The sequence below is a fragment of the Trachemys scripta genome, chromosome 3, assembly GCF_013100865.1.
Source record: "Trachemys scripta elegans isolate TJP31775 chromosome 3, CAS_Tse_1.0, whole genome shotgun sequence".
Lineage (NCBI taxonomy): Eukaryota > Metazoa > Chordata > Testudines > Emydidae > Trachemys > Trachemys scripta.
In genome coordinates, this window is record NC_048300.1 from 110796806 (window position 1) to 110868894 (window position 72089).

Genomic DNA, 72089 nt, shown 5'->3' on the forward strand with positions numbered 1-72089 from the left:
GTCTCTAATTTACATACAGGCTGTATGTTTTATGAGAGTGAAGTAGGCAGCATAGGTGGGCAAAAATCCACCCATTAACCCAGAGCCCGGGCATGGGGCTGCCATGCTGACTCCCCTTCCCAGGACCACTATTCCACTCTGTGGTCATAGCAGCAGCCCTCCTGTGTCACATGCATAGATTACTTTGGGCCAGTGGATCCATGTAATCACAGATCTCATGGCTGGCTAAACACAACAATTGCTTCTTTTTTGCTAGTCTATGTGAGAAAACTTGGAAAAAGTGCCTCCATGATAGAGACAGTAGGGAGAATCCACTGTGCAGCAGACACACCACAGGGCATCGGTGGTGCAGAGGTGGGGGTTTGGGTCTTCCTGGCACCAGGGTGAAATTCACGAAGAGTAAGGTCTGGGCCTGAAGAAAGCATAAATTTGTTCCACACCTCCCTATTTAGTTACACAGTGATAGCTGTCATGCAGCTGTCTGCCTGTCTCAATATGTGCCCTTTCCATTCTGTGTTAGTGACTAGGGAAAGCTATGTGCTCTGAGTTGCACAGTAAAGTAAGGTTTCAGAGTAGCAGCCGTGTTAGTCTGTATTCCACTTTATATGCATCCGAAGAAGTGGCAGTAGCCCACGAAAGCTTATGCTCTAATAAATTTGTTAGTCTCTAAGGTGCCACAAGTACTCCTGTTCTTTTTACAGTAAAGTAAGCATTTATGGGTTTTTTAAAATTTAATTTTTCACCCCAACCCAATAACAGACTTTACTCTGAGGAGAAAAAATGAAAAGGAGGGGGAGAAATATACTTGGCTCTTCAAGGTAAGAACTTTTAAAGAATAAATATAGACAACTATTTGTAATACAGTTCAATGTTTACACCCACCAATTACTGTAACAATAATATTTTGCACTTATAATTAATTCCCATTGCTGCAAATACTTATGAATGAGGTTACTGTTATACATGTAAATAGTGCCAATGGGTTCAGTGGGAGAAATCAGGTGTGTAAAGTTAAACATGTGTGTATGTTTGCAAGAGTGAGGCCAGTCAATATGTAAATTTGAAAGAAAGTTTTAAAAATAAAATTATAAGCTACTTAGATACTGACTTTAATGGGAGTTGAAGATACTCAGCATCTTATCGGGTAAAATTTGAAGTGCCTGATCCCACCCCACTGAAGTAAATGGAAGCTCTCTCATTTAGGATCAAACATTTATTACAAAACCTTAGTGTAAAAAAAAAAAAAAAGTGCCCCTCAATGAGGTTACTTCCTGTGGTATTACAGAGTTTTACAACCTCCTAGTACTATACAGTGAAACTCAGAGCTTGTCGACACCATTGCACGGGGTCGATGTAAGATACGCAACTTCAGCTACGTAAATAGCATAGCTGAAGTCGACTTACGTAGATTTACTTACCGGGGGTGTCTTCACTGCGGTAAGTCGATCACTAACGCTCTCCCGTTGACTCTGCCTGCACTTCTCGTTCTGGTGGAGTACCGGAGTCAACGGAAGAGCGCTCAGTATAGACGCGATAAATCTACCCCCGCTGGATCGATTGCTGCCCGCCGATCCGGCGGGTAGTGTAGACATGCCCTCGGTAGTAATGCAGCTAGATCTTTCATTCTTCCATTGAATACTATCTAGAGCTGGTCAAAGTTTTTTTTCAATATTAAAAATGTTCATGAAAAATTGTTTTTCAAAATGTGTCATGACATTATCAAAAATAATTTATCATTTGCCATTTTCAAAATAAGAAGTTTAATGATTTTTTAAAAATTTAATTTAAAAACCCACCCTGTGACTAAATTGACACATTCTTAAGTATTAAATATTTTAAAAACAATAGAAGATAAATGAAAAATTCCAATTAAAAATGTTTTAAATTCCCTACTATACACCCCATTTTTTCAACCAATCCAAGTGGTATATTTTACAACCTATTGTATTCAATTGTGCAATTCCAAAATTCTCTCGTCTTTTTTTCCTCCTTCTTAAATAAAAGCAAAGGAATCCAATGAAAAAAATCTACAGTAATGTAATACAAATGTTTCATATTTGATCACACAAGTTAGGAGAAGCAAAATTTAAGGTTTCCATAGCAACATTATCTCTGCCACATTGCACACACTGCACATTAAATAACACATTGAACTGTAACTGAAAAGACTATATAAGTATAATGTGGGAGACTTACCATTGCTATGGAAACCTTAATTTTGTATTTCTGAACTTGTTAAAGTTGCATTAGAGTGTTTTTAATACTATATCACATGACCCTTGCTGCTCAACAGATGCTCAGATGCAGCAGTGCTGGATGCATTACCCTCAAATACTAGACAGTGAATCATATCCTTTACACACTGTGCACTCTGACACTTCTCTTAAAAAGAAGGAAGACTTCTAATTATTTCCCTCCTCTTTGCACAATTCCTCTGTGTATTATAGCCAATAATCATATTAAACACATTTAGTTCTCTTGCCTTTCTTCAGGAATCCATTCTCGCTAAAGCCTTTATGAGCCTAGCAGTTTTCCCCTCTATCTTTCCATAGTAGAGGGCTGGAAATTGCTGTAGTATTCTGGGAGTGGACCTGTGCTGTGTATAAAGAAGAAACATCTCTCTAGTTGGAAACTTAATTCACCTAGTTATAGAATATATTGTATGACTACATTTGCTTTAATAACTATAGTGTTACACTGAATACTAATTCCTTTAAGAATTTATATAACCAGGTCTTTTCCACTTTACTACCGTTCAGCCACTTGTACACTGCTGCAAACTGCATTATATTACTCCTGTGAATAAGTGTTTGGAGGACCACAGTTCTGCGATGATATTTCTTTATAGCTGAGGAAGACAACTAGTAATAAATGCCTTTGAAAGCTGCTCTTGTACTAATGCCAGAAAAGGCATGAAGAGGGACTTCAGGCCTACAAAAAAGAGAATGTTTACATCTGAGTCAGTGGGTTATCATACTTTTTCTCCCCTATTGCTTCCCCCTTCGGCATTCCCCCTCATTTTCTGTGAGCTACAGAGTAAAGTTCTTACATTGAGGAGAAATCCAGCAAATCCCTACGTGGTTTATTTTTTAATATCTTGTCTTCAAAAACAGTCCAAATTTTAACTTTTTAAAAAGCATTTGAAGGGTGACTCGAGTCAGCTGATTCAGGTTGCAGGGTTTAGGTTAAGAGGCTGTTTAACTGCAGTGGAGACATTTGGGCTCGGGATGGAGCCCAGGCTCTGGGATCTCAAGAGGGGGGAAGAGTCTCAGAGCTCAGGCTCTAGTCCGAGCCCAAACATCTACACCACAATTAAACAGCCCCTTAACCCGAGCCCTGCATGCCCAAGTCAGTTGAGATGGGCCAGCCCTGGGTTTTTAATTGCAGTGTAGATATACCCATAGGAGCTAAACCCAACTGAGTGGTCTGCCAAAGATATAAGCACCCCGAGGCCAACAAGGAATTCCATTTGCAAGGAAAAGATTAAAGTTGGAAGCAGGCATTTGAGGCCAGTTTATGGGCAATACATATGCAACTCCACAGGAACTAAATAAAGTGCTACTATCAATCACACTGGCAAAAGAATCAATTAGTTTAGGAGTTGAGGGGTCAGTGTAGCCAGTGCAAGCAATATGAAATTGTTCTATCATGAAAGAACAAAAAAAGTGTTAGGTACAATAGAAGTAGGAAGCTTACCAAACAGTCAGTGGGGCCACTGGACGATCGAGGTGCTAAAGGAACACTCAAGGAAAATAAGGCCATTGCAGAGAAGCTAATGAAGATTCCCACACCTGAGTGATTATTTTTAGGTGATAAATCTGAGGAAATGTCCCAGACTGAGGTGTCAATAGATTAAATTTTGGAATAAACTGATGAACTAAACAATAAGAAGTCACCAGGATCAGATGGTATTCACTGAAGAGTTCTGAAGGAACTAAAATATGAGATTGCAGAACTATTAACTTTGGTATGTAAATTATCGCTTAAATCAGCCCCTACACCAGGTCACTGGAGGTTAACTAATAGAATACCTATTTTTTCAAAAGGCTCCAGAGACAATCCTGGCAATTATAGGCCAGTAAGCTTAACTTCAGTACCAGGCAAACAGGTTGAAACTACAGTAAAGAACACAGTTATCAGAGACATAAATAAACATGATATGTTCGGGAAAAGTCAACATGGCTTTTGTAAACAGAAATCATGCCTCACCAATCTTACTAGCATTCTTTGAGTGAGTCAACAAGCATGTGAACAAGGGTGATCCAGTCAATATAGTGCACTTGAACTTTCAGAAAGCCTTTGATCTGTACTGGGACCTGTGCTATTCAACATATTCATAAATGATCTGGGAAAGGGGAAGAACAGTGAGGTGGCAACATTTGCAGACAATATAAAATTACTAAAGATAGGTTCAAAACTGACTGCAAAGTGTTACAAAAGGATCTCACTAAACTGGGTGACAAAATGACAGATGAAATTCAATGCTGGTAAATGCAAAGTAACACATATCGAAAAACATAATCCCAACTATATACAAAATGAAGGGAGCATAAATTAGTTGTTACCATTCAAGAAAGATGTTGGAGACATTGTGGATAGTTCTCTGAAACCATACACTCAATGGGCAATGGCTGGCAGAAAAGCTAACAGAATGTTAGGAACCATTAGGAAAGAGAGAGATAAGAAGACAGAAAGTATCTTAGTACAGCTATATAAATCCATGGTATACCCACACCTTGAACAGTGTGTGCAGTTCTCGTTGCCCCATCTCAAAAAAGATATATAAGTATTGGAAAAGTTGCAGAGGATAACGAAAATGATTAGGAGAAATCAAACAGCTTCCATGTGAGGAGAGATTAAAAAGAATGGGACTGTTCAGCTTAGAAAAGATGACTAAGAGGTGGGGATATGACAGAGATCTATAAAATCATGAATGATATGGAGGAAGTGAATAGGATGGAAACTTACTGTATATACTCGATCATAAGCCGGTATCCAAGATAAATAAGTAAAAATGGAACATTTTTATGACCCGTTCATAAGCCGACCCTATAATTCAGGGATCGGGAAACTTTGGCTCCCGGGCCATCAGGATAAACCGCTGGCGGGCCAAGATGGTTTGTTTACCTCGAGCATCCACAGGCACAGAGGTAAACCTAAGTAAATAAAGTGTCCCAGCGCGCCAGATGCTTACCCTGACAGGCTGGGACAGCAACTGGTGGGGAAATTTTGAGGGGGCAGAAGCTGTGGGTCAGGGGAGTAATCTTTGTGACCACCGCCCATAGGACCCTATCCCTAGCCCAGGACCCCCACACTCTCCCCATCCCATCCCTTCCCACCTTACCTGGAGAGGGGCAGGGGAGGATGTCTCTGGCCTGACTGGAGATGCTCTGGCAGGCTGGGTAGCGCGGCCGCAGCCTGTTCCGCCGGGCCAGACCGGGCGGCGCGGCCACAGCATGTTCAAGCAGGCTGGGACGGGCAGCACGGCCGCAGTGTGTTCCGGCGGGCCGGGCGGCGCAGCCACAGCCTGCTCTGGGGGTGGAACCGAGCAGCACGGCTGCAGCCTGCCAGCCCCGGAGCCGCAGCTGCTTCGGAGGCTGGGGGGAGAGCAGCATGGCCAGAAGTGGAGATGCTCTGCTGGCTGTGCTGCCTCTCCTTGCTCCCTCTGTTGGGGGGAGGGGCTTTGTCCCACCTCTCCCTCTCTATACCCGTTCATAAGCCGACCCCCTTCTCTGGTGCTTCCCTTTTTTACTAAAAGAATTTGGCTTATGAACGGGTATATATGGTAATTTTCAAGCTGTCAGAGTCCCTTTAAACTTCTCCACCAGGCCATTGGTTTATGGGCAATACGCTGAGATTCAAATTGACTTAAATTTTGAGGAAGTTCGAAATCTTCTGCATTAAGTGAAACAAAGTTAGTTCCTTGGTAAGTAAGAACATCAGTGGGTAAGCCAGCAGGACAGGAGAATTGTATTAATTCTTTGGCTTGGCTTGGGCAGTACTTACAAGGGCAGCTAACTACTGCAAGGCTTCATAGCTGTACGGAGGCTACGCAGTTCTGATGTCACCTGTTTTCTGCCTGTGTACCTACATCCCATATAATCACACTGAATAACCAGGCACATGCAACTAATGGACCCCAGTGTTCTATGCTGAAAATAAATTATTGGTGAGCGAAATGGACTTTCCTTGGCCTCATAATATGACTTCCTTAGACACTGTAGCTGATGACTCCTTGTGAGAAGCAGAAGTGAATCCAGGGCTCTCTTTGGTACTCCATTGCTCTTCTCCTACCAACTCTGATGGCTCTTCTGACTACCTGGTATTTAGCTTCACCATTCTCACTATATGGCAAGGAGAATTGCTAATTAATCAGTCATTGTGTAGTTTTCAGTCACCTGGGCCAGGGGTGGCAGAGCCTGCCCAAAAGTGGGGGGGCTAGGGCCCCTCGCCCCTCCTCTTCTGCCTGAGGCCCCGCCCCCAGCCAAGTTGGAAGCCGGAGCAGGCTGAGAGCCATGGACCCAGGGCAGAAGGGTCCGCAGCTCCCCACAGCTGCCCATGTGGCTCTTACCATAGCCAGACTGCGGCCCCCCAGCCGGAGCCAGGTCCGGGTAAGAGCTGCATGTGGCGCGTAGGCAGCTGTGGGGAGCTGCTTCTTGCCCTGGGCGGGGGGGGAAGAGCCCCGCGGGGCAGAGACACAGGCCGGGGGCTGCTCTCTATTCCCCCCACTCCGGGCAGGTCGAGAGGCTGTGGCGCCAAAAAGTGGGAGGGCCATGGCCCCCTTCTGGTGTCCCTGACCCAGGCTGCATCTGCCTGACTGACTGGATTTTACTAGCAAATCCAACTTTACACACGTGACAGATATGAACACAGGCCTAGCTTGAAACTATGTATTTCACTTTATAAATGTTACCTCTCTGAGCCAGGGATTGTATGCTGGCTAGTTGGTGAGGATTACTGAGCTCTGCCCAGGAACTAAAATGGAGAAGTTTAAAGGGACTCTGACAGCTTGAAAATTAAATTTCCATCTGAAAGTTTTGTACACACTCTTATTACTAGTAACACTTAAGATTACGGTTGTCGATTAATTGCAGTTAACTCATGCGATTAACTCAAAAAAATTCAAGCGGAGAGGTGATGGTTCTTGGGGCACTGTAGCGGGCCAGTTACCCTGCTCCTAGGGGAAAAGGTTAAAGGCAACTCAAGTAGGCTGATTGGGGAGGCAGCCATAGCTGGCCCTGATATAAGGGCTAAGAGAGGAACTGGGTCAGTCTCACTCCAGCTGGGAGCGGGAAGGACTTAGCTGCCTGGGAGTACGGGATACCTGGCACAGAGCAATGCTGGGGAAAGGCAAGAGGAGCTGGGGCGCTCCAGCCTAGCAACTCCCCAAGCTGAGGCCTTGGTTAAGGCCTAAGCAGGTACTGGGGCTACAGAGGTGCAGCCTGGGGATAGGCAGAGGCAGCAGCAGCTGGTCCAACCCCCTTGCCAGTGATGAGCGGCCATTACAGACTGCAGTCTGCCCCAGAGAAAGGGGCTAGATGATGACTGGCAGTAGCCACTGAGGCAAGGAGGGCATAGGGATGAGGGGGTTCCCCTAGGAGGGGAGACCCAAAGTGTGGGAGTACTGCTGGGGGGCAGAACCCCAAGGTAAAGGGCACTGGGGTCTGGGACGGACATGGGGGCCTGAGGCAGGTAAGACACCAGCCAGCAGGGGGCGCTCTGAGTGCTGGAATCAAGCTAATTCCTGGATGACCAGCAGGAGGCACTGCACTAGTGAGTCAGCTGTGCTACAGGCACTCAGGACTGAGAGTCACTTTGTTATCCCCTGCCTCTCCCGAGAGGTAACCTTCCCCATGATGGCTGGGTGTTAGGTTCCTAACACCACCAGCCTGTCAGCCACTCAAGTACTTCTCTGGGTAACGCCAGCCCTGTTTCACCTTGCAGGTTAACAATAGGTGCACCTGAGTCTCTTTGAAGTGTTCCCCTGGGATATCCAGCCCCTCACACTGTCTGCTCACAGAAATCCCAGATCTACTATTCCTGTACCCAAGTTTACTCTTACTCCTGTATATCACACAAAACTTGTAATAGAACAAAAGAAGATTTGTTTAAGGAAAAAACAGAGATTCAACTCACAACAAGAGTGATGGAAACAAATGGTTACAATACAAAACAATAAAACGCAAATGTGGGCCTACACTTAATATATCATGTTCTCACACACGAAGTTTGGACTATTGCAGAGCTGTCTGGCTTCACAGGAACCGGGATCTAATTTTTCATGAAAATGCCTCTGTACCTCAAAAGGTCTGCTCAGTGAGTGGATACAGAGTGTCTCTGCCCTCAGTATTATACAGAAACAGTCTTGTTTCTGTATAACAGTCATCATAGGGTGATTTCCTATCTGTTGTAATGTTCCTTTTTCACCTCTAAGTGGTTTTGATTGTTTGCAGCTGATTGGTAAGCTTAAGTAGGTGCTTAGATCTTTTATTGTTTTATTATACATTTTATCTATAATGTTTTAAGACAGAAACATTGTGCTCTGCATATGGCTGTCCGGTCTCTGGTAAACCATTGTCTTTGCTTATGACAGAAATAAAGAGTGAAACTGCAGGTGCAAAGCTAAGTCACACCTAGTGAGATAATCACAGTAAGTTGCAGGTAGGGTGACCAGATCACCCAAGTCAAATATCGGGACGCGGGGGCGTGGCGGGAGGGGGCAGGGCAAAAAACAACAACAAAAAACACCCTTCCTCCACAAGCGCTGTAGGGAGGCCCGGGAGACACAGGGGAAGCGCGGGGCAAGGGTGAGTGAGAGTCTGGCCTGGCCCCGAGCAGGCAGGACTCAGTCGGGCGGTAGGGAGAGTAGGGGGCGGCCCGTGGGGCCAGGCGGCGGCTGTTCTCCCACCCTGGGCAGTGGGACTCGGGAGCAGCCACTGCTGCAGCTCCCACTGCCGCGGGGGGAGGAAGCGGCCGATGGCCAAGCTCGGCGGCTGCGGCTCTGGTGCCTGGGCCCAAACCCCCCGAGCTTGGGCCTGCTGCGGGGACCTAGCAGCGTGCACGCTGCGCCCAGCCCCTGGCCAGTCGCGTCTGGGCTGCTGCCCAGCTGGTGCTATCCTGCGGCAGCCCCGGAGTGGGTGCAGCAGGCCCCAGCACCCCCATCCCGCTCGGGTCCCGCAGGGGAATGAACGGGGCTGGGCTGCCGATGCCTCCGCCCCGGGGCCGCTGCGGGATTGCACCAGCTGGGCAGCAGCCCAGACGTGACTATTCACAGATGTAGCCCTCGGGCCAAAATGTTTGCCCATTCCTGTTTTAATTAACACCTGTTTAACTTACATGACTAATGGTTTGGACAAAGAAAGCCTTTTTTAAGATTCAACACCCTCATCCCTTCTTTTAATGTGTTACAACTCACAGTAAACGTCCCTAAGACTTCCCCAAGCTCCTCCAACAAAACCAGACAAATATTCTTGACATTTATTTCGAAGGTAAAAAGAAAAATGGGGGGGATGGGAAGGGGAAGAGCCATCAGGTATTCTTTATATATCAGAAAGGAGCAAATAAGAGCCCAAATTTATTTTAAATCCTTTATAAGTCACCTTAATGTGTTGAGACCAACTGGGCTCAGCTGAACTTAATTAGCTCCTTGCTGGGCATGCCTACTTGAGGCATAACAGAACCTTTGCTGGGAGACAATCGATAAAACCTAGGCCACTATCTGGCTTGACAGGGCCTCTTCATCGAGGCACTGCCTGGGTGGGGAGTGGCAGGACTATAGGATCCTTGTTAGGGAACACCAAATCACCTGTACACCCTGTCAAACTCTACTTTATTAAGTCCCATGGAATCTGAAATAAGAACAAATGGTTAAAAAAAGCCATTGTTTTCTCTCAATTTACCACCATGTTGGGGCATTCCTTACCCAAGAGTTGATTTCTTACTACATGAAACAAATGCCACTTACTATTTTATTTACCTGATGTTTTTCCATAGTGCCCATCACCACAGTACTCATGTATTGCTGAATCATCAACTCTCCTTAGCCGTTCCTGGTATGTGTCCCGTCCAAGTAATGGCCCAGCCTGACCACATTTAGCTTGAGATCACAGAACCAGCTTGTACGGCAGCAAGCCACACCAGTTCCCCTTGAAACTTAAGTGACAACACTAGTCTCATAAATATTAATGGTTTTAGTCTTTTCCATTATTATGCTGGTTTAAAATATAAGAAAAACAGAAAATGAGACAGATGGTGTGTGGGACAGAAAGTACAGAAGTGAGAGTGACTGCAGAAATGGAAAATGCCATTGCTAGGAAACATTAAATTTAGTTTGAAAATGAGTCAGGTGCTGGTTGACATTTTCTGGAGATAAGCAGATGCCTGTGCAATTAATCCACATCAGGCTGGAATTCCAGTGAGTATTCACTCTTATTATGTATTTTTGTGAGACAGCCTAAACAGTCTCCTCTCTTCTCCATTTAAGCCTTGTCTACACTAGACAATTAAGTTGGTTTATGTTTGGTCAACATACAGCCACTGCAGTAATTACTGCAGTTTTTCATGTCTACACTACCCTCCTTCTGCCAGTGGTGCACGTCCTCTCCAGGAGAGCTTGCTCCAATTTAAGTAGAGCAGTGTGCAGGGCCATCCCTACCCATACACAAAGTACGCAGCTGTGAAGGGCACCAGGAAATTTGGGCATCAGGAAATTTCTGCGTGCTGCTCCAGCTCCTGCCCCGCCACTTCCCCATGGCCCCCACCCCTACTCCGTCCCAGCCCCACCTCTTCCCACCCCTGCTCCGCCCCCACTCCACCCCTTCCCCAAAGCCTCCGCCCCTGCTCCGACACATCCTCGCCCCCACTCTCCTGAGGATGAAGCAGGGCCAGACCTGCACTCACCGGCAGCGGGAAATGCAACAACCTGGCCCCAGCCATACCACTAGAGAGTGCTGAGGGGCGGTTCCCGCTGCGCCCCCCCCCCCCAGCCCCGCCCCGCCCCATCTCGTCAGGGGGCTTCGTAGGGCCCCAGAATAGCTAGGGATGCCCCTGGCAGTGTGAGCACTGCTGTCAGTGCTAGAGCCCCACTGCCGGGCGCTGATAGACCAGACTGTCAGGACCCAGCAGCAGGGCTCACAGCTGTGAGCTCCATGCGGAGCTGATAGGCCATGTAAGTAATGCAGTGTCTACACAGACACTGCATCACCCTAACTACATCGACCTAAGCTCTACACTGCTCACGGAGGTGGAGTTACTTGGTCAGTGTAGTGGGGGACTTACAGCAGGGGGAGCAACGCTGCAGTGTAGACACTTACAGCTGCCTTACGTCGACCTAACTCTGGAGCGTAAATCTGGCCTTAGTCCTCGTCTTCTAAGGTGCAGGAGCTGGTTCTTTGCCTATATCTGAGGAAGGACCATAGCGGATTCCTGGGCAATGGAGATGGTAAAGGGTTCTGAACGAAACTATTTTCCTCTCTTCTCTCCTTCCAGAGAACTGATACTACTCCATCACAATCTATAACTGACTGTGTACAGGGGAAGATCCAGAAACAAGCCATAATTTGGGGAATCTACAGAAAGAGAGATTGCATCCTGGAAATCAATTAATCTGAAAAAAAAAAAAAAAAAAAAGACTTAGGGATCCTGGTAGATAACCAGCTGAATATGTCTTTCCAGTGTGAGGCTGTGGCCAAAAGGGTAATGACAACTAACTGAAGTTTCCAGATCACAGTCCCTGGTTCTAATGTGGAACTTCAATAACCCTGACGTCTGCTAGGAGAGCAATACAGCAATGCACAGACAATCCAGGAAGTTTTTGGAGAGTGTTGGGGACAACTTCCTGGTACAAGTGCTGGAGGAACCGAATAGGGGCCGTGCTCCTCTTGACTTGCTGCTTACAAACAGGGAAGAATTAGTAGGGGAAGTAGAAGTGGGCGGCAACCTAAGCAGCAGTGACCATGAGATGATTGAGTTCAGGTGGTTTGTTCCTGAACCACCTGACAAAAGAAAGAAAAGAGGGTAGCAAAATATGGACCCTGAACTTCAGAAAAAAAGACTTTGACTCCCTTAGGGAACTGATGGGCAGGATCCCCTAGGAAGCTAATATGATGGGGGAAAGGAGTCCAGGGGAGCTGGCTGTATTTTAAAGAAGCCTTATTGAGTGCGCAGGAACAAACCATCCCGAAGTGCAGAAAGAATAGCGAATATGGCAGGCAACCAGCTTGGCTTAACAGTGAAATCTTCGGTGAGCTTAAACTCAAAAAGGAAGCTTACAAGAAGTGGAAATTTGGACAGATGACTAGGGAGGGGTATAAAAATATTGCTCGAGCATGCAAGGGTGTAATCAGGAAGGCCAAGGCCCAATTGGAATGGAAGCTAGCAAGGGATGTTAAGGGTAACAAGCAGGGTTTCTACAGGTATGTTAACAAGAAGGTGGTCAGGAAAAGTGTGGGAACCTTACTGAATGAGAGAGGCAACATAGCGATGGATGATGTGGAAAAAGCTGAAGTACTCAATGCTTTTTTTGCCTTGATCTTCACAGACAAGGTCAGCTCCCAGACTGCTGCATTGGGCAACACATTATGGGGAGGAGGTGAGCAGCCTTCAGTAGTGAAAGAACAGGTTAAGGACTATTTAGAAAAGCTGGACATGCACAAGTCCATAGGTCCAGATGTAATGCATCCAAGGGTGCTGAGGGAGTTGGCTGATGTGATTGCAGAGCCACTGGCCATTATCTTTGAAAATTCATGGCGATCGGGGGAGGTCCCAGACAACCGGAAAAAGGCAAATATAGTGCCCATATTTAAAAAAGGGGAGAAAGAGAACCTGGGGAACTACAGACTGGTCAGCATCACTTCAGTCCCCGGCAAAATCATGGAGCAGGTACTCAAGGAATCCATTTTGAAGCACTTGAAGGAGAGAAAGGTGATCAGGAACAGTCAACATGGATTCACCCAGGGCAAGTCATGCCTGACCAATGTGACTGCCTTCTATGAGATAACTGGCTCTGTGGATATGGGGAAAGCGGTGGATGACTTTAGCAAAGCTTTTGATACAGTTTCCCACAGTATTCCTGCCAGCAAGTTAAAAAAGTATGGATTGGATGAATGGACTATTAGGTGGATAGAAAGTTGGATAGACTGTTAAGCTCAACGGGTAGTGATCAACGGCTCAATTTCTAGTTGGCAGCAGGTATCAAGCGGAGTCCCCCAGGGATCGGTCCTGGGGCCAGTTTTGTTCAACATCTTTATTAATGATCTGGATGATGGGATTAATTGCACCCTCAGCAAGTTCACAGATGACACTAAGCTGGGGGGAGAGGTAGATAAGCTGGAAGGTAGGGACAGGATCCAGAGTGACCTAGACAAATTGGAGGATTGGGCCAAAAGAAATCTGATGAGATTCAACAAGGACAAGTGCAGAGTCCTTCACTTGGGAAGAAAGAATCCCATGCACTGCTACAGGCTGGGAACCAACTGGCTAAGCAGGAGTTCTGCAGAAAATGACCTGGGGATTACAGTGGATGAGAAGCTGGATATGAGTCAGCAGTGTGCCCTCGTTGCCAACAAGGCCAATGGCATATTGGGCTGTATTAGTAGAAGCATCACCAGCAGATAGAGGGAAGTGATTATTCCCCTCTATTCAACACTGGTGAGGCCACACCTGGAGTATTGCATCCAGTTTTGGTCCCCCCACTACAGAAGGGATGTGGACAAATTGGAGAGAGTCCAGCGGAGGACAACAAAAATGATTAGGGGGCTGAGGCACATGACTTACGAGGAGAGGCTGAGGGAACTGGGCTTGTTTAGTCTGCAGAAGAGAAGAGCGAGGGGGGATTTGATAGCAGCCTTCAACTACCTGAAGGGGGGTTCCAAAGAGGATGGAGCTAGACTATTCTCAGTGGTGGCAGATGACAAAACAAGAAGCAATGGTCTCAAGTTGCAGTGGGGAAGATCTGGAATGGGTTACCTAGGGAGGTGGTGGACTCTCCATCCTTAGAAGTTTTTAAGGCCTGGCTTGACAAAGGATGATTTAGTTGGTGTTGATCCTGCTTTGAGCAGGGGATTGGAATAGATGACCTCCTGAGGTCTCTTCCAACCCTAATATTTTATGATTCTATGTGTTCTTTGGATGCATCAGCAAAGAAATATCAAGTAGAAATAGAGTAGGGATTTGATTGTAAACAGCACTAGAAAGACCATTACTGGAATACTTTGTCCTGTCCCAGTGTCCACACTTCTAAAAGGATGTTGAAAAATTGGGAAGGTTTCCAAGAAGAGCAACAACGATTTGAGAATTTGAAAACCTTCCTTACAATAAGAGATTCAAAGAGCTCAATCTATTTAGCTAACTGAAGGGAAGTTAAGAGGTGACTTAAGCATGGTCTGTACATACTTACATGGGGAGAAAACACCTAATGATAGAGAGCTCTTTAATCTAGCAGACAAAGGCATAACAAGATCCAAGAGTGGGGAAGACGAAGCATAAATTCAAACAGGAAATAAGGCACACATTTTTAGTAATAAAGGTAAATAACCATGAGAATAGCTCACCTAGGATGTGATAGATTCTTCATCACTAGACATTTTTAAATCAAGACAAGAAGTCCTTCTAAAAGATATGCTGTAGTTCAACTACAACTTATTAGGCTTGATGCAGGAATTTCTGGGCAAAATGTTATGGCCTGTGCTGTGCAGGAGGTCAGACTAGATGATCACCATGGTCGCTTCTCTTCTTTAAAAAAAAAAAAAAAATCTAGGAAACCTCCAAAGGGGAGCCTCCACGGTGTGAGAATATGCCCTTCTGGTACTTAGACGAACAGAAGTTGCAGACCCCTGATCAGTTTAAGACCCCTGAACAAGTATATGGTGAATTACTACCTTCAAGATGGAGCAAATTCAGTTGTTGGACTGTCCAGTGGCAGCCTGGCTCAGTTTCAGCAGCTTATCCCTGAATGACATTCCGATTAGCAGCCAGCACAGGAACAGGATATTTGGTGTGTTTTCCTCATGGACGCAGAAGCATTTGTGATTAATAGGAAAAATATACATGCTGGAACCCACACTGAGAACAGTTTCCTTCAGATTCAAGGTGGACTTTACCATGGCCCTGATAAATCTCCCCAGGAACAAACTAGGGAAAATAAGGAAGAAGATAAAGAGACTCCTCAGACTTCAAAAAATTCCTCAAAAACTAGGCTCAAGTTCAGGGGTTACTATCTCTACCATTCAGTCAAACCTCCCAAGTCTGGATCCATAACTGGGCCCTCTGAAAACGGAAAGTTAACCTGCCTCACAGTGGTGGTTCATATGACAAAATCTTTAGTGGAAAGTGAATAAGGAAGTCCTATGGTGTCTAAACCACATGAAGATATGGAACAGCAATGTAATCTGTCTGTCTTCCCCAGTGGGACAGTAGAATCAGATGCCAGTCTGTCAGGTTAGAGAGCAAAATGTGAAAAATATAAAAAAGGGGACAATGGTCCCTTAAAGAGTCAAACTGGTACATAAACTCACTGAAGTATAATGACTGGAGTGTTTGCCATCATGATTTTTGCAAACTGAGACAGATTCTGGGTCCTTCTAAAAAAGGGCAATGCAACCAATGTAGGGTATATAAATTGCCTCAGGATGGTCCAAAATCCTAGAAAATGTCCAACATTGCTGGAGGCTTTGGATCTATACTGACTGCTGTGCCAAATCTTGGTTCAGGTCCAGTATATTTCAGAAGTGACTAACCTAATAGCAGACTGTTATTCTTACCCTCAACATGATGCCTGGTGGAAACTCCCCAGTTATTAATACAAGACTTGGGCCCAAGCAGTAGTCGAATTTGCCTCACATCCACTCTACTAATTCAGTGAAACTAGTATAAGTATTCCAGAATTGGAAGAATAAAAACTCTCTTCCCCTTAATAACAAGTAAGCAAACCTTGACTATGCTGCTTTGTCTGGCATAGGATCCTCCTCTCTAAGATAAAGGGAGTGGTAACATTTTCTATTATCAGTTGTGTTCCAACCTCCTTGAATGCCTACTAGAGTAAAAAGGGAAATTGGGCTCTCCTGTCCTCTGGTTAGATCACAATTATCCTTTTGTAAAAACCTCTTCTGCCAGGATCAGCAATTAATTGGATCAGTCAGATCATGTTGCAGGCAATATAGATACTTCCATGTATGAGATACCCTTTGGCCCCACTTTGGTCATCCATCTAAAGGAGATGTCTCAAGTCAGACAATTAGGCCACAGAAGAGGTCCTGCTTTAACAATGTTATCATCTGTTCTATTCTCCAAATGAAAGCAGCTCTATATCAGCACTGAGTATAGAAGCTCAATGCCTTGCCTTAATATTGTGATGTTTGCTGGCAACACACTGTAGGAAAATCAGGACTTAAAGAAAGATATGGAGGTGAAATATTGTATACTGTCACTCCCTAAGTAATTCTGCTTGTATTCTCCAAATCTTAAACACAGAGGATAGCAAACAGAAGCATTCTTATTGATTCACTTCAAGTTCAAGGGATGATTTATCACTTCAACATTAGAGATGACGAATCAGAATCCTGGCGGCCTCAAATGAAGAAGTGCTGCAACTCATAGGAACAGGGACATCACAAGGGAAGAGCCCATTGAGGCGAGAGAGGGACAGTGAGGCATGTATATACACCGTATTTTCTGGAAATGTTCCTTGCCTGATGCTGTGCTACACAACGAAGAAAAGGAAGGCACTGAATATAGAGCCTCCATGTTCTTTAATAAAGAACAGAATTTCCTGCAAGATCCTTTTGCAAAATTCACAATACTGAATCATAAATGAAGTAAATAGACAATCGACTCAATCCTACAAAGTTTTATGCTTGGGAGTAACTTTGCTCATGGGATTGCTCCTGTTGCAGTCAATGGGACTACTCACAAGAGCAAAGTTACTCACAGGTATAAAACTTGCAAGGTTGAGTCCATTGTCTATTTAGCTCATTTATGGAAATCTTCCAGGTACGAGGATTTGAGAGAGAAAGAGGACTGGAAAATGGAAGCATTTTTACTTTGGCTTGCTTTCAATTTTCAAGATCTGCATGGCTGCTTATACGGTTTTTCAGATGCAATATATATTTATATTTATATTTATATTTATTTATTTTCCTGGTGTTTCCTTTTGCAAGCTGCAGTAACTTTTTTTTCTAATGTTATATTTTGTACATATAATCCCAGTATTCATTTTTTAAAATATGTAAATATTTGTGTAAGCAATAGACTGGAAAGACTTCTTCAATATGCATGCAAAATATTATCCAAATACAGGCACTCAAAGTAGTTCATAGCAGCTTTCAACAAATCATAATCAATTAGTGCGTAAACATCACCCATTTAAAAGTCCATAATTATGTATTAATACAAGCATGTACAATGACCTCATGGAACTGCAGTGTTTACAGACCATTAAGTAAATAACACATGATAAAATTACATTACTGAGTATTTACTCTAACAAGACTAATGTCAAGAACAGAACTGTTAAAAATCTATAGCCTTAATACTGCGGGCAGATCGATACAAGTGAATCCCTGTATCCACTCAAAGAATCGTACTAAAATCAGTAAGGATGTGAACAGGTGTAGGGGTCCAGTTGCTCAAATGAAATTGCAAGATCTGGGCCCAACGTATCCACTCTCATACACCCAATATTGCTTATTAGCTATTGTCTTCTCTCTCTGTTTAGAACAGAAAATTAAACCATAAAATATGTTTGATACCATGAGTCGGATTAGCAAACCATCAACAGACAGGAAAATCAGATGTCAGGACTATAAAACCAGGATAACAATCCATCCACACTTAAAACTGTTTAAAAAAAAATATACAGTGGCACAAGTCAGAGTCCAGATTTGTAATGTTAACTCTAAGCAGCCTCTCTTCTCTTGGTCAAATCTTTAATATGTTTGTGACTAATGTCGTTTGATAGTTAAAATACATCTATTTGTTTTAAATAGAACTATCACAACCAACCCCATTTTCCAATAATTCACATGCTGGGAATCTTACAATTGCCCCAAATCCAGACTGACACAAGAAAATGAAAATCAGCATTTGTTCTTTATTTTGAAATTATATTTGAAACCAAGTTCCTAGCCCACCAATTTCCCAATAACAAAGGATATCAGGTATGAAGTTATGTCAAACACACTGGAATATGATCGTTGCCTATTGCTGGATGCTTCTGTGCATCACTGCAGTGAATATCCACCCCACATCACCCAATACCTACGACAGATTACATGCTCTCAAAATATCATTTAAGGCCCTTCCTTCAAATTACCACCATCACCTCCTCTCCCTCCTCCTCGAATGACAAAAAATGAAATCTACTTCCTGGAGGTATATGTAAAAATTCCATAATCCTAACTGGAAATATATTTCAGAACCTGTTAAAGGTGGGAGAGGAAATAATTACACTATTAGCAAAAGGATTTTGATTGCAGAGAAATAAATAAAAGATTGTAAAATCTTTGAAGCAGGACTACAGAGATTGAAAGCAGCTACCTCACTATGGGTGCTACCAAAACATAACCAATCCAGTAAAGAATTCAAGCGAACTGAACCCCCCTTCCCCAAACACAGGCCAGCTGTACATGTACATCACACAATCTGCACCTTTCAGTCCCGCAGCCCCTTCTCTAAGCAGCTTCCTGACGCCCGATGTTCCCCCTCTGGTTTTGCTATCACAGCCAAGCCAAGGGACCCAGCGTTTCTGAAGCCAGCCAAACTAATGCACTTCCCCATCTGCCCGCCTCCTTCTCCTCCCCCCTTGCTGGCTGTGTTGTTGTGTTGTGCCTCTGAAAAGGCAGCTTAATTGTTTGTTATGAGGTCTGCAAAATGTTAGCCCCCGATGGAGCCCCCTTCCCCTCCTCAGGCTGCTGCTGGGTCATCCCTACCCCAGCCTGGGAGGGGCATCTGCCGCCCGCTGATACCCACCCAGCTGCACTGGTTCCTTCAGCCGCGGGCCGGGCACTTGCAGTGGCGGCTGGGTCGGAACCTCTCAGGGATGCTCAGCGGGGCCCCCATGCTCCACGGGCGGCTTCAGGAGGCGGGGTGGGGGTCGCTGCAGAGGCGCGGATGCAGCAGCCCGGCAACATCCACGGCCGCCGAGGAGAGGTCCCCGGAGACACCCGGCCGCTGCAGGCAGCTCAGCCCGCTGCAGAGAGCGCGCAGCTCCCGGCCTCCGCCAGCAGCATGGTCGTCAGGCAGAGCCCGCCCCGCCCTACCTCGCCTGCGCAGCACTCACCCACCCACCCAGCGGCCCTCGCCGCCCGCTCCCCCGGCTCTGCCTCCGCCGCTAGCACGGCCCGCAGCTCCGCCCTGCCGGGCCCCGGGCGCCTCCCCCGTGCTCGGCCCCCTCCTCCAGCCCCGCTCTGTGCGTTGGCTCCCTCTCCCCTGTGGGGAGCGGGGGGGACAGTATTAGCCCCCTCAAATGTCACCTGCAGCTTTCGGACCCACCGCGGGGGCCAAAATTCCCCCCTGATCTTTCTGCTGCCCCGTGGCTCACCCCAGGTTGCTCATTTTCTAGGCAAATTGACTTGTCTGAGTTTTGGGGGGGGCGGGGCGAGGAGGGGAAAGAGAGATACATTTGTCAGTGTCAAGGCCTCCCTCTCACACGTTGCAACATAAAGGGTTGACCCCCCCACACACACCCCTATAGAGTCCCTGGCAGGGTCAGTGCCTTAATCTGAACAAGTTGGTGTTTGCTTAATTCTCTTGGAACCAAAATAAAAAATTACATATACTTTTTTTTACTAGCTCCCCAGTCCTGCAATTTGATCCAAGTAGTTGACCCCTTGCACCCATGAGGAGCCCCATTATAGAATCAGGGCCCAAATTTTAAAATGCATTGAAAATTGATAACAGTAATTTCAGTGGGAAAATGAAAAACCTGAGATAATCATATTCCCTGCCTCCTTACACTCCTGGCCTCCACCTTTCTTCTTCTTAAGACAAAAAAGTATTTTGTTTTAAAATCAGGAAAATAGATATATTTCCCTGCATTATTTGACTTTGGGCAACAGCAGGTCTTGAGCACACAAGATTTGTCATCTTTGCAGCTATTCCTCCTTTAGACAGTGTAATGTTCACCCCTGTCTCTATTCCTCCCTTAGTCTGTTTCACATTCACAGTTAGTCTGCAGAAGAGAAGAATGAGGGGGGATTTGATAGCTGCTTTCAACTACCTGAAGGGGAGTTCCAAAGAGGATGGATCTAGTCTGTTCTCAGTGGTACCAGATGACAGAACAAAGAATAATGGTCTCAAGTTGCAGTGGGGGAGGTTTAGGTTGGATATTATGAAACACTAGGAGGGTGGTGAAGCACTGGAATGGGTTACCTAGGGAGGTGGTGGAATCTCCTTCCTTAGAGGTTTTTAAGGTCAGGCTTGACAAAGCCCTGGCTGGGATGATTTAGTTGGGGATTGGTCCTGCTTTGAGCAGGGGGTTGGACTAAATGACCTTCTGAGATCCCTTCCAACCCTGATATTCTATGATTCTGTGAAAGTCCTGAGACTTCAGAGGCAGGGCTGAAGGCTTTAGCAATCCCACAAAATCATGATCTGCAGACTAAAAGCCTGAGGTTAAGCAGTTATATATATAAACACCATGGGTGTCCGGTATCATAGGCTGTGGGAGGCTGTGCCTCCCCAAACAGCCAGGTGTGGTCCCACACACACTCCACCCCCAGGTCTCCCCTCCAGCTTCTGCTAGGTGCAGCTCCAGTCTCCCTGTGGGGTGGCCCCAGCTCAGGCTGCACAACCCACTCTCTTGGCACTCTGGGCCTAGGGAAGCTGAGGCCGTGCCACCCACCCTCCCGACATCCTGTGGCTCAGGGGCATGGCCCGCCCTCCCACCAGGTGCTCAGGGCGGCTGTGGCTGCACCACCTACCTCCTGGTGCTCTAGGGTCAGGGAGGCTGCAGTTGCGACGCCTGCTCCAGGGCTGTGGGGGAGGCTGGGGGCGCTCCGGGGCTGGGGGCTCTTTCCTGGCGCAGGTGCTTGCAGCTTCAGTGGGGGGAGGGCTCTGGCAGGGGGTGCGGAAGGATTAGAGCCTCAGGAGGAAGGGGCAGGGCTGGGAACTCACCTCCCCCAGCCAGCAGTTCACACGCCACCCATGATAAACATACAAGCGTAGGGAATATTGTAAAATGAAACTCTCATAATGAAATGCCAGATAAAGAATAAAGTGCCATACCAAGGCAGCTCTTTTAAGATAAGAAATATTATCACGACTTCCATATGGGCCTAGCCTATTGAAGCCCCATTCTTCGTTGGTCCCCAGGCACTACCCTAATAAACATAATTCACAATGAAAGGGAAACACTATGAAGAACAAACTGGGACATTCTTTCTTTCCCTCTTCTCTTTGTTTCCATTGAAGATGTACATCTCCCACTCAAAATGGTGCAAAGCCTATTTAATTCATCCCTAAATTTGGCTGACCAGTTAAGTCAGTGACTAGCAATACCTGCTTTCAGCTCCAAGGAAACTCACCCCTTCCTCTTGGCCAAGGTCCTAGCCACCATGATCCATGCATTTGTCACTCTCAGGCTATATCACTGTAATTTACTGTATCTGAAGCTGACTTTAAAGAAAATGCAGAAGCTCACAAATGTAGCTGCCCACCTTTTTGTGGTTTAGGCTGTTGTGAACATATATATCCATGCTCTATTACTAACAGATTTTACATGGAAGGTGCTCAGAAACTACAGTGATGATAGGGAGCTGTATAAAACCTTAGGAGAAGCATCCTGAAGATTATGGTCCCACTCCTGTAGGATGATCCAAGTGGATATACCCTGTACCGCCACAAAACTCCTTGTAAGAACAAGGTCTAAGACTCCACTTAACCATATACTGGGCTTCTACAGTTAGATTTAGTAGCTCACATTAGCAGCTACTCAAATACTGTGGTGATGGGGTTACATAAGAACTTAGATATCAATTTTATTTTTGTCTTTTTTCCCCTACCACATAGGATAGAAGATAAGTCTGAACTCTTCCCTTGTCATGATTGTAGGGACTGTGGCATTCATTTGCACATGACCAGGTCACGGGTGTAACTTTGATCAGCTCATCTTCTGTAGCAAATGGCTATTAACAGTGGACAAGTTTTTACCTGTTAAAATCCCCAATGCCTGTGAATTGCTCCTTTTAGAGTTAGACAATTCAGTTCCACTAGTGATTACACTAGTTTGAAAAAAATATATAACTATTTTTCAACCACTGACAAAATTATTCTGTGGATTGTGGTCTTGCTGGGATATCTGGGGAGATTTGTACCAAGTCGGGACAAAACTTTAAATTACTGCTTTTGATACACTAACATGCAAAATAAACAAACAGCATAACTGGGCTGCTAGAGTCAAATTTTTGAATGGATTTAAATTTCTCTTTAGGCCCTGTTTTGGGGAATATTACTGGAAATGCATACTTTGCACAGCTGGCTCCGGGGACCACCTGAGCAGCAGCCAGTGCAGCTGGCCCCAGGGAGGGCTCGAGCAGTGGTCCTAGGGGCCGCCCAAGAGCCAGCTGCACCAGTCACTGCTGGAGCGGCCCTGTGGTCAGCTGCTTGGGCGGTCCCTGGGGCCATCCGCACAGACCGCTGCTAGAGTGGCCCCGGGACCAGCCACTCAGGCAGTCCCTGGGGCCAGCCACACTGGCTGCTGCAGGAACAGCCCCAGGCAGCTGGCCCTGGGGAGCGCCCAAGCAGCAGACATCTCCGCCTCCAGGGAGAACCCAAGCATGGGTTCCGGGGACCGCACCAGCAGTAGCATCCCTACATGGCCAGAGCAGCGACCCCGGAGGCCATCTGGAAAGTAGTACCCGGAGACCAGTGGCCGCTGGGGGGTGGGGGCAGTCAACTCCCAGCACTGGCGCAGAACCACACCCCAGAAGCAGAGATTTAGTCATGAGTATGTATAGTAAAAGTCATGGATGGGTCTTATTGCCCATGAGCTGTCCATGACTTTTACCAAAAATATCCATGACTAAATCTTAGCCTTATTAATAGTATTATCTGAATTACTATTAGTCATTAAAAGCCTAATCCAATGCCCACTGAAGTCAACAGGACTCTTTCTATTGATTTTAATGGACATAGGATCAAGCATTTAGTAAAACTAGAATCATATACATTTGCACACTAGATAACTTAAAAGGGCAGTCTGGGACTTTGAGGTACAGAAAAGGGCTTCTCACGTCTAACACAGTGAGGGAGAAAGAAAAAATAGGAAAAAACGTTAAAAATTCTTCACAAGAATAATTTAGTTGAGACTTCCTCCCCGCCCCCAATTTTCTTTTGAAAAAAGGCTAACGATTTTCTAATCAGCTGTAAATAGTAGCTATACATTGTACATGAACATGATTTTCAAACTCTCAGATAGCACCCTATAGCTCAGTTGAAGTTTAACGGCATGTAATAAAAATATAAAGGAAATTAAACTACAGGAAGGTATTGTCAGCCAACCCACAGCTCATAAACACAACATTGGGGGCAGAGGGTGGAAGCTTGCTACAAAGCTCTGGACAATGTACACCTCTACCCCGATATAACGCTGTCCTCGGGAGCCAAAAAATCTTACTGCGTTATAGGTGAAACCCCCTTATATCTAACTTGCTTTGATCCTCTGGAGTGTGCCATGCCCCCCCCCCTCCCCCCCCCCCCCCCCCCGGGATTGCTGCTTTACTGCGTTATATCCGAATTCATGTTATATCAGGCTGCGTTATATCGGGGTAGAGGTGTATTTTGATGTTTGTTTGTTTTTAAAATCACCTTTATGATGAAAAAAAGTATAACACACTTCGGCTGTAATGGTAATTTTCAGAGAGTTATAAGGGCCTGACAATGAAGCCTCTTCTCCAGTTATCTGATAAAAGAGGCTTAGAATGAAAGGGCAAATGTAGAGATGTCACTCAGAGCCCTTGTGCAAATCAAGATATGTTAGTATTGAAGTGGGTACTTAAAAAGCACTATATAGAGAGCACCCCAGAAATCTACAGAAAGTCATCTTCTACTAATGTATTTTATCTAAGAACATCAAAATAATTCTTTACTTTGCTTAGGCTTTTTAGGAACCACAATCAAATTAGAGTAATAATTTATATTAACTTATAACGACCACATTAGTCAAATGTGAGTACACAGCCATGTGAAAATAAAGCCACTTATCAGGTGCCCATATGTGAATTTGGGTACCTAACTCTGAACATTTTGGCTACAGTACCTTTGATAAAATGAAAATGCTAGACTTTATTAATTTTGATTGCTCAGGGACATTTCCTTTTTTAAATTAATGGATGGAAGTCTCTTTTTCAGACTTTATTCCTCCCCTTCCCCTCTCCCCCCTCCCCCCCCCCCCCCCCGGCTCAGGAAAATTGTGCATCTTTCTTGGTTGTTCTTGAATGCTAGTTGGAGCTGAAGAGACACCGAGCCCAACTGGCTGCTTCTGTGCCAGTAGGAGCTGAGAGAAACTGAATCACTGACAGAACAACACATAGTGAAGTATCTTAGATATGGAAGGGGGAAGTGAAAGAATAAAGAGGAGTCACATGAGTTAGTCCCAGAAGAAAAGGAAACCTACATATGTAAATGAAAGTTTACATCCAAGTGTGTAATAACATTATAATTTTTCCCTGGTGGTCTAGTAGTTAGGATTCATTGCTTTCACCACCACAGACTGGTTTCCATTCCTAGTCAGGAAAGTACTTTTTCTCCCCTCCCCCGCTAATCTTTTACTACATGTTTAAAAGAATATTTTTCACAACAATTCACATCGCAAAACTAAAATCCTCATTATAATTAAAGTTCTTTCTCTCTCTCTCTCTCTCTATATATATATATATATATTTGGAATATCACTTATTTTGAAAAATACTCTGTTTGATTATTGTGAAACATGCCAGTGAGAGAATCTTACATTTTTATTTTTAAAGTTTCCCTAAACACACACATCAAGATCTTTGTAAACATACAAGCAATCAATTAGAGCAAGTTAACGGTACATCAATTAATCATTCTTGCTCAAGCTTTCCAAATGTGAAAGCTTGATAGCTTTGGGATGAAGCAAGCTATTGATTATTTAAAAAATGGACAAGGTTGGTACTGTGATTCCAAACATTCAATATTGCCAATCATGAGTCAGGCTCTAAAAGCATCACTATATTTCATTTGTAAGTTCCTTGGACCTTTTTATATGCCGTCTTACCCAATTCCCATTTTTAAGTTATCCTCCACAACTATGAGGGCAAGAAACTTAGCTTTCATTTTTTAAAAAGGGAGGGGAGAGGGTAAGATGATCATGTAGTCCCTTAACTTCAGTAGAAAGGCCTCTAAGGCCTAATCTATACTAGAAAAAGTTTGCTGGCATAGCTAGATCAGCAAGCCCTCCTAGGGAAGACACCATTTATACCTGCAAGAGAGTGTTTTTGCCAATATAATTATGCTAGACTACAGCTTTTGCTGGCACAGAAGTGTTGCAAAAATAAATAAATAAAATCATAACTCTACCTGAAAATGCTATGCTGACAAAAGTTTCTAGTGTATTCCTGGCCTAAGAAAGTCACCACATAGTATAAGAATTCACAACACTAAACATGTGCACTAGTTTTCCATTTATTGATGTATAGTTCCCCACTGTTGGCCTGTATGATCTGGTCAGTTTCTACCAAAAGACTGGATATGGAAATATACAGGATTCATTTTCTCTACAGTCCCAGTTCTGCTTCCACTGACATCAGTGGCAAAACTCCACCAATATCACCAGGAACAGGACCGGACTTATATTCCATTTCCATATTCTGTCTACTCACAAGAAAAAAATAATTACCTGCATGCATACTTCGCATGAGTTTGTGTTGTAGGGTCCCTCTGCAATGTACGCATTACTTGGCTACTATGCTTTACTGCATATGAAATATGCATCTTTGAAGTAAAGCTAATTGTATCATCAATGTTTAGGATGAGATCATATGAAAATCTAGGCAGGGCTTCAGGAATTTGCTCTCCTTGTATTATGGAGGCATCAGTAGCAATTCCATAATAAAGGGTGAGCTGACTCTTGCATGTAACAAACAGATTTCATACCTTTTATATATGAAAAAGACAATATATCCTTCCCCAAATTAAAGCACTTACTCTCTGAGCACAGAATAGCTTTTCTGAGAATGTATAAGTACCATTGTTCTTTGCTGTGTTGTTGTATCCATGTTGGTCCCAGGATACTAGAGAGACAAGGTGAGTGAGGTAATGGACAACTTCTTCTGGTGAAAGAGACAAGCTTTCAAGCTACACAGAGTTCTTCGTCAGGTCTGGGAAAGGTCCTCAGTGTCATAGCCAAATAAATGAACTTACAAAGGAAAACGATAAAAGACAAAAACACCATCACTTGTAGGCAAACACTTTTCACAAACAATCACTCCATATCTGACCTCTCAGTCCACATCTTCAAAGGAAACCTGAACAACACTTTCAATAAAATGAACCTGGGAACTTAAATTCATAATTCTGCTAGGCACTAAGAATCGTGGACTTAATAAAGACACTGGATTTACAGTTTATTACAACAATCTGTAACTCACTAATCTCCCTCCCCCATTTTTGTCTTATGACTGCAGAGTTGTTAATGGGGTACTCACTTTGAACGCTTTCTTAGAATATGTAACTACTTATGCTGAACAGTTTGTTCCATTTTGTATTTAGCTGTGACAACTCTGAGTACCTTTCCCAGACCTGAAGGCACTGTGTAATTCAAAAGCTTGTTTCTTTCACCAACAGAAGTTGGTCCAGTAAAAGATATTACCTCACCCACTTTTTCTCTCCAGTGTATAAGTAGTGTATCTGTTAATTTAGGAATTCAAGTTAATTTAAATGGGTTCTTTAAGGAGATTAGCACCTAGCCTTAGGCTCCCCGCCCTCTTAATTTCAGTAAGAGAACATCACAGACTCTTCAAGCTTCCCATATACACCTCTACCCCGCTATAACGCAACTTGATATAACATGAATTTGGATATAATGCAGTAAAGCAGCGCTCCGGGGGGACAGGGCTGCGCACTCCGGCGGATCAAAGCAAGTTCGTTATAATGCAGTTTCACCTATAACATAGTAAGATTTTTTGGCTCTCGAGGACAGCGTTATATCGGGATAGAGGTGTAGTTAAAACTTACTAAAATCTTATGCACAGGCTACACCTGAACTTAAGATCAATGGTCTTTTTTCCTGTTATTCTTCATATAAGTCTCTTGCTCAGCAGAAGCTGTGAAGGACACAATGGTCTACCTCAGAATGCTACAAACTGCCCTCTTTCACCATGGCTGCCATTTCCCATTGAGAACAATGGGACTGAAGCCACAGCTGGTGGCCATTTTGAGAAAGTGTTCTCATTCTCTCACAATGTTCTCAATGGAACTGAATGTCTCCCCCTCTTTACAGTGCAGGGGAACAATCCTGTTCCCCTGCTGGCAGCTGTGGCTTCAGTCCCACTGAGGAAAAAAATGTCAGGTTGTGGCTATTTTGAAAGGGCGCAATTCTTCATAGCAAATTTTCAATTATGAAAAATAATGGCACTGACCATCATCTTAAATATCTTAAAAAAAACAAAAAAAACCCTGCCACACCAAAACTACTCAAGAGGTAGGCACAGGGGGAAAAGAAACATAGGATGAGTAGGCACATGTGGAGATCAACATAAGGTGAGGCAAAATGCAGTGTGAACTCATGCTACTTTATGCTGCTCCCCCAAAACAAAACAGACTCAGTTTAGTTGGTCCATATGCTCGGACTGCTGTACCTCACTTTGGAGCAGCACAATATACCAGTGAACCTGGCCATAAAAGTTTTTTAAAATGATTTAAAGTTGATGCTTCATATCTTCAAATCATTAGAAATATTACATGATAACATTCTTTCAATTTCTTGTTTATTGTTCGTATGACATTAATAAAAATTCCCAGACAAAAATTTTAAAATAGAGTTACAGCTGAGTATCAGAGGGGTAGCCGTGTTAGTCTGAATCTGTAAAAAGCAACAGAGGGTCCTGTGTCACCTTTAAGACTAACAGAAGTATTGGGAGCATAAGGTTTCGTGGGTAAGAACCTCACGTCTTAGTACATAATGTAGCTTAGTTTACCTTAAATTACAGCCAACAGCTGTTGTAATCATCCCCAAACCAAGCATTATAAATCCAGGAAACCAACAGCTAAGGTTAATTTGAAAAGAAATCTAAATATGTTCAGCTATGGAAATGCAGTTAAAGAACAAAAAAATTGCCTCATGACAAATATTTGAAACTTCACACGTAGTTAACTCAGCCTTACTCCAAATTGTGATTGCTGCCTTATGTCACTATAGGACAGAGTTGAGGTTTCTGCTGAAAGTGAATTTTTCGATTATGAAGAATAATGGACGAAAGATTGACCATTAATTATTTTTTCTAATTAGTCTATGCATAATATTTCAGTGAATGTTAACTATATGGGGAGCTTGGCGGAGAATAAACACGAGGGAGGAAAAAAAAAAGGAGGAAAATTTTATTTCCCAACCCCTCAGACCCTTTTCACTTCTAGTGGTCTCAAGCATTGACCCGTGACCACACCAATTAAGCTAATGCCAGGGAGAGCAGGTCTCTCAAATTGGCACGCGCCCTATTTCAGGTCTCATCCCAAACCAAGGGGTCCCCCGGCAGGGCAGCGGAGCGAACTGGGCTGTGCCCCATTCCAGGAGAGGTGCAGGTCACCCACCCACGCGCCTCTCTACTGACCCCGCCACGCGTGCGCGAACACGCGTGTGCTCGGGCAGGGGACACGGAGCTACCAGCCCCCCCCCCCCAGCTCAGCCCTGGACCAGGCGCCTCCTCGCAGCCTGTTTATCCCAGCCCGCCCCCTGCATCCCGCCACTCCCAAGCCGGGCCTCGGCGGATGGGAATGGACTCTTCCTCGCTCAGTGCGTCACACCCCCGTGGTACAGACCGAAAAGGGAAAGCAAAGGGGTAGGACTAGAAAGTGGGCGTGATGCAAGTCACGTATGGGGCGTGGCTACGTGTCGAGACGGGCGGGTTTTACGGGAGTAGGCGGAGTTAGGAATTCGAGCTCTGCACGGCGTAGAGGTGGCAGAGGCGGGGCTGCGTGAGAAGGCGGGTAGAACGCCTTGCGTATAGCGCTTACAATGATGCTCAGAGAACGTATTTATCAGCTCCCTGGTGGTCTAGTGGTTAGGATTCGGCGCTCTCACCGCCGCGGCCCGGGTTCGATTCCCGGTCAGGGAAGCAAGTTTTTTGCCCCCCTCCTCACCCCCGCGGCTGGTTTGGAGCTTGAAGCAGCGAACAGCTGCGTCTTGCCGTCGCCGCCCACCCATGCTATACACGGCACTGGCAAATGCAGGCGTGGTGGGCACCAGGCCTGGAAGGGTGTTTTCACCCCCAAACTACAAACTCTCCAGAGTGCACCAGCATGGCTCGGCCTGTTACACCAGCGTGTGCAATATGGCCCACGACCACTCGCAGGGGCCTGGTACTCTCCTTGCCAGGCCTGGGCCAGCCCGCCGCGCCCCACAGGCGCCATCGCCCTGAGACGTGTCACAGTTCTCCCCGTTTCTGTCATTTCACAGGCTCAGTGCTTGGGGTCGCTTCCTGCGCCCAGCATCCAGCCCTGGCACATGGACTTGGATTGGTGGAGTCCACAGCAGCGGGATGAGGAACAAAAATGTCCTTTCCGCCCCTAGGCTGCTCCTTGATTCCTTCTGCATCCTCCCCTAGCCCCTACACACACACAGGGGAATGTGTCAGTTGGTGGTAGCGTTACTACCTGACCTGTATTTGACCAGCCTGGCCCGATTTTTTTATGATTTGCCAATTGCCAGCAAAATCTACAGTACTGGGTGGTTGTTTTTTTAACATGGTTCTAAAGATTTGCATTTTTATCACAATAGACTGGGATATCTAATGTTAAAAGTTTCTTTGTCCAGCTAAAGATGCTGAGATATTCCCACGTCTGCAGTTTAAGTGATAATAGATCAAAACAGTTGAAAATACGGTAGCTGGCTGCCCACCAACCATAGGCGCCAACTCCATGGGTGCTCCGGGGCTGGTGCTCTGCACCCACCGGCAGCTCCCTGCCCCGCGCCTCCACCCCAGCTCACCTCTGCCTCTTCCCCTGAGTGTGCCGCATGCCCGCTTTTTCCCCCTGGCTCCCAGCGCTTGCGCTGCAAACGCAGCAGCAAGCGCTGGGAGCGAGGGGGGAGGAGGGCGAATGCGGTGCCCTCGGGGGAATAGGTGGAGTGGAGATTTGGGGAGGGGTCCAATGGGGCAGGGAGGGGGTGGGGACTTTGGGGAAGGAGTTGGAATGGGGGCGGGGCAGAGATGGAGTTGGGGCAGGGCCAGAGGCGGGTGGGCGCGATCACCCACCGGCACCAGAAAAAGTTGGTGCCTATGCCACCAACACGGAAGCACAGCGCGCGCGTGTGTGAGAGAGGGTTTGGATCATGCGAGACTGAGGAGACGTGCAAGGCATATTAAATAATGGACGATCATGGGAATGCTGCGAGTGATCCTACTACACCCCCAGGAAAAAAAGTTTACATTAGAAACTGCACATTCAATGACAATTAGCTAAATGAAACACTACAAAGACTGGCTGGCAAAAAAAATGCTGATAAAATAAATGCCTATTTTTGTTATCAATCTTATCTAGATGTATTATCTCTCTATATACTAGAAGTGGTCGTTGAAGTAGGGGTTGCAGAGTTGCCTTATGGTTGGGGTTGTGGCAGGCTTGTCTTGTCGGGTTGGGGGGTGCTGATTTCTTTGCATTTCAAAGGTGGTAACCCCAGTTGGTGGGTTTATACCCTCATGGATTCACTGGCTATGCCCCAACCAAACAGCTAAGGCACATGGCACTCCCCACACCCTGCCCTCCGGATTGCAGTGCTTCTCTACCCATTCTACTGCCTATTGAACAATATGTGCTCATATAACAGGTGGAGGCAGGATTTGTCCCCTAAGGCCCTGTCTTGACTGGCAAGAAGTGTTTGTTTTTCAATTGAGTTAGCTCAGTTGAGTTAGGTTAATAAGATTGAAAAGCCGCTCAACACTTGCTAAAACACAGATTAACACATTTGGAGCTTTGCTAGCTGATAGTGTTTTAGCACAGCTCCTCCCTGCCATTGGCCTCTCACTGAGATAGCTGCGCCAGTGCAACTCTTTAACCTAGACAGGCAAAGCCACTCTTTACCCTGAGGGAGCTTGAAAGCACCACTACAAATAGTGGCTTTGCCTCTCTCCACTACAGTTTGCATTGTTGCAGCTACAACAAGGGTTGGGAACAAATTGATGTAATGGGGACAAATCTCTAATCTAGTTACATTGTGTGTATGTTTAGTTAAATATATTAACCTACTTTTATGACAAGGAATCACCAAACCTGAGCAAACAGAAGGCTGGGATCTCCTTCACTTTTCTACCCCAGAAAACAGGTGCAAGCAACAACAACAACAACAACAACAAAAAGGGCTGGGGGGCTGGTTGCAACAAAAAGAATATGGGCTTTCAGCCATTCCCCCATTTTACCCTTTTTATTTTGGACACTTCCTGCTTCCATATACAGTAATCTACAATTTACTCCTGCTACCTCTATTAGGGTGTCACGTTTGTAACATCAGGGATTGCATATGGCTCCCATATTCCACGCTCTCTCTTGGCTCTCAGTGCAAAATGACTAATGTAATGGTGTAGTGTTACTTCCTGCTTTCCACTTCAGGGAATGATGGTTAGTTTCAGAAGTGGTTGAAGTGATTTCCATCTAATGACAGCTCTCAGCAGAGATGGTGATATATGCTATATATTTTACAGAATAACTAGGGTAGAACTATTTTAAACATTTGAGCATTATTTGTTATTGGTATAACTTTCACATATCCAGTGGTAAAGTCGGAGTCTCTTAGTACCAAGAGTCCAGCTTTACAGGCTTCAGAGAGAGAATAATTATAACAAAGAGACCTTAGACACTTCTGAAAAAACCCTCCAAAATAGCTTTTGCTTGCACAAATGGTGCAATTTTAAGGCCAGATATTTTGTATTTTACTAGGGCTAGAAATGTATGCCTCTAAAAAGTGAGATTCCTTCTTTTCTAATGGTATAAAGCTTCTCTCTCTAGCATTAATGAGTTACAGAGTATCAGACCTTAAACTTATTACAGGTGCAGGCATGAATCTAGACCTTGGGCCAATGTCATTCTGGGAGGAAATTCCACATTTGGTGGTAAGAGAAGGACACATTGCTCTGGCATGTTTTTTGTTCGTTTGTTTTAAATGAGTGAATCATGTCACTGGAATGTTAGAATGGTCCCAGAAGAACTGGATAATAGAGCAGGGAGCTCAAGAGGCAATCAGTGATGAAATAAATTGATCACATGGCTCTGCAGTTTAGCATATGGATATTGCCACCATGTAGAAGATGAACAGAAGTTTTAAACTAATTGAAACAGCAGATTCCCAGCATTCAAATGAGGTATACAGTACTTGCTTCTAACCCTGATAAATTCTGAAATATTGGACTTTAACACTGCAAGATGATTATGTATAGAAAAACTTTTATGAGTATTTTTAGACATTTTAAAATGTAGACATTTTTCTCTCCCTCCAAAGCTTATACAGTTGGCATCATGGAACCACTATAGCTGGCAGATGCATAGGATCGTAGGGATATGAAAATGGAGTTAAGGAAGACCAGTAAACAGGTGGTATAAATCTGTAAAAATCTAATTAGTTCAATGGCTGAGTATCTGGCCTAGATTTGCATTGCTACCTTAACTCTTATTATACATACTTTCCAATATTTGGGGATCGGGGATAGAGACTGTTCAATGGGACCTTTATTTTAAATTTCCTGGTATTCAGGGTTTTGTTTATTTCTTTTGTTTGTTTGGGTTTTTTTTTTAAGTTACAACCTTCTACTAATTTCCTCCCCCCTTCGATTGTTGGTACATATTGTGATGGTGCTCCCCGTAAGGCTTTTTGGAAATATGCTTATGAATGTTTATATATGAAATAACCGGAATATGTTTTATGCTATATATGCCATGTAACATATCTCTGTAAAGGTTATGATCTACTGAATCTATTCATCTTATTTGTATGCATGTGTCATTGTTGTATTCAAAGTTATGAATATTGGCTGTGTACTTGCTTGATTTCTAAGTAGCCTTAGTAAAGCATTTGGTCAGCTTCTTTAGAAAGGAATGTGCAAATTAAATGCCCAATCAAGAAATACTTAAAGGACACTGAATCTTGGAAGGCTCCAATCCACATAAGAAGTCTACCTGAGGATGTTCAGGGTAGCATGTAAACAATGGCTGCTGTCTGTAAAAACTGAGTCATGCATGGACATGTGACTTGCCCATGTGACGCCAAACTCCATCTTGGAGCTGGACTTTGCATAGGAGAGAGGAGGGGGTCTCTACCCACAAGAGAAAGTCTATTTAAACCCCTGGGAATCTCCTCCATTTGGTCTTCAGCCAGGGCCGGCTCCAGGCACCAGCTTGGCAAGCAGGTGCTTGGGGCGGCCACTCCGGAGAGGGGCGGCAGATCCAGCTATTCGGCGGCAATTCGGCGGATGGTCCCTCACTCCTGCTCGGAGCGAAGGACCTTCCGCCGAATTGCCGCCGCAGATCGCGATTGCGGCCTGTTGTTGTTTTTTTTTTTGGCTGTTTGGGGCGGCCAAAACCCTGGAGCCGGCCCTGTTTTCAGCTGGCTCAAGAGATAGCCTCTCCACCCCCAAGGATACCTGAAAGAAACTGAAACAAAGGACGGTAGCTACAGGGAGTGTGAGTGATAGCTGGACCAGACTAGAAGGAGACTAGTCTGTAAAAGGAAGCTTACTGGAACACCACTGAGGGTGAGGTTTTATCTGCATTCAGTTTTTTTACTGTATTAGACTCAGACTTGAATGTTTTATTTTATTTTACTTGGTAATTCACTTTGTTCTGTCTGTTACTACTTGGAACCACTTCAATCCTACTTTCTGTACTTAATAAAATCACTATTTACTTATTAATTAACCCAGAGTATGCATTAATACCTGGGGGACGGGGGAGGTCAAACAGATGTGCATATCTCTCTATCATTGTTATAGGGGGAGAACAATTTATGAGTTTACCCTGTATAAGCTTTATACAGGGTAAAACGGATTTATTTGGGGTTTGGACCCCATTGGGAGTTGGGCATCTGAGTGTTAAAGACAGGAACACTTCTCAACTTCCTTTCAGTTAAGTTGCAGTTTTGGGGCATGTGGTTTAGACCCTGGGTCTGTGTTGGAGCAGATTGGCGTGTCTGGCTCAGCAAGACAGGGTTCTGGAGTCCCAAGCTGGCAGGGAAAGCAGGGGCAGAAGTAGTCTTGGCACATCAGTTGGCGGTTCCCAAGGGGGTTTCTGTGATCCAACCCATCACACATATTTACAACCTTAATTCCCTGTTAACACAGGTTTTTTTGTCTGATTATTCATAACAGGTTCCCTGATATTGACAGTCAATAAGATACTTAGATGATGGATGCTTTTGCTGAAGATAATGTTACACTTGATTTCACACCACAGTGTTTTCTGAAGAAAAGGAAACATAGTAAACAAAGTGATTCTCCAAACATGGCATTTGTGATGTAACCACAAGCCAAGACACCCCATTATTTTTTATTGGCTGCTGTATACATATCCAGATAAAATATTACACTAGACTCTAAAGGAGAGCTATCATATGTTTATTGATAAAAAATATTGTTTTAGTATACCACAAGGTGGCATCCTAACTGCATGATCTCCAGATCTACTCCTATTCACACTCTGTACAGGTTGCTGTTAAGGGGAATACTCATTACATATCATAAAGTAAAATAGCTTGGTTTAGCGAGCTATGCACACAAAGTAACAAAGCAGTTATTCCTATGATATTTCCTGATAAAATACATTAAATACTAACATATATCTGTTACCAAATCCAAACACTTCATGATGATCATCAGTTTTCTTGAAAGCAACATACATAACAATGTGTGTAAACATCAAATATTTCTCTTGAACATTTTTTATTAGAGGGCATTGTTTATAAAAAAGAAAATACAAAAGGTTATCAGGTGCATTAGTGTGTTTCTAGAACAAGTCTACCTAGTCAAGGTACTTATATGGCCCCGTTACCCTAATGTCTGAGAATCTCACAACCTTTAAGGCATTTAGCCTCACAACAACTCTGTGAGGTAGGGAGCTAGTAGCATCCTCATTTTACAGATGGACTAAAAGAGACTGCCCAAGACCTCACAGGAAATCAGTGTTAAAGCAGAGAAGTGAACCTCAGACTCTATATCCCAGGCTAGCATAGAATCATAGAATATCAGGGTTGAAAGAGACCTCAGGAGGTCATCTAGTCCAACCCCCTGCTCAAAGCAGGACCAACCCCAACTAAATCATCCCAGCCAGGGCTTTGTCAAGCCGGGCCTTAAAAACCTCTAAGGTTGGAGATTCCACCACCTCCCTAGGTAACCCATTCCAGTGCTTCACCACCCTCCAAGTGAAATAGTGTTTCCTAATATCCAACCTAGACCTCCCCCACTGCAACCTGAGACCATTGCTTCTTGTTCTGTCATCTCCCACCACCGAGAACAGCCGAGCTCCATCCTCTTTGGACCCTCCTTCAGGTAGTAGAAGACTACTATCAAATACCCCCTCACTCTTCTCTTCTGCAGACTAAATAAGCCCAGTTCCCTCAGCCTCTCCTCATAAGTCATGTGCCCCAGCCCCCTAATCATTTTTGTTGCCCTCCACTGGACTCTCTCCAATTTGTCCACATCGTTTCTGTAGTGGGGGGCCCCAGAACTGGATGCAATGTGGCCTCACCAGTGCTGAATAGAGGGGAATAATTACGTCCCTTGATCTGCTGGCAATGCTCCTACTAATACAGCCCAATATGCTGTTAGGCTTCTTGGCAACAAGGGCACACTTCTCATCCACTGTAATCCCCAGGTCCTTTTCTGTAGAAATGTTGCTTAGCCAGTTGGTCCCCTGTCTGTAGCAGTGCATGGGATTCTTCCGTCCTAAGTGCAGGACTCTGCACTTGTCCTTGTTGAACCTCATCAGATTTCTTTTGGCCCAATCCTCCAATTCGTCTAGGTCACTCTGGACCCTATCCCTACCCTCCATCTTATATACCTTTCCCATCAGCTTAGGCCTTGGCTACACTGGCGCTGTACAGCGCTGCTACTTGCTGCGCTGCACTGTAAAGCGCCAGTGTAATCAGCGCCTGCAGCGCTGCATGCTCGCTCGCAGCGCTGCAAGCTACTCCCCTCAGAGCGGTGGAGTACATACAGCGCTGCGAGAGAGCTTTATGGAGAGCTCTCACAGCGCTGGCGGTGCGACTACACTCAGGCTTCACAGCAGCGCTGTGAATTCGCAAGTGTAGCCAAGGCCTTAGTATCATCCATGAACTTGCTGAGGGTGCAATCCATCCCATCATCCAGATCATTAATGAAGATGTTGAACAAAACCGGCCCCAGGGCCAACCCTTGGGGCATTCTGCTTGATACCGGCTGCCAACTAGATATCAAGCCATTGATCACTACCCATTGAGCCTGACAATCTAGCCAGCTTTCTATCCACCTTATAGTCAAAGGTGAAAGTGGGCCGGTATGGCATACTGGTAAGAAGTGGCCACCGGTATGGGCCCATATGCAGCCGACAAAGACCCTCCTTACAGCACTGCTGCGGCAGCTGCCCCACTCCAGTAAAGGGGGGTTAAAAGCAACCCTGGAGAGGGCTGCAGTTGGGAAAAGCTAGGCTGATTGGGGAAGCTGCCACAGCTGTGGCCAGCTCAATTAGGGCCCAGCTGGCCCTGATAAGAGGGCTGAGGGCCAGAAGCTGGAGGAGTCTCTCTCCAGCCCTTGAGAGAGAGGGCCTAGCTGTTGGGGAACATACAGTACCTGAAACTGGAGCAGTGCTGAGGAATAGGGCTGGGGAGCCCCAGCCTGGTAAACCCCCAGGCTGCAGGCCTTAGTGAAGGCCTACACAGGTACTGGGGTTGCAGAGGTGCAGCCCAAAGTTAGGCAGAGGCAGCTGGTCCAACCTCCTTGCTGATGATGAGTGGCCATGACAGACTGCAGTTTGCCCCAGTGAACGGGGGCTAGATGGTGACTGGCAGTAGCCACTGAGGCAAGGTGGGTGAGAGGGTTGGGGGTTCCCCAGGGAGAGGAGACCCAGAGAGTGGGGGTACTGCTGGGGCAGAACCCCAGGGTAAAGGGCTCCAGGGTCCGGGAGGGACATGGGGGACCTAAGGCAGGTGAGCCACTAGCCAACAGAGGGCACTCCAAGCTGGACAAGAGCCAATTCTCAGGACAACCAGCAGGAGGTGCCACACTGGTGAGTCTCGCTTTGCTACATGGATGCATCTAAGGATGAGGATGGGGTGAGGTCCATATCAAAGAGGAGAGACCACAATCTCTTTGCCAGACAAAAAAAGATGGGGAAAAAAAGACTATGGTCTCATCTCCCCCTGCTCTGACCTATGGGAACAGAGGGCCAGAGTGAACAATATCTGCCATAAAATGACAATGATCTGTAAAGGGATTTAGGTTTTTTTACATTATTAAAGGAAAAAATTAAATGGTATATTGATTTATTAGGGAAAGCAGTTACTGTGGACTGGTCTGATTATTTGGATCTGGTCTGATTACTATATTGCCTGATTACCACAGAGCTGGGTATCTAGATAGTGCATATGCTATAAGTGGATGCTGCTGATATAATAAGATAAGCTTAATAACATTTTAGCCTTACATACCCACCACTATATGGCTGGAGAAATGAGAGCTGTAGGTTGGAGAGTTGTTCTGGTGCATGTGTGAAGGAAAAAGAGTCAGGATACATTTTGTTTAATCAGAATCAGTGCATTTTATTTAATCTGACATCATAAAAGAAGAAAATGTTGTAGCCATGCTAGTCCCAGGATATTAGAGAGACAAGGTGGATGAGGTAAAATCTTTTATTTGCCCAACTTCTGTTGATGAGAGACAAGCTTTTGAGCTTATACAGACCTCTTCTATCAGAAAGCTTGTCTCTCTCACTAACAGAAGTTGGTCCAAGAAAAGATATTACCTCCCCCACATAGTTTCTATCCTAAAAAAAAGATGGATTGAATAATCATACATAAATCCAAGTAATATTGTCCAAGAACTATTTTCCAAGAGGTCCTTCAACAAGTTACTCTGGAGTTCTGATCTTTTCAAAGGCCTAAATTGACTTTGCCTTTGGCTGAAAACCTATTTTATAGACCTCTGTTTCTGCCTCCTTTTGGCTTCAGTCAGCCCCTTCCCTGTTTTGTTTCCCCAATAACTTTTTTCTGTTATGTATTTATTTTTTTGTAAACCATATTTAAAAATTAACATGACCTGCCAATCTTTGCCTGGCTTTCAGGAAGCCAGGAAACCAACACCAGCTATACAAGAAAAGACAAAAACAAAGTAAAACATAAACTGATAATATATGACACGGGAAGGCAGTTTCCCATTCAGTGCTGCAGTTTCCTGTTTGTGGCAATGGGAGACTACAGTACTGCATTTCTGCCACTGAAGTGATGCTGTGGGAGGCTATAAATCTTAAACTGTCCCAGATGCCTTTATAGGATTCAAAATGGTGACTCACATCTGTGAGGTGGTTTTGTGAACTTCTGCATACAGCATCCAGCACAAATAGATGGCTGATTCCCTCTCCCCTCAGGTAAGAGACTACCTGAGTGTAACTGTAGTAGCAAGAGAATGGAGAAGACTAATTTTGCACTAGGTAGTCAGTAGCAGGTTCCTTCTTCTCTATTTCCACCTTATTTCAAATTCAGGCCAGGGATATCATGAATGTATCCAAAGGCAGACTCCTAAGGAGGCTGGTACAGTGAGAGGATGCAGGATTGGGATGTGTGGGTTCTGCTCCTGGCTCTGCCAATGACCTGTTGGATGACCTTGGGCATGTCTCTTCACCACTCTGCACCTCTATTGGGCAGGTGAGGCTCGTCAGCTATGGCAACCAATCCATCTAGGAGAAGGAAAATTCTGATATCAAACCAAGAACATCAGGCCTGGCCCGCTTGCTTGTAAAAAGTTTTGCCAATCCCACATGCTTTATGGGTCTGCACTGCTAACTCTGGCTAATGGGACAAAGCAAAGTGATCCACATGGACAATCCTGAATTAACTTTGTCATTCCTCCCACCCACTTTCTTTTCCTCAGTAATGGCTGAACATAAGAATGGCCGTACTGGGTCAGACCAATGGTCCATCTAGCCCAGTATGCTATCTTCCAACAGTGGCCAATGCCAGATAGTGGCGGATTAGCCACTGGGTGCCAGTGGGGCCTGTGCCCAGGGGCCCTGGCCAACTGGGGTGACCGCGTGTCCCTACCCACTCCATCCACCCGGCGCTCCTGCCAGAGAGTGGAGTTGGTGCGCGGGGGCTTGCCCCGCTCCCCTTGTTCGGCGCTTCTGCCGGGGAGCAGAGAAAGCCCCTGAACCCCGACCCCACTCCCTGGCAGGAATGCTGGGAGGGAGCGGGGAGACTGCAGGTGGAAGGGGTGGGGAGGGGTCCCCATTTGCTTTGGCTCAGGGCTCCACAAACCCTTAATTGGCCTCTGATGTCAGAGGTTTCAGAGGGAGTGAGCAGACCAGGGCAATTATCAAGTGATCCATCACCTGGGATCCAGTCCCAACATCTGAGAGTCAGAGGCAGGGCCGGCTCCAGTCAGCAGCGCAGCAAGCTGGTGCTTGGGGTGGCAGTTGGAAGGGGGCAGCACGTCTGGGTCTTCGGCGGCGGGTCCCTCAGAGAGAAGGACCAGCCGCCGAATTACCGCTGAAGAATGAAGCGGTGCGGGACAGCAGCTGCCGAAGTGCTGCTGATCGCGGCTTTTTTTTGCCCCCTCTCTTCGCCGCTTAGGGTGGCAAAAAAGCTGGAGCCAGCCCTGGTCAGAGGCTTAGAGACACCCAGAGCATGGGGTTGCACCCCTGATCATATTGGCTAATAGTCATTGATCGACCCATCCTCTGTGAACTTATCTAATGCTTTTTTGAACTCCACAAAACACCTAATAAACCACATATGTGGCATGTGTTGTATATGGCAACAAATAATTCAAGGATGAAAGTAACATCCTGAATTTACTGGCTTTTGTGAGCATTATGCAGTCTTAATATTTTTTTTTAAATGTTAGCCTATAGGTACACACATACACACACAAACTAGATTTTAAAGAGTCTACTAATTCTATGTGCTTCAGTTTTTGGGTGCCCACCCTGATACATCTAGGATTTGATTTTTCGAAGGTAGTGAGTAAGTATAGTTGCCAATGACTTCACTTATAATTGTAGGTACACAGCACTTCTGAAAACCAGGCTTGTGGTGACTCAAATCCCTCTTTAACTGATGGTTATCCAATCTTTCCAATCTTGTTTCTGAAGAAAAAGTTAAAAATAAGTTAAAGGCAATAATCCCCTACTCCACTTTTGCAGATCTGAGGACCATTCATTCTATTAACAGGATCTCCAACTCAGTTTTTTCATGGCCAGTTCCCACTTCCATTAGAAATCTGTTGGATCCACAAAAACAAGGAGTAAGAGTTTTTAAAAATACTTTAAAAAACAACCCCTCCATCACGTAGACTGTTTTCACCAATCTGACTTCTGTGTCCATGGAAATGAGAATAGAAAGCCCAACTGCAGCAACTGCAAATGAAGTTCTTCATTTTTAGATTTTAGCTACTAGCTCACAGATTAGATCTAAAAGTGCTGGTATTGGCTTACAATTTTAGCACCCATAAATAATTTAAATTATGGGAAAAATTAAAAAGGGAAGGGAAAAAAGCAGGGAAAATATCCTACTGTCTTTCCCCTTTGTGTATAATTTTCTGGGAAGGCTAAATGTTTAATGCATTCTAATATATTTGGATATGACAGATAAGCACACTGTCATAACTTCATGAGCCAATAAGACATCTTTTTCATAGATCCATATTTTATAAATATTCACATGCAGTTACATAAATAAATAGCAATATGATATTTTGATAGGGCCTGTACTTGACTCTATTTGCATCTTATTATTTCAATCTGCTCCTTTTTTCTCCCATCCTCCTTTATGTCAGTTAGGAATTGGGCCTCCTTTGTTGGTGGATGGCTTGCCTTGAGAGTTGCTATTATCCTTTATTAGTAGTAGCGTTACAATAAACAAACAGAGTGTCAAGCTGATCTTAGGGCCGTTAATCTGACAGTCGTATACACACATAGTATGAGATAGTCTCTGCCCCCAGAGCCTGCACTCTAAATTGGCAAGACAAAGGATTGGATAAAGAAAGTAGTGTTATCCCCATTTTACAGCTGCGGAAACTGAGACACAAAGCCTAAGATCCTACAGGAAGTGTGTTGCAGAGCCTGAAACTGTACATTCAACTCCTAAGTATCAGTCCAGCTTTTTAATCACATGCTGATCCTTTGTGGGAAGATTCCTGACTACTGGGTTTCTTCCTGGACCAGCTTTCTGGGCATTTGGGCTCCTGTTTTTTTTTTTTTTTTTTTTAACTTTAGTGTTTAGTATTTTGCTTTTCCTTGTTTATGGCAATTAGATGCCTTGAGATAAATGTTCTATTAACATGTATCTGACAGTCAGAATTGCACACTAAGTTACACACATTATAAAAATACAGAAAAATAATGGTTTCTCCCTACCTCTGAGCAAACACTTAATAGCAGATGCTGTAATGAGATTTCATTAAGATTTTTTTTTTATTTTTTTTACAAAATATGCTATATTACCTTTAGTAGTACATTCTTAAGTCCCAATCCTGCAAATACATGTGAGTTGAGCCAGAGAAATCAATAGGGCTACTCACATGAGTAAAATTACTCATGTGTATAAGTGTTGACAAGGTTGGGGCTTACCCTATAAATTCTTAGGGTCAGGGACTGTTTTACTATGTGTTTGTGGATGAGGTCGCCAATCCTTTGCAAACGACTGCTGTGTAAGTAAAAATAATAGGATTATGAAGAATTATAATAAAGCTGAACTACAATATATTTAAATTCTTTCTTTATTTACTTGCTAATTCACAATAGGTCTCCTGGCCATGCAATTTAGCATGGTTCTGCTATGTTTGTGCATATGTCTATGCTGAACTGTACCAATACTGTACTTGTCTGCATAGGAAAAGCAAATAAGCATTTCTTCCTTGAAGCTCTGGTCCTGCAAAGGGTTAAGAACATACATAATCATATTTACGTGAGTAATCCTAGTGAAGTCAATGTGACTACTTCTTTGAGTATTGTTGCCTGTGTTCTTAAGTCTCTTTGCAGGATTGGCCCTAAGCATATTGTGACTTCAAACTATTGGATAGATATTAAAAAAGGTGTGTGTGTGTGGGGGGGCACAGCCTCTCTTATGAAAGTCATGAATATCCATTATGGCTGAAGAAGATTGATACAATATGTGCAGCCTTTCTTCTCTTAAAGGGTTATCTACAGAAAATACTGCAGTTAGCATGAACTTTATTTCTCTTTAATCTCCAATTTCATATACCCAGGGAGACGTGCCCTGCTGCAAAAGCTGAGCATTTTGGGAGGCAGGCTTTACATATGTATATTGAATTATTACTTCTCTATTGTTTTGTCTGTGGCTGTTGCTTTTGGGCATCCTTGGGTTTTGATGGTCACATCAAAGGAGCTGCTCTGGCGTGAGAACCGGTCAATGTGAGCCAGATAATTCATGGATTTATTACCGAGGTCGGTTCCCATGATTGTCAGTGGGCAGCAGGCACTGGGTGTCATAATCCTCATTCTCTTGGTAAAGCACATACTGGCTTTAAAAGGTTTAATGATCCAACAGTGATTTACTAATGGGAATCTTTCTTCTGAGTTTACTAGGCCTTGAAGGAGGACAGGATAACATATAAAGGTCACTTTACCAGCAGTATCAAAAAATGTTTTCCACAACAGATAATTGCTGCCCACAGTATCTTATCTGCACAGATCAGTGTGCACAGCTTAATTTAAATTTTTTTAGCAGCACATATATTTGGGAGCATTATAATTTGCTTGTTTTTATGTGGTGCCAGATCATGGGGATGGTGGGGCAGGAGGGGGAATATGGTGCAATTATTGAAAACATACATTTATTTAATAACGGTAAAACAAACCAAAAAATAATAATGGAGAGACACACATAAGCTTCTAGGACAGCCTGGCGCAACTGCAAACTTATCAGTGGCTGGCATTTAAAACTAGCTGGTATTTAGGGTTATGGCTAAAACTTTCTAGTGTCTGGTTGGATCGGCAGTTTTACTGTGGTTTCAGCAAATTTTTGGCTTTCATTTTTGCCAGCAATGAGGGTTGCATTTTGGAGCAGCTGCCCAGAAAGGGGTAAGGTTAGGGTGAAAAAGAGGAAGTATTTTTAACTAACTGAACAGTGCAACAGGAGAAGACTGTTTTCATGGTTGCCACTTCCTCTTACCAATGTTGTGGTGTTTCAGAATAACACCACCAAATGCCCCAAACAAAATAAACTCCAGGGTCTTTGTATCAAAAATACATTAAAAAAGTAATAGGACTAGAGGGGGTGGGGAGTAAGGATATTTTCAGGTTTGTATATATTACAAATGTGCTGGAGAGTATCATGGAAACGTTAAAACCATTTAAACTTTCCACATCCAGTGTATATTCCGGTGTTGATCTGATTACAAATATAAATCTTAAAAAGTAACCATTTCTTTTAAAGGTCCCCAAAGGAGCACCCCGAAAAAATAAAATTCCCTGGATCCCTGATATATGCAAAAAATGCAGCATTAAGACTGAGAGTTTAATCAAAGTCAGAAAAATTAAAGTATAGGTCCCTAAAGTAACCTTCATTCTGCCCCTTTATACCTCTGGATAACCAAATAGTCATTTATTGATTTGTCACATAATATGCAATAATATAAAATGATACATATGTTCATATATTACAGAAAAAATCCTTTCCTTTATTTTTGCCAGAACTATATTGTTTCCTGGATTAGTGTGATCATTTAATAGAAGGGGTACTGTAGTTAATGCATATGATGATAGAGCAGAGTTAGAATTTCCTGGCTGTTTTGTGATTACAGTCAACTGTAACTTTACATTAATGTATTTTTTTCCCTTCACTAAAACTTTTCTTTAAAAAACTACCAAAAATGGAATACATAAAAAACAAAATACAACTAACACTTCATAAAAGGTTCTATAGATTAAATAATGGCTCTGTTCTAATGCACAAAAGCTACACGTTGTCTAAACCTTCAAGTTTGCTTGAAGACAGTATTGCCAGCCCAATGGGTTCAAATATGAGTCTGGTCTCCAAAATCATTAAATCTGTTTTAAAAATCCCAAGACCTTTTTTTAAAATAGTACGTTTTGGGTTCATTTTATTTGCCTTCTGGATTCTGAGCCTTTAAGGTGCATTCAGTTCACATTTTGAGACTTTTCTTTGCAACCAGGAGAGCTAGAAATTTACTTTTTCCCTTAAGACTCCAGCAGCTGGGGATTTAAGAAAAGCAGCAAATACTGCTGTAAAGGTGCCCCATTCAAGTGTAACCAGGCCTTATCTTGCCAAGGGCAACATATGGCAGCCTGGCTGCTGGCTAATCCTTTTTTGTTTATGTTCACTTACTCCTCTGAAAACATAAGAGCAGGAATCAAACTCAGGTCTTCCTCCCACCCCAAGATAGACACATAAGTACACTATATTATATACAAGCTTAAAGGGTAAATATGGTATGGTATTATTAATAGTAGCCCTTTAGCAGTAGCCATTAATACCACTGAAGCAACAAAGTCTTTTCTCAGGTGATATCTACTGAAGCCAGGACCAAATCTGTTTAGTTTATCAAGCTGGTTGGGAATTTTCTGATTAAATGCTTTTCTTTGGAAAATGTCAATTCATCAAAACCAAAACTGTTTGCAGGAAACAGTCAGTTTTGAAAAATCTTCTGATTTGAAATTTTAAAAAAAATAAAGTTTCAGAATTACCAGAATGTCCCATTTTGACATTTTCAAAATGAAAAGCTTCATGTTCTGATTCAAAATGAGCTTTTGTTTAAAAAGTGTAGTTAATTCAAAATAATAAGATGAAACAAAAAAAAGAGTTAAAACATAAATCTAACATTTTAAGATGACTAAAATGAAACTTTTCAATTGACCCAATTAGAAAAAAGTTTTCAGATTATTGGGTCATGAAAAAATTCAAGAGTGACTTTTTAATCCCAATTTGGGACAGGAAAAAGTTTCAAAATCTCAGGAGACAGGAAGCTGTATTAGCTTGTAAAATCAGGAAATATTGGGCATATATTTAGACTGATAAAGCCCCCGGCTGCCAAAAACCCAACTACTGCTCCTTTATTTACAACTTACTGTGATTCTTGTAATGGACTCATTCAGGGTACATATAGACATCTGCACTGTTGTTCTTTGAGATTTTTAAAGCTAATTGGTGAAACAAAGTACGTTTGTAAAGATTCGTAAAGTTGAAAAGGTTAAAGAGACTCATAAGTGGGCTACAGCCGCTTTGAGTAAAAATTACACCCAAACTATTTACAAAGTGTATAAAACTCATGGATAAAATATAAAAATCCCTTTATCATTTTGTAAAGTTGAACAAAACTGCCTGTGGCTTTTAGAGTGATCACTTAATCAAATTCTCGTAAGTGTGATATTTAAAATATCCAAACCTATGGGAGTGGATAGCTAAGGGGACTAATAGTAATAGAGGGAGTAAATAACAACCCCTATATTTAGTGTTTTTAACACTTTCCCTTATAAAATATGCTTGCAACTTTTTGTTGAGAAAATGTAACACCTTCATTTTTTTTGCAGAAGTCCTCTGAAAGTCCCAGGGCTAAAGACATGACCTTCATTTATCTCAGGAAATTTTGTTCATGTTTGGTTGAGACATAGTGTTTAAAATTGCCATTTCTTTTGTTACTTGTGTTCTGCAGGAAAACATTGTCAGACTGGTAAAATAATCATTGAACGTGAACGTTCTAAAAAGTCAGGCCCATACTACTGCTAAAGCAGCAGCAGCGTGCACTGAACTGGGAATGTCTAGAACAGATGTAGCTGCAACTGGGCCAGGTACAACTCCTTCTGATTATACCTGCCCAGAACATGGCTCCAGCCTCTGGGACACTACATAAGGGAGGAGTTCCCTTGACTCCCAGGGGGTGGGGATGGGGAGATGGGCCAAGCTCCCCCTAATTTCATCACTTGACCTAGTCCATGGCCCCAGCAGCCCATCTCCCTTTAGTAGGAGAGTAGCTTTCCCTTGCTGCCAGTTAATGTAATTAGTTATACAGCTCAAGTGGTATGGGTTCAGGCAGATGATGAATGACTGGGGGAGGCTACAGTTGTACATAAATACCTTTTTTTTAACCTTTTTTTCTCTTAAGAAACATCTTAGGAAATTGCATGCAATCCCCCCTTCCATCTTTAAAGAACATTAAGGTTGCAACGTTAAGCACTGGAAAACTAAGAAAAGCCAGATTTACACATGACCATACAATCTTAATTCATCCGCCTTGTATTATGTGTTATGAAACCGTCTCCGATTACATGAGCATGTTCTGTTTTTTCCACAGGACCACTGCCTCATGCAGTACACAGAATGGATGCGCAAAAGGACAAAATTAGGGTTGCACAGATAATCATAAATCTGGCATTTTCTAACTTTTGAGTGATTTATTTCGCAATCCAAATAGCTTTCTTTTATTGTATTTTTTAAATGTAATAGATATATTCACCCTTTCATCTTTAACTTATTAGTATGAACGGAACCAAAGTCAGCAGACACTGGAAATTATTACTCTCTGCTGGCTATTAAGCAGTGTACATAAAATATGATTGATTTCAGTTAAGTTCTCACTGGGCAAATGTCCACGTCACATCACTATAGATGGCACCCTTGTTAGCATTCTAAGCAGAGAGGCCAAAGACTAAATGGGCATGAAGACTGAGCTAATGTCTCATCCCCAGAGTTGGTCCCTCCAAGTCACCTTTCACAGTGGTTCTATTGAAAATTCCAGGGGAAGTGGGCGGGCATAAGCCCCCCCACGGCTAAAGACCCTCCCCCAGCCTTTGGGGAGGATCTCCTGAGCCTGGGAACTGAACTGATTACAGGGGACAACAAAAAAAGAAAACAAGGGTGGGTGTGAAGGTCAAAGAGTCAAAATGAGAGAACCTAAAGGGGACACTGAGCAGAAAACCCCGGACAGCACCCACTGCTCCTCGAAGGTGTCAAGGGAGCCAGCGGACGCTGCCCAGAGGACCTCCGTCTGGATGCATGAATGGAGGGCAGACCGAAAATAGGGCCCACAGTTGCAAAGAACCCCCTCAGCCAACATCCTCTCCCTGGTGTTATAGATGGCCACTTTGGCCATCACTGGTAGGAGGTCCCACGACTTTGTGGGGCCATGGATAGGCTGTGCGTAAATGAGAAGATGGGGCAAAAAGTGCAGCCAGAAATGTAATAAAAGATCTAGGAGGAATGGAGTAGGGCCTGTAACCAAGTGAACTCTAGATAAATGTGTGCCAGGGTCTCCCTCACACCACAGAAGGGACAGGGGTGAACGACACCAAGTACATGCCTGTGCTCATGGTTCCGTGAAGAAGCTGCCAACTGAGTAAGGTGGAATACAGGCTGGCTCACCAGGGTTACCCACCCTCAATGGGTGCCATTAGGTCCTGCCGTGTGGTATGAAGGTGGGACATGAGGGCGAGGAAATGAAGAGTATGGAGCATAAGCGTGTATAGGTGTGCCCTTGGCACAGATTGAAAGTGTACCCGCTGCAAATGGCTCAGAGTATATGGATGGGGTGGCCAAGGGAACTTCACAGTGGTGCTGTCATGGCACAGTTGAGCACTTTGCACTACCACTGCCTGTACCATTTCTGTTGCATGGATCAAAAAACAGGATTTAAACACTCTGAAACTGGCATTTCACATGAGCTCACAAATCAATACCTGTTTTATTTCTGAAGTGATGGTAAATATGATGCCTGCACTCAGTTTATTTTAAAATATTCATAACTAAAATGTAAAACTCAATTTCTTCAAATATAGAAAAGTAGGTACTTCTGATTAAGAATTGTGTATTCTTATCTATGATTTTTAGGGCACAAAGTGGTGGTGGAACCCAAATGAAGCCCCAAGGGCAAATGAAGCCACTGGTTGCTTTCATTTATAGTATGCTCGTGTGTCTTGAAGGATACTTAATGTCCCGCATGGTTTGACTGGCAAGGCTAATAGTTTGTGCATTAAAGACATGAGTGAGATGCTGCAATCTGCTCTGTTCTATGAAGAAAAGATGCAGCCTTCCACCTCCTTGTAAGTTGGCCTACATTTACTCAACTTAGAGGAAAATTCAAGGTACTGGAACATACTTAGAACAGCGCTTGTGTTTCCATAAGGAAAAATCTGATTCCCTCCTCAAACAGCAGACCTTGAAGGAACATCCAGTATGTTATTACATGTCAGAGATAAAATGTCTCAACCACCCTTTGTTCATTCTTTAATATTCTACTGTCCAAGCAAACAAAAATCTGCATAATAGGCTAGTTTATTCTCTTTAAGATTGGAAGTGTTTTTTACTGCTTGGACCAAGGGCCAGGCACAGTGAGTCAAGGTGGAGGGGTTGTAGTTCATACTCTGATACTGCCTCAGGCTGTTTGCCCTTGGGCATGTCATGTCTCTGTGCCTCAATCTTCCTATCTGTAAAGTGGGCATCATAATACTTTCTCCACTTCACAGGGATTTTGTGACTTAATGTTGGTTAAGTGTTTTTAGCACGAGATTAAATGTACTACAGAAGTTATGTTATCTTCTTGATTTGAGATTAAATGCTAGGTACAGCAAACTCCGGCCAGTGGCTACATTACTAATCCATGAGGATCTGCAAAAAGGAAGATTGGACAGTAGTAAAAATCAACACGCTCTATTAACATGTATGAGGAGCTTCTGGGGTTAGTACCTGGCCACTCATTCCAAATAATACCACATCTTTAGTGTTTTAACAAAAGAGACATCTGCAACCCACAGCTGTTTCTTGTTGCTGCTGGGGGTGGGGTGGGGTGAGGGAAACGGACAGGACTGGTTCATATTGTAAGGTTTACTGTCAACTGACACTGAGCCAGTTTACAAGCCTGAAAACAACACTGTTTCAGTGGTAGGATTATTTTTCCATTCCCATTTCAAGCACAATACGTACCAGATGTGCTTTTAGAACAAGCAAAGAGGTCCAAACAAAAACAGCAACTTATGGATGCTTGTTATCAGAGGTAGACACTGAACTTCAAGTGCATTTAGGCTTTCCACTTCCCAAAGGCAAGCAAAAACAACTGCAACAAATCATCTATAAAACGCAGTCAAAAAGGACTTCGTTTAATTAGTGATATGTAAAGACTTTTGCATAGAAAAAGGTTAACAAAGTAATGCACAAAAAAGCAACTAGGTACAGTATTTTTAAAACAAATATTTTAAAGTATATTTTGCATAATGTTTAACATTCTCCATGTTTATTGCTTTCTCCACACAGCAGAGAAATCAAGTGCATAATACATGCTGTGTTTTATTTTCTCATAAAATCTCTAGTTCTTGAGTCAATGTACTAAAATATTAGGTTATTTTAAGTCACTGTAATAAAAAAAGAAAGCAAAACTTTTAATGCAGCACTAGTTGTCTGGGTACTGACAAAATAATTTACTGATATGCCCTTTAGTACATTCATTTTGGTTTGGAATCAAACCCACATTTACAATGTTGGCATGTAAAAAGCCAATTTAAAATAACACCCCCACAGTAACTTCATTCAGACCCAGAGAAATCATTACCTCCAGAAGTTGATAGTGAAAAGAGGAGAGATCTTGCACAGAATCAGGAGGCTGCTAAAAATAAATGTCCAAATACAACTAAATAAGTTAATCTGAACTCTTTACAACATTGAGTCTCTTGTATTGGCATGGATCAACTGTCTTGATGTGTGCACGCTTTTAGTAGGCAGCTACTTCTGTGTGCACTATAAATTCATTGCTTGTACAGAGACAAGCAAGCACCATAGTCTAAGCCATTTAAAAAAAAAACCAAAGTGCCTCAAGGCTCACAGACAGTGCTGAAATGTTCATCAATCCAAGCGCTGATAAGATAATTGCTTTTACCAGTGCTATGCTAGATGTCATCATTTGGCAAGTCTGTACAAAGAAAGTCAACTAGGTAAGATAAAATTAGGCCTATCAAGCTGAACATTCTTTCTCAGCAATCCTTTTGGCTAAATAAACCTGTTGGTTTGGAGTTCACTCTTTCCTGGAAATGTATAAAAATGTCTGTAGCTTAATGCAGGATTCTCCCCCTTCTTGCTCCCCCAATCTCTTATTTTTCATACTTGTGCAGTGTGATTTGCTTTAGAAGAACGCATATGTATGCCAGGCACTTATGAAACTCAAACTTTTCGTCCAGCCTCAGGAGAAATTTAGAGGTGCTAGCCCCCATCTGTCTGCCAAATAACGGTGCATGGCTGGAGGATTATTGGGTCTAGAGTCTACCTATTTCCCCATAAACTTCTAAATGGTCACTGGGGTATGATGTTTCTGAAAGCCACCGTTGCTCACCAATGTGCCTTAAGCCAAACAAAGAAAAATATACCCAATACTGCTATATGTCCTCTTTTAAGTCTGACCCTAGAATAGCTTTACTGTTCCTTGATTGGCTTGCAGGCATCTATAAGGCTATTTGCGTGGATACAGACCTTCAATTTGACTGAATAGGAAGAACACTGAGGCTACATCTACACTACAGCGGGGAGTCGATTTAAGATACGCAAATTCAGCTACATGAATAGCGTAGCTGAATTCGACGTATTGCAGCCAACTTACCCCGCTGTAGGGACGGCGGCAAAATCGACCTCTGCGGCTTCCCGTCGATGGCGCTTACTCCCACCTCCGCTGGTGGAGTAAGAGCATCGATTTGGGGATCGATTGTTGCATCCCATCGGGACGCGATAAATCGATCCCCGAGAGGTCAATTTCTACCCGCCGATTCAGGCAGGTAGTGTAGACCCAGCCTGAGTTAGTACTGCATGAAGTCCAAAGATGGTGTGTGTGTGTGTGTGTGTGTGTGTGTGTGTGTGTGTCTTAAAAAGCTCCAACTTCAGTCCCCCAAGGTCGGTAGGGTTTACTATTTCCACCACTGCTAGTTTGCTGAGGGCTGGAAGCTGCCGATACACATAATGGTGGGCTGATTGCTGTTGCAGCTGCCACTGCTGCCGCTGCACTAGGTGGAAACATTGGGAATGCTCCAGCGAAAGACAGAGGGAAGCTCTGAGCAGCTGCAGCAGCAGCGTGTACAGTGGCAGAGAGCGAGAGAAGAGAGGTAGAAAGAGGTGGAACACAGGGAGCAACACTGCCAGCAGAGGGCACTCTGAGTGCAGAGTCAGCATGGGCAAAGGTGGCCGTGAGAAGAGCAGAGCCATGAGGAGGCACTTCCGACGCTGTTGAAAGTCTACAAGGAGTGGTGTCAGAGGAATGAAGTCCATTCTGCTGCAGTAAAGCGGCAGGGAGATGGTGAAATGCTGCTGTCCAGTGGTGAGGATGCAAGGGATGATGGTGATGAGCCATGGATGAGGTCATTGCAGCAGCTTCCCTTTGAGATGCACAAGAGCTGAGATGAGACACAAGTCTAACTCTTAGCGGATCAGATGTGTCCAGACCTTCCACTGAGCTCAGATATCTTGCAACTTCTGTTAAACATTCTCGGAATCCAATGCTCATGAAATCCATGGCCAGTGCATGAGCATCAAAATAACCTGAAAGGAAAGGTAAAAGATGCATTGAGTATCAGATGATTTCCTAGCCTATCTTAGCTAGGAGTCAGCTAGCATGATCCTGGCTAAATATCTGTATCTCCTATTTATGGTTTGAGATTTGGTGGGAGGAAAGTTTGCTTTGTAAATTGTGTGTGAGATTATCTCTGGTAATGTAATATGCTACAGTTGTTCTTGCAACTAAATATTACAGTGGAGAAAAATTAAGACCATCAGTGTTTGAGGTTCTTCAAAAAGCTTTATGATGCCTCTCATCTTGTATTGTGGGAAACTGAAATTCCACAGCAAGCTTTTCCATGGCAACACTGACCCAGAGTCTGTGTGTGTGTCTCACGCACATACGCACAAAGGAATGGGTTGAAGATTAAAGGGCTTGTATAGAATATCCTGCCTTTTCTCCCCTACATTGGCATTTATAAAATAGTTCTTAAAATCAACCGCTTGACAGTTTGGAGACAGTCTTTACAAACTCTGCTAAGTAAATTCATAAAGGCTTCATGACATGTTGTGTTATTTAACAGCAAACTAAAAACATCTTGTCATTGCTTCTGCATGAAAAGGTTTTCAATAAAAAATGCTTTACATAAAATGTTGTAATCACTTAAAGACACACTATGTAGGCGCTATGGTCATCTGAGCTCCGAGGCACTTCAGCAAATGATAGCTGAATCTATAGCACATTGGATGGAGGAAGAGAATTAAACAGGTATCTAATTAGGTGCCCAAAACATGGTAGACACTTTTTAAAACACAGAGGAAATGACATTCTCCTTCCCAAAGAGTTTATCATCAAACTCAATTTATAGCCTACAGCATTTTGTTTACTGAGAAAACTATTGCCCTTCAGATTGAAAGCAGCCACCAGTGGGAAATAATGCCCTATGGCAAAAATACCCATTCAGCATTATAACGCATGGTCTCCCATTGTCAGTCACTTTCAGTTCAAAACAGGGTAGTTTTTCACTATATATCTCAATTCGAGTCAGAGTATTTAAGACAGCCCTCAGGGCCTTTTATTGTCCCATGAAGGGTATGACTTCACTGCTGAGTAAACTTGGGCTTTTATACTGAAGTTGCCTCAGACCCCTTTCTTGTCCACACATAACACCCTGCCCCCTAGTTTAGTGGTGCTTTCAACCTGGGCTAGTTGGCTTGTTTGTGGCTGTAGGCTAAAACCCACGCAAAGCTTTCACTTGGGCTGGTAACCCACCCACTGCACAGCAAACATGCAGGCTAAATCACTCAAGTACTGATAGTCCTCCAATGCCTTCCCCTAATTCCCCATGTGCCAAGAAGAATAGACAAGTTCTCCCACAAGTCACAAGGTAAGACTCAGAGCAACTCAGGGCTTACTAAAAGAAACACAGGTAACCATAGGCTGTGCCCCTAGCACACACATGGGGCTGGGTAGCACCAGTGAGGACACAGTAACTCAGGAGGGGCTTTGTCGCGTGGTTGTTTGGGAGTTCAGATCTGGGTGCAGATCACCTGGGTTAACTATGCAGTGAAAACATAGCTCAACCTTAATCTAATTTTGGGTGAGTTATAAATTGTTGGAAATTGCCATTTCCCGTTTCTTACTTTCCAGCCTCAACATCATCGCAGTGCCAGCTAATGAGGAATAACTGAACACCCTGCCAGGCGTTACTGCCTGCATAAAAGTATGAGTCTAAATATGTATTATCTGTCTATCGTCTGATACCCAGAGGTGCATGTAACAAGATTAGATTTTGGTCTGGTGAATGAGACAGTCTAATCTTGAATTTAAAATAGTCTTTCAGAACAAAGAAAATATATAAACAATAATGAAAGTTCCTCTGGATCCACTTCCTTTGGTATAGCTGCTTTATAATGAGTTTTAACATTGGTTTTGTGCTGCACAATTGTTGCCACAAACCTCCTGTTTATGTTTGGATGTTTGTGTATTTGTTTTGTCTCCCTGTGCAGATTTCAGTGCTCTTTGGAAACCCCAAACAAATCTCTGACTGGGCTGCCTGTGAATGAAGCCTTTACTCCCACAGTGTTATGAAAGCAAACAAGCCCAGGGTCAAGTGCTTCTTTTGTCCCAGCAGTTCTTTCCCACGAGTTCAATCCTGACATTAGCATTGATTTCCACTTCTTTAATCTGGAATCGCCTATCGTGGCTCGTCAAAGGACTGTTTGCTAAGATTTCCCAAAATATTAGAAAAAAAAAAAGAGAGTCAACTCCTTACCTTTACCTCCTGTTGCCTGGAGCATCTTCAAATGATCCACTGTCATTTGCAGTATTTCTGCTTTTTCTAATTTTGCAGATCCCTTTGAGATAAGAGGTTCAAATAAATAGAGGCTTACAAGTACTGTAAGCTTTAAATTGGTATACTTTCCTTTGAATTCAGTCTTATGGTTTCAATTTTCCCTACCATTAAAACATTCTCAGCTTAATGCTTTCACTGAGCATCTGCATCCCAGACTTTATTTAAAGACAAATACCATATCACGTCTGGCAATGTGTATGTGTCTAACACATTAGTAAAGAAATAGTGATATCACAAAAAAATTTACAGTTTAGAGGGTTCACAGTCTATTTATGCAACAGAAGGGATCATTATTAAAGATGCATAAATAATAGAATTGCTTGACAAGGGGATTGGCCTTATGAAAGGTATAGCCTAATGTATCTGTGGACTAAAGTCAGTGTAGACATGTCAGATATTACACTGTTGTGCACTGGATTAAGTAGGTGGCTCTTCAGAGGTTTGTTCCCACGGAGGAATAGAAATAGAACAAACAGCAAGCAATGTGCAATTATTGAGGGGAACCTATCACAGCATTGTTTTCTGCTTTTACCAGTAGGTGTCACTGTGTACACATACAAAAGAGAATCCAGGAATTACACAGACTTTTTTTTTTTTTTTTTTTAAGATGACCCAACAATTTTTTGATTAGTCATTTGGATGATAAAAATTCTATTCTTATCCTTTATTGAAATATGGTCATTTCTGTATATACACATATATTGTCCAAAATTTTTTGGGTTAGGAAGAGGCCTTGCTTACAGGACCCGGAAAGACCATCTGTTAACAGAGAGCACAATTTGCTATGTCCATGAGACTTCGTTATGCTGGTTCATAGGCTTGTAAATATTGGGAAAATATAAAATTTAAGTTTTATAATACTGAAATAATTAATTTTGTTTGTAGATAAATTTATGAATATTTGTGTGGCTATTAGCATTTCCTTACACATCTGGCAGATGCCTAAAGAATTACTCTCCTTTAAATATTATGGGTCAGATCCTCAACTGGCATAAATCAGTAGAGCTACAACAGAGCTATGTTGATTTATGCCACCTGAGAATCTGGCCCCATGAGCCAATTCTTCTCTCCATACAACCTTGCTGACTTCAGTAGATATAAAAAATCCACTGATTTCAACTGAGGTTGTATGATGGAAATGAAGTCAAAAGTATATTTCTCTGCAACTAAGTTTTATGACCTACAAAATTCTATAACTGAATCTCTAAAGAACAGAGATTTTGATTTTGTTGTTGTTAAACTAAGACTATTGACCCTTTACAAGTATTGCAATTTCAGTGACCTGAACGTCAAGAAGAATACTAAAAAAATCCTGATGTTTTGTGGTTGATACACCATGGAAAAACTTTAAGAACCCACTATATGCTACTTTTTCCACTTAATTTTTTCTTACTAAGTTAATATGTTCAACATCTCAGTATACCAAAATTTGGTGAATTTGTAACTATTGATTGTTAGAATCTTATATGGAATTATAGCCTGTACTTTTCTCAATCTTAACCTTTTCCATAGACAGAATACAAGCCGTCTCAATGAGAGTGACTAACAGCTCAAAACTGCATGTTGTTGGGTAATTTCCAAGGGCTATGTAGGACTTGTTTTATAATGTATGTGGTTTTCAAGAAGTAAACAATAAAACGGCACAAACAATTGTCTCTAGCCTGTTTTGCCTAGCTGAAAATGCATTGGTCATGCCATGTTGCCAGGGTCTATGAAATGGCACCGTTCTGACTATGAGCTATTAAAGGCATATTGCAGGTAGCACAAGTGCACAATTACTTAAGTGTTAGCTTTTGTTTAGTTCAGAAGTAGTATAAGGCCCAATCCTGGGAGTAGCTAAGCACTCTCAACTCCCACCAAAATCAGTGGGAGTTGAGAGCAGTCAGCACCTTGCAAGATTTGGCTCATTGTTTGTGTTTGTTTTAAATGTATTTAAATTACTAAGAGCTTTGTTCTTAAATTTTAGTTGTTCCCCTCTTGTTGGAACGAACTGATTTAAATGAGCAACTACTTTGGCCATATTTTGACTTTGGGTTTTATTCTAATATGCCCTAGCATTTCTGTTTTACTGACTATCGGGGTTTTATGGATGTTGACGCTGCATGAAATTATCAAAACAAGTAAGTTGTTGTTAGCTGGGAAGTTCGATACAGCTACAAACCTAAGGACCGGACCCATAGCCTACTGAAGTCAAGGTGAATCTTTCCATTGAAGACTTTCCCATTGAAAGCCTTTGAAAATCCCTTTGACTTCATTAGGAGCAGGACCGTATTCCTACAATCTAATATGCAGCTACTAACTAGACATTTAAAAACTGAGTAACCTAGGCAATCTGTTTACTTTTTAGGAAACAGGACTGATTACATTATTCTGGATTTGTGAATTTTGTTTACAAGAAAGCTATTTAGAGAGGTGGGGAAGGGGGATTTTGTTAGAAGATTTAGACAGATGGGTAACTGGCCCACAATTTTTTTTTTTTAAGTATATGGAATAAAGCACATTTTTTAACAAAACCACTACTGGAATTCATCGAAAGAACAGAGACAACATGAAAACTGTGACCCTTAAGGGAAAAACAAGCCAAAGAATGGAAATGTTTTTCAGCTTTACGGTGGATTATGTTTTTAATAGTTTTGCCACAACAAAGCATTTTGTTGAAATGCCTGCTGTGTGCCAGATCAGGACACATACGATATTATTTTAATGAGCTTTATAAGAAAACCAACACTGCCAGATGACACAGGTATAAAATAAGAAAAGCTTACTTGTTTTTCAAAAGCAGTTGGCACAAGCCGCCTCAACTCAGATAAACTGTTATTTATACGATCACGGCGCCTTTTCTCTATAATCTATCCCCCAAAAACAAAACAAAAACGAGTTTATAAAGCCATGAAGGACAAAAATCAGAGGATACATGCAAATATTACATGGGAAATTAAAAAAAAAAAATCCATACCCCTCTTCTTTTTTTTCTGGCCATAATCTGAGATGTTGTTGTTGGGGAATTTGATCGAATCACAGACCCACTACTTTGCCTGTGAAATAGTAAAGGTATGTCAGGTGTTGCATAACATGACACTATTGCCTTGTAAATACCTAGTGTCCCACATTAAATATTCACAGCTATTTCTTTGTTGTTCTACATGTTTGGAAGAGGTGCTTTGTACAACACGGTTAAGTCTTTCCTTCTTACTGAGGTTTCACTTTCTCCCTACCCTAGCATAGTGTTTGAAGTGGCTGGCAGATAACTTCGTTAGAAGTATCCCTCCCAAAGACACATCATGGTACCAGCTCAGTTGATTTAGCTGCCACCATGACAAATTCATGTGTATTATATTCAGTCTAAAAAAATTCAATAAAGAAAACATGATAAATTCATATACTTGGATTACACTTGTGATGAAAGGTGCTTTAATATACCAGCCATAACCACAGATTGTGTCTCTGTCTAGGTTCTCACATTGGTGCCTATCGCAACAGTATCTAATTGCCACCCACATAAGTGGAAATATGTCCTAATTCCATTGCTTTGTCCAGCTCCAGGAAAAAAAAAAAGTTTAAAATGTTTGTTTTTAAATCTACCACCACCAGCAAGTGTTATACATTTCATTCAGTCAGAAGTGAACAGAAACCATTATGATCTTTCAAAGATACATAGAGAGAGATTTTTCACATATCTACAGACACAAATGGACTCTGGAACCTGCTTCTCAAAATTGGCAATATCTTCCAACTTTCAGATCCAGCCCGGTCTTTGCAAACTCTGGGAAAGTTCATTCTCATTTTACGCAGGGAGCAAGAGAGAGTGCTTGTAGTGTTCACTCAGTGACTGGAATAATCACTTTCCAAAAGTAGTTTCCTATAGGTACTGCGGTATTTGAGACTACTTATACTGATCACTTTTCAGGATATATCTATTGTTATATTTTCAATACAATCCCTACCCGTAATCATAACTAATTAATTAAAACAGTGCATTTTTCTTTTTTTAAGTTCTAAAATCTTGGAAATAATTTTGAATCTCATAGGCAATATACAGCCTTAGATAAAACATGGAAAAGTTTGTGGGAATACAAATTAGATTAAATTATAAATTGACCTGCCTGGGCACTAAAATTCCTAGTAGAACTTGATTAGTCTTTTTTTAAATAGAGATATTAAGTCCCTGTTCATGTTTGATGTTGGTAGCATGTGATTTCATGACTCCACATGTACAGATCATTCAGCTATTAAAAAAATATATATCCTGAAACAGATCCTTAAAACAGAATACCACGGTCTAAATCAGATGGTGACTGTCATTCCTCAAAACACACAGCAGCAGACCAAACACATTGAGTTGATTTAATTTCTATAATTCAATATTAGCCCTTTTATCATTTCATGTTCACTGTTCAAGTGTTTATAATTAGACCAGTAGTGAAAAAAATCTATTGCACTTTATTGTCAGCTTGAAGCCTACCTTGGCCTCCGCCCCCTTCTATCCGCCTATAGGGGTGTGACAGCTTGGGCTCAGGTAAGCACACTGCTCCGAACAACATAGGATCGCAGGAGGGTTCTTAATTCTTACATCAGCTACAGCCCCCAACCCCAGTCTTTCCACAACTCCCCACTGACCAGAGGCTGGTTCTAGGGGTCGGGATGCTCCACACCAGAACCCCCCCACCCCCCGACTGAGGGAAAAAAATCCCCGGACAAGCCCTGAGAAATAGGACGCTGGAGCTGCCAGCTCACAAACCCTCACGTGTGTGACCCCTCCTACCAGGGCATTAGCCGACATCCATCCCCCTCCCCCAGCACAGAGCGCCTGGGTGATGCACCGTACCAGCCCCTCGCCCGGGGTGCTGAGAGCCATTGCACCAAATGACAAACTCCCCATACGATGGGAACCATTCCAAGCCAGGGGGTGCAGCAGCCCCCGCACCTAGGTCCTTACCCCGAGTAATTATTCTCGCTCCCCACGTCTATGGTCTCGTCCATGTCGCTGTCGGAGGTAGTTTCCTCGCACGGCCGCTTCATGGCGGCGGCAGCACAGCCCCTGCCACGGACGGGGAGCGAGCACCGAAGCGACGCGTGGCTCGCAGCGCAGCGGAGTCCCTACGCGCCAGCAGCCCGCAGCGCTTCTAAGGCGCTTTCCCACGCCGCCGCTCAGCCTCAAACGCCCGGACCCCGCCCACCGCCTGCCGAAGCCGCGCCCCTTCGGGCGGGTGCACCGCCCATTGGAGAAGAAGGCGAGTGAGTGACGGCCTCGCCCCGCCCCGTTCGGGCTCGGCCCTGGCTGGAGCCTGGGGGGCGGTCCAGCGGCGGCGGAGCGTGGGAAAGCTTGGCGTGCCGCGAGCGTGGGGCAGGGGGTGCTTGGCTGGGCAGCCTGGCCGGGGCTGCGCTGCGCTGGGGCACGTGCCTAACCTGAGGCGGGCCGCTCCGTGCAGTCGGTAACTGAGAGTGTCTCGCTCTTTCCAGGTGCGCTGCCCGCCAGCCCCCTCCTTCAGTGCAGCTGAGCGCTAGCCGCTCCCCTGGCCAGAGCCAGAGCGATCAGACCCCGCTCGCTTGGTCACGGGCACTACTTACGCACTAGAAAGGGGATTTGACCCCCTCCCCCAGCGGTGTTTCCATTCCGATGCATGATCCGTCTCACCCCATGGCACGTGATGCTGGATTAGCTCACCCCTCTTTTCTCCCCAAACCACAAATGGATCTGTTTCCCCTTTGCAGGTAGTTTGAAGGGAGGCTTAAAAAATGCAGTCACGGGTCCCGCCTGAACCCGTGTGACTTTGCTGCTTTTAGGCTGCTGTGATCTGAGGAAGTTTTATTGTGGGAAGCTGGATCCTGGTGTTGGGGATTATTTCATCTCTGGGGAGATTTCAGTCTGGGCTGGGCCTTTCCCCCGTGCTGCCCCTCCCTTCCAGGACGTGGTGGTGGTGAGTTGAGATGGCCGGTAGCTGCTTCTTGGGTGACCAATGTGTTTGTCGGCTGTCTGACATTTTAAAGGACTAGGGAGACAAAGATGGCAGGAATAAGTGTTGAAAAGGATTTGGAGGAGGCTGTGGATTTACAAGAGACAGGGTTTGCTAATTCCGGGAACGCGGTTTGACTAGATTTATTACAAAATATACCATTGGAAAAATCTGTTTTTCATAATAATTTCAAGTGTATTTTAAAAGTTTGGTGATTGTCTCCCCCCCACCCCCGTTTTCCTGAGATCATTGTTCTACAGTCATTGTTTCGAGTCGTTTTCTCTTCAGGAGGGAGATCTGGTCCAAACTGGGAGTCACTCAGCATGCTGGGGATTGTAGCGCCGCCAGGTTGAACTCTTTTGTGTCCGTATTGTAGTGGACAGTTGCCAGCCGAATGCTGCCTGCGTGAAGCCCAGGGGCACTAGACCTGGCTGCTTTGGATTGGGGACACAGAGTCAGTTTAAGAAAATAAACTGCTTACAACAGAAATAGCCTTATGCCCAGCCTGGCAAACCGAGGGGAGGAGGAGAAGGGTTTGCTTTTTTCTGAGGGCGGGAAGAGAGGGAAAGAGGAAAGAAGAGACGAGGGGAATTGGGGAAACGAAGTGGGAAGCCGATGGGAGCAGATGAAAGTGATGGGGGAAGAGAGATGCAGCGAGAGAGAGAGAAGTGGCTGAAGCTCGGGGGCGTCGAGCCTGTTCAGCGGGCGAGTTAAGCTGACTCAGGCGGCGGGGCTGGGCTGGCTCCCTGTGTGGACAGAAATCTGAAACTTGTCATCCTGGCTTTTGAAATGTAACCTGCGCCAATTACAGTGTCAGGGCCAGCCGGGGCGGGGGGGAGGCTTGCGGAGTGTGGCGAGCTCCTGCTATACTGTAACAACTCCCCACTAGCAGTAGGTTTTCATCTATTCAGGGCGCCTAAGAGATCGGGATAGTTTTTAAGCACATCGGTCCTTGGCGGAGTTGTGTGATAAGACGGGAAACCGCAGACAGGGACAATACCAGGATTTGTTGAGCTTCGATCTTGCTTTCCAAGAAAGCTGGAGCAATTGTACTGCCCAGGCTAAAAGAATTAACTGGCGCTTAATTAAACAAATATACAAACGCTATTCACTAGAGTCTGAATACAGAAGTTAAGCTGAGTTATTGGTGAAGGGCAAAATCGATATATTGATTTTATGTTTGTTTACCTCTGCCTATTTATTTTAAAGCATAAGATTAACATTAGGCTAAAATATTCCAGGGAATAAACGGACTGAAAAAACAGTCGTTTGCTTTTCTTTAAAGTTAAAATATCACCAGTGATAATCTAGAAATGTAGTAATTTCTTCTGCACCCCTCAAAGCGTCTTAAAAAGAAGACTACAAGGGATGAAGCAAAGGAAAAGCGGGCCGAGTAACTGCGAAATGTTCTGTTACACCAAAGTGCTTTTTCAAATTAAAAACAAAATTAAAACATTTAACAATAAACTGTTTTTCTAATTAAAAAATAAAAGCTTGATTTCCCTAGAATATAAAGTTCCAGCACATACGCACTTATTAATCATTCTAAAGAGAAGCTATGCTGAAGAAGGTTTGTGAATCTTTAAATCAGAACGCATTACCCCTTTCTTTTTAGAAGAGTGCTCTTTGCTTTTCTGGGTTTTTTATTTTATTTTAAGATCTGGAGCGGGTGGGGAATATATCCAACGAAAGGAAGAAACGCTAAAGCAAATCATACTTGTCAGCTATATTTAAGGATGTGTGAATAGATCAGAGGACATTGTTGGAGGATTTCCATTCGAAAGTGTATACTGTAATTATTAGTTAATTAGACCCCGTTCCTGTAGTTTTTAACCAAGCAAAATAACCACCTGTGTTTGCTTGGACTGCATGTTCAGTCTTACTTAGTATATGATTCTACAAACGACTAATTTCCCCATTCAGCTATTCCCCCTATAGGGTGTGTGTGTGTGTGAGAGAGAGGGGAATACACTGAAAGAGAAACCAGCCACAGCTAATTTTTTACTGACACTTCCAATATGTGTTATTGTATCTAGTGACATGGTGTGTGCTAGTCTTCCATGTGGATATTGTTATTGTGCAAAGGAGCTGCGGGATTTCATGCTTCGTTGCCCTACAGGGGCATCCTTTTCATGCTAATGTTCGACACAACAGAGGCAAGCACCCACAGGAAAAACAAATTGCAGTTCTCAGGGATTTTTAAAAAAAATCTCTACAATGGGTTGATTTAAGGAAGCAGACAGAAAGGTATGAGGGCCTTTCAGAGAAACTGAAATAGTAGTAAGGGTGACGCGTGGAGACTGTCTGAGCTCAATTGAAGGAGGCGATTTAGAAATCTTGGACAACGCTGGGCGTTTCTTCTCCAATGTGCAGTTTTCCAGATTGTTTTTTCCTTTACAGAGCTCTGACAGTTTGAATGTGATATATGTAGACCTGTAGGCATATGATTTTATGCATTTTAAATCTCTCTGAAACACCGACAAAGAAAATAATGGTTCATAGGAGTGAGAGCACTTTAAGAATTGCACGAACATTAATCTAGCTGAAGAAGTCTCCCTCCAAATAAATGAGACTACTGTTAGACACTCTTGTAGCTGCTTCAGGTGCTTGAGGAAATACTTACAAACTTGGTTTATGGGGGTGAGTGTGTGTTTTTAATAGTTTCTGAAATATTGAGCACTTTTGGCTATTAATTAGTTTCCATTGTGCCCCAGAATTTTGTACAATTTTTTATTTAATTGGTCAATGTCTCTGGATTTACACACTTGCTGTATTAATAATAGGTCCCTATTGTGTTTTGAAAATTTCTATGGCAAAACTTTATTCTGCTGCTTCTGTGGAAATCTGGATGAATGCCTTTTTATTTCCCAATGTTGATTAGTTCTATTTACTGTTTATGGGGCTTCTGAATCAGATGGTATTTTGTTTGCAATGAATTCAAAAGTCTATTGCTGTTGTCCAGACTGTTTAGCAAGTTTCTCATTCTGTTACCATTTAAATGGATTTACCCAAGTTTAAAATAGGATAGATTGAAAGAATTAACTTTAAATGCTCCTTTAAGAATAAAGTCCATGATTTAAACCAGCCTTTAGAAAATCACATTTAAAAGATCTAACAGCTCCTTGAGAAAAAGTGTATCAGTTTCCCAAATTGCATTGCCGCTAGTTAAAATGGTAACTACCCCGCTGGGCGACCTGCCAAGAGCAAATCTAAAGAGCTGGTTTTGTTTGCTACCGCAGGTATGTGTACACTGGCATGACATAAGCACCCTTGTGCGCATCACGCCGTCCCTCTGCTTTATCAGCTGCCTAAGTCGATGTGAGCAGGCAGGATATTGAAATATACAAAGAACTCCACACTCTGCTAGCAGCGTCCAAGGGCAGGATTCTTGTACATTTCGTTACCCTGCCTACTCGAAAGAATGGAGCCGACACAGGTCAGCATGACATGCGCTCTTATGCTACCAAACCAAAGCAAAGCGGGTAGAGTGTCGTTTTAGGTCTGTCATTCCAACGTAACGGTGTCTCTTTGACGGTTAGATCCTGCAGTGCTTATTCAGGGCATGGGAGTCAATCTGTTAGTCTGAGTAAGAACTGCAGAACCAGTCCCTAGAGAGGGTGCAGATCAAGGAATTATATTAACAGCTCCATCTGTACAATGCATTACTTAACAATGTGTGCCTGTTAATTGCTCCTTCTATTTCTCTTAGGTCTCAGGGGGAGAGAAATTTTAAGACACTAATCACCACTTTTCTCAGTTAAAAAACTAGCTTCATCTCTGTTGTTAAAGATTTACTGTTCAGACCTTTTACTTTTATGTGTAAAATGTAAATGTACATTGTACATTGATGGGCATTATTTTGAAATGCAGCAAAATATTATCTTCCCAGGATATTTTTTCCAAGCGGAAAAGTTGCATTGATATACAAAAGTGTACCTTACTTATTCAATATTTATTTATTTTGCAATGTCAAGGTAGCTCTTTTGCCAACAACACTTATCATGATTGCATTAACATATATTGGACTAGAATAGAAAACTAGTGAAGAGATTACATCAGCATTAATGTCAAATGTGTTCTTCACGCTTAATGTTTTTATATAAACAACAACATCATAACAATTACATAACAATGTAACAACCAGCAATGTCTATACAGATGCCTATTCACAAACAAAAATGCTTAAAAAGATTAAGTTTGAAAATTTGTTTCTTTGGAGTCCTAGTAACACCAAAACAAACAAAATCCCCCAAACCGAGCGCCCCGCCCCCCACAAGAGGCACTTTAAACAAAAATTCTACACCTTTAAAAAATGTTTTAAAAGCTTGGAAATGAAGTGTTGCACAGCCTTAAATTAGCAATAAATTAGTTTATATTTCTAAACATTTACAGCAATTTGAGCATTACTCTTTACACTTGTATGGTTGTAATTTATCCATGCCCTGACTATAGCTACAGCTAATAGGAAGGGGTGTGGAAATGCGGAGGGACAAAGAGAAGGAAAATACTGCACCCTGACACTTTACGTATAAATACTCCTGCTCATGTGTTTCCCAACTCTGGCCCCAGGAAAGGGAGTTCTTCTATCTGTTTTTTAAACAAAAAAGGTGGGGGGAGGGAGGGAAGGGAAATGGATGTCTTGCTTCAACTACTTAAAACCAAACTTTCCACAAGGTACAGACAGCCGTATTGTCTTTTCCCAGTTCCTCTTGATGCTTGGTCTTGGGAACTTCCTGAACAGAGTGGGCAGACACAGAGTGAGAGAATGCATATGTGCAGGAGAGCTTTCCTCTGCCCCCTCTTTATATCCCTGCTCTCCTCAGCTTCTGGTGAAATAGTTTCCTACCTTCTTCAGTGTTTGCTCTGTCATTCATGTTGACAATATTCTTGGGCCAGGAAAAGAGTGAGAATAACTCTACAGCCTGGTAGTTATGGCATTTACTTAGGATGTGGGAGACCCAAATTCAAGGCTCTGCTCCAATAGCTATTTAATTAGTTATAAAAAGTGGAACAGATAAAAGGGGGAGGGAATCAAACAAACTAACCAACCCCCCAAACACAGAAAGCCAATGGGCTGACAGTGTGTTAATGGTAGGGAAACCAATAGAGAAGTCAGGTCCTGCATTCTCAAAAGGTGAGCCTATGTTACCTGCCAAATATTTGTATGTAATTTCAGGAGGAGACATTTTTATTGGGTCTCCAAAAAGAGCTGTGCTGAAGACTTAGAATCCTTATCTTACAGAGACAAATTCTGCTCTGATATGCGCATAAAGGTGAATGAGAGCTATGCATGCACAGCTGAGGCAGAATATAGCCAATACACTTATTTCATTTTTCAAAGTGTGACAGCCTATCCGGATTGACCTGATTGGACACCCTCTGGATAGGCAGTTTGCCCAGCAGCCTGTTGAGATACAGGGACCAGAGAAGGCCCAACACCAGTCCAAATACATTTTGTTACATTGCTACAACTACTGGGATGAGATGGTGAGATTAGCATATGGACCTGCAACAATCATCTCGGCTTTTGAAAGTAGAATTTGTTAATCTAAAATGAACAATGGGTTTACATATTTATGCTTGATTGACAACTTACAGAATCTGAGGGCAGTTATGACAGAAATAAAAACTATTGGGGAAGGAAAAAGGTCTTTTACTTTTGTATGTATTCTCTTTAAAAATGCAAAGTAACAAGTCTTAGTCTGGATGTTAGGTCTGAAGAAATTGAGAAAAATGTAGGATTAAACATGTGTCTATTAAGGTGACCCAAAATATAGAGTCAACTTCTGCTCTGTTACATTGTTGCATCCCTATTGAAATTAAAGGGTTTGCTTAAATGTAACTGAAAGCGTAGAGATTTATTTGAGAGATAAGGGAATAGAGCGTGTTAGGACATTTCCCACCAAACCTCTACAATTTGTTTTTGCCACATAAGGTGCACAAACCTACCATATTTTCTGAGGCAAAATTCCTCCATTGGATTTGATAGTAGCTTTGCCTGAGTAAAGAACTAAAAAAGAGCCACCGTGGCTTAACAACCATGTAAAAGAAGCAGTGAGAGATAAAAAGGCATCTTTTTAAAAGTGGAAGTCAAATCCTAGTGAGGTAAATAGAAAGGAGCATAAACACTGCCAAATTAAGTGTAAAAAGGTAATAAGAAAAGCCAAAAAGGAGTTTGAAGAACAGCTAGCCAAAAAACTCAAAAGGTAGTAACAAAATGTTTTTTAAGTACATCAGAAGCAGGAAGCCTGCTAAACAACCAGTGGGACCCCTGGACAATTGAGATACAAAAGGAGCACTTAAAGACGATAAAGTCATTGCGGAGAAACTAAATGAATTCTTTGCTTCAGTCTTCATGGCTGAGGATGTTAGGGAGATCCCCAAACCCGAGCCGGCTTTTGTAGGTGACAAATCTGAGGAATTGTCACAGACTGAAGTGTCACTAGAGGAGGTTTTGGAATTAATTGATAAATTTAACAGTAACAAGTCACTGGGACCAGATGGCATCCACCCAAGAGTTCTGAAAGAACTCAAATGTGAAATTGCGGAACAACTAACTATGGTTTGTAACCTGTCCTTTAAATGGGCTTCTCTACCCAATGACTGGAAGATAGCTAATGTAACGCCAATATTTAAAAAGGGCTCTAGAGGTGATCCTGGCAATTACAAACTGGTAAGTCTAATGTCAGTACTGGGCAAATTAGTTGAAATAATTGTAAAGAATAAAATTGTTAGACACATAGAAGAACATAAATTGTTGCGCAAAAGTCAACATGGTTTCTGTAAAGGGAAATCATGTCTTACTAATCTATTAGAGTTCTTTGAAGGGGTCAACAAACATGTGGACAAGGGGGATCCAGTGGATATAGTCAGGGCTGACTCTGGCTTTCTGGCCACCCCAAGCAAAAAAAAAAAAAAAAAAATCCGCGGCAGCTAGAACAGCAAAGCAAAAAACAAACAAAAAAAAGCCTGCGGCGTGGCCGGAGCCAGGGTGCAGGGGGATGGAGCGGGGGGAGAAAGAGAAGGGGGAGGGCTAGGGCTTCAGCGGGGGTGCTGCCACGTGCCCCTCCCGCCATGCCCCTTGCCGGGAGGGCCCCGCACTGCTCCGGTTGGCTGGGAGGGAAGGACGTGGACTGCCCTGCCGGCCTTGCTGCAGGGCGCTCCCGTCCTCCATGCCCTTGCCCCTTACAGGGCAGCCGGAGAGGAACAACAACAACAACAAAACAAACAAACAAACAAACAAAAAAGCGGCCGTGCCGCCTAGGATTGGGCGGAATGCCGCCTCCTACAAGGTGCTGCCCCAAGCACCAGCTTGCTCGTCTAGTGCCTGGAGCCGGCCCTGGACATAGTGTACTTTGATTTCCAGAAAGCCTTTGATAAGGACCATCACCAAAGGCTCTTACATAAATTAAGTTGTCATGGGATAAGAGGGAAGATCCTTTCATGGATTTAGAATGGGTTAAAACAAAGGGTAGGAATAAATGGTAAATTTTCAGAATGGAGAGGGGTAACTAATGGTGTTCCCCAAGGGTCAGTCCTAGGACCAATTCTATTCAACTTATTCATAAATGATCTGGAGAAAGGGGTAAAAAGTGAGGTGGCAAAGTTTGCAGATGATACTAAACTGCTCAAGATAGTTAGGACCAAAGCAGACTGTGAAGAACTTCAAAAAGATCTCACAAAACTAAGTGATTGGGCAACAAAATGGCAAATTAAATTTAATGTGGATAAATGTAAAATAATGCACATTGGGAAAAATAACCCATACAATGTGATGGAGGCTAATTTAGCTACAACACATCAGGAAAGAGATCTTGGAGTCATCGTGGATAGTTCTCTGAAGATGTCCACGCAGTGTGCAGCGGCAGTCAAAAAAGCAAACAGGAAGTTAGGAATCATTAAAAAGGGCACAGAGAATAAGACAGAGAATATCTTATTGCCCTTATATAAATCCATGGTACGCCCACATCTTGAATACTGCATACAGATGTGGTCTCCTCACCTGAAAAAATGATATACTGGTATTAGAAAAGGTTCAAAGAAGGGCAACTAAAATGATTAGGGGGTTGGAATGGGTCCCATATGAGGAGAGATTAAAGAGGCTAGGACTTTTCAGCTTGGAAAAAAGGAGACTAAGGGGAGATATGATAGAGGTATATAAAATCATGAGTGGTGTGGAGAAAGTGAATAAGGAAAAGTTATTTACTTGTTCTCATAAGAACTAGAGGCCACCAAATTAAATTAATGGGCAGCAGGTTTAAAACAAATAAAAGGAAGTTCTTCTTCACACAGCGCACAGTTAACCTGTGGCACTCTTTGCCTGAAGAGGTTGTGAAGGCTAGGACTATAACAGCGTTTAAAAGAGAACTGGATAAATTCATGGAGGTTAAGTCCATTAATGGCTATTAGCCAGGATGGGTAAGAAATGGTGTCCCTAGCCTCTGTTTGTCAGAGGGTGGAGATGGACGGCAGGAGAGAGATCACTTGATCATTACCTGTTAGGTTCACTCCCTCTGGGGCATGTGGCATTGGCCACTGTCGGTAGACAGGATACTGGGCTGGATGGACCTTTGGTCTGACCCAGTACGGCCATTCTTATGTTCTTATTTGGCAGTTCATGATACCTCATGTAACATTAAGCAAAATGTTTAAGGGCCAGTGTCAAAGATTTTACGTGAACATTTCAGGATGAATATGGTTCTCCTGAGTAATGTGTAGCTCCTTAATAATGGCTCTGTTCTATGCCATGCAGGTTTGCCAGTAGCTCCTATTGACTGTACTGGGCATTAAGAGTGCACAGAACCTTCCTGGATATGGCTTTATAGCCTGTATTTATTGATCTCTCTCTCACCCATTTGATATAACTGAAGAGGGTGAGGCAGGATAATTTTCAAATCATAAACAGTGTCTGCTCTACCAGAGTAAAATAGAGTGCTTTCAGTAAGACCATTTTAGTCATTAAAAAACACAGGACTGTAATTCACCACTTATTTTTAAGAGTTTATCTTAAATATCAGTGGCATGGTATAGCCCAAAGTTAAGATAAAAATCAAAGACCAATTTTAGCTACTCCAAAATAGTTAAATAAACATTTTTATAATTTTCCCTTGAATAGCAAATAGTAAAGAGACTCAAGCTGATACACAAGCATTTTATTACCTTCAGTTTTCCTTTCTTTTATTAAAAAATGTAGTAAAAAGTGACAGCCAAGACTAGTGAAAGGAAATTACAAACCTAATAGAATATGGAGAATCAAGTTATCTTCCCTGAACTGGTTCTGGTGTGATCACACCTAGAAGACGGAACTCATTTCTTTGCCATCTCTTTACTGGAAAGGTATTGACAAACTGGAGGGACTGTAGAGAACAGCAAGAAAAAGTATTAAGAGTCTGAAGGGACTGATGCATGAAGACAGATTAAAAGAGCTAAATGTGTGTAGCTTGCCTGAACAATGACTGTGTGTAGGAGTGTGTGTGCATAAGAATCCACAAATATTTGAATATGTAGGGAGAGAAATTTAGTGTGATACATAGGGAGGTCTAGCTAGAACTAACAGATGAACATAAGGGCTGTTCCATGCACAAGTTTTTGTACCATCATATCAGTTTAGAAACAGATACAACTCCCTAGTATGGACTCAGTTATTCTGTGCTTATATTGATATAGTTTATTTATATAAATATATAGCAGTAGGAAAACTGTAGACCAGCCTTAAGAAAGGAAAGATTTAGGCTGAATAACAGGAAAAAAGCTTTTTGACAGTGAGATTTATCAGAGTGAAGCATAGCAAGAAAATATTTGGCATTGGCAGGCAGAAGGGTTAGATAAACCAATAGCTTTTACTTTTATGGTTTTATCATTCATTTACATCTCTGCAAACCCGGTGACGTCAATGGGGTTACTGAGAGCAGAATTTAGATCCATTGCTGTAAACAGAACTCCATATCCCAGGCAATGTGTCATTCAGCTTTTAAATTTTCCATGCATAAAATCTGAATCTTTTCATGGTTTATAATGACCATCAGGTTGCTCATTTTCTGGAGGCAGTAAATAGATGGCTTAAGGCTCTTCCAGTTTTCTCATCAAATGCCAGAAATGCTCTCCCCGCCCATTGTTATTACTTGACATATGTTGTCGGAAGGACAAGAATTTCTTTTCCAGTCCACACAAGAATGAAGTTTATGCCTTTCTCCACATATGCGCAGAGTTTCCAGTGTCATTAATTGGAATTCAACAGGCAGGTGAAGGATGAGGAAAGATAGGCCAATGGTTAGGGTTCTACCCTGGACTTCAGAGACCCAGGTTCAGTTCTCTGTTGTGTCACAGACTGCCTGTGTGACTTACGTGAATCCCTTAATATCTCTGTGTTTTGGTTCCCCATCAGTAGAATGAGGCTGATACATTGTTGCTTACTAACATTTTTAAGTCTTTGCACATGAGGGGCAACGGAGCACTGGCTGGTAATTTCAGAGTTTTGTCTAATATTCAGCATGTGTGTTCTGAAAAAGTCAGGTCCTGATTCTCCACATCCTTGCACCTGCGCACAGTGAGTGCAAAATAGCAGTAAAATGCTACCTTTCTGGTCTGATAGCCACTTTGCACATAACTACACAAAGCTTTGAGCAGTGGAGGTCAGGACCTTAATGTACATTTTAAAATTTCACTGCACATTTACATGATGCTGATTCTTTATTTTTTTCCCTATGACACTGGGCCAATATTTTTTAAAATAGCACAGCTCTAGGCACCTAAATAAATGGCCTGATTGACTTTAACGGGAACTGCATTGTGCTCAGCACTTTTGAAAATCAGGCCTAAGGAGGGGGTGGGCTTCACAGATGCAAATTCAAAGCACTGTCTATACAGCTATTATTAGAGCACTAGAGTGAGTCTGTTGACCTGGGCTGGGAGGCTTGCTGCTGTGGGCTGTGTAGAAATACCCTTATTTACGTGCCTAACTTTATGTATTTATTTTTTAATAACTCAGCCCTGGATTACTTCTCTTTATAAGGAGCCCTCCATAAAAGAATTCCAGTAGTTATTGTTGGCACCTGCAAGTGACAATGAAAATGGAGCTCGTCGCCGCACTAGGCAAATAAAAGGACATGCCAAATAACTCACAGCACATCAGTTTATCAGTACGCTTGCTAAGCTTTAGAAACAGAAAGTGAAAAATACTAATAAAAAGTAGGTCTAGCACCAAGTTTAAAAGTCTTTACTATGAAACATTTAAGGCCAAGGTGAATATTTGGACTCAGGGCCAAATTCAGACCTGATGAAAGCAGGCATAAGGCCAATAAAGTTAGTGGAATTGCAGCTTCTTACAGCAGGGCTGAATTTGGCCCAGGATTTTCAGCCAAAAAGTTAAGTTGCTTTTCCCAAACCAAGAGTTTGAAATGCTGCCATGAATGGCAAGGAGAGGAGGCACTATAAACTAGCCAGCATGAGCTGTAGTAAGGTTCCTTTTATCAAAGATCAGGCAGTTTTCCTCAGGAGAGAAAGTAGTGTGCGATGAGATGTTTATCTCCTTTGGTCTCTTTGTCTTGATTGGATTCAGTTCAGTACTTAGACTTGCAATTGCCTGTATGCAGACAAGCATTTGTACAATTCTTTAGCTAAAATAGGACTTGATCCTGCTGTACTTATTCATGGAAAAGATGTTGATTTTAATATGAGTTTTGCTTCAGTATTATAGAAGATTGGATATAATATGTACATATTCTAATTTTTTCCACATATCCTACATAAAAGGACACAATCTAGATATTTTTCATATACATTGGTGAAAGCATATCCCCTCCCCCCCCCCATAAATATGTCACTTTAGAAATAACTTGAATCTAAAATTGTTTTACTAATCATTGTATTTCTTGTATTTTGGGTACATATTTGTCTGGTTTTTGTAGGGTTGTTCATAAATATGATTGTCAAGGTATAGGAAAA

At 43.1% G+C, this 72089-nt stretch overlaps 2 protein-coding genes and 1 non-coding gene across 7 annotated transcripts in view; 1 reads left to right on the forward strand and 2 right to left on the reverse strand.

Moving 5' to 3' along the window:
• NCOA7 (nuclear receptor coactivator 7) overlaps positions 1-19242 on the reverse strand; it is a 132302-nt gene extending 113060 nt beyond the window's left edge. For 3 of the 4 annotated variants that reach the window (XM_034765736.1, XM_034765731.1, XM_034765733.1), the window contains exon 1: positions 18964-19242. The gene's annotated coding sequence lies outside the window, so the exon portion shown is untranslated. Of the gene's footprint in view, positions 1-18642; positions 18726-18963 lie in introns of those variants that run through there. The other variant, XM_034765734.1, reaches the window with a different exon arrangement.
• A 9971-nt stretch (positions 19243-29213) lies between these two features.
• On the forward strand, positions 29214-29285 carry TRNAE-CUC. Its single transcript has one exon. It is a non-coding gene; the product is annotated as a tRNA-Glu (tRNA).
• A 21799-nt stretch (positions 29286-51084) lies between these two features.
• On the reverse strand, positions 51085-60118 carry HEY2 (hes related family bHLH transcription factor with YRPW motif 2). Of its 2 annotated transcripts, none has more exons than XM_034765739.1 (5): positions 59761-60118; positions 57149-57227; positions 56958-57041; positions 54112-54193; positions 51085-51880 (listed from the first exon to the last, which is right to left on the reverse strand). In XM_034765739.1, the coding sequence occupies exons 2-5, from the start codon at positions 57170-57172 to the stop codon at positions 51210-51212; spliced, it is 861 nt and encodes a 286-aa protein (XP_034621630.1). In that variant the 5' UTR covers positions 57173-57227; positions 59761-60118; the 3' UTR covers positions 51085-51209. The 2 variants fall into 2 exon arrangements, with proteins under 2 accessions (XP_034621630.1, XP_034621629.1); XM_034765738.1 differs by lacking the exon at positions 59761-60118 and adding an exon at positions 59129-59320.
• Positions 60119-72089: the final 11971 nt, after the last annotated feature.

Bases quoted from the DNA above. Each gene is read 5' to 3' on its own strand.
- HEY2 (XM_034765738.1), bottom strand. From the start codon at position 59,211: ATGAAGCGGCCGTGCGAGGAAACTACCTCCGACAGCGACATGGACGAG. The intron at 57,228-59,128 runs GTAAGGACCTAG...ACTATTTCACAG, and splicing joins AGCGAGAATAATTACTCGGG to GCAAAGTAGTGGGTCTGTGA. The intron at 54,194-56,957 runs GTAAGCTTTTCT...CTTATCTCAAAG, and splicing joins CAACTGCTTTTGAAAAACAA to GGATCTGCAAAATTAGAAAA.